This window comes from Saimiri boliviensis, chromosome 15 (assembly GCF_048565385.1).
Source record: "Saimiri boliviensis isolate mSaiBol1 chromosome 15, mSaiBol1.pri, whole genome shotgun sequence".
Lineage (NCBI taxonomy): Eukaryota > Metazoa > Chordata > Mammalia > Primates > Cebidae > Saimiri > Saimiri boliviensis.
The window spans coordinates 50,316,853-50,377,800 of NC_133463.1; the positions used below are offsets into that span (position 1 = coordinate 50,316,853).

Here is a 60,948-nt window from a genome sequence, read left to right on the forward strand (position 1 = left end):
ATCCCAGCTACTCAGGAGGCTGAGGAGGAGAACGGCTTGAGAGCCTGGGAGGCCGAGGTTGAGGTGAGCCAGGATGGTACCACTGCACTCCAGTCTAGGCGGCAGAATGAGACTACGTCTCAAAATCAAAAAAAAAAAAAAAAAAGGAAAGAAAGAAAGTAACTCAGATAATAAAAATGCAATTTTCTCAAGTTTTAAGACCAGAAGGGCTGATTTCTATGTTTATTCAAAAGACACCATAAACATCAATTTATGGGAGAATTGGGTCAGTTTCAGTACTGTTAATATATTAGGTACATCAACTCATAGGCCAAAGGGAAAGAGAACATGAAACAAAATTAACTAATCATATCTCTTCCAGTTTTGGGCTTCCATAAAAGTTTTGAAATTTGAATTGCACATCAGAAACATCTACAGGGCACTTTTATAAACTTATATTTTTGAAGAATAAGGACCATAAATCTTTATTTTTACATGCACCCCAAATGATTCTGATGCAGGTAATCTGGGACTACATTACAAGAAACACAGCCTTTGAAACTCTACAAAGACCCATCTCAGTTCACCTGGAAAAGGGATCAGAAAGGGATTGGTGATGGAATTTCCAGCCAATAATAAAGGATACCTTTGTTTAGAGCCTGGGCTATGTCTTCCTCAGGATTCCTGTGGGGAGTACTCACTGCCACATTAGAAGGATTCAAGGATTTGTGGGTCCATTCTGGCCCTCATCTTAGAAACATCATTAACCAGTAAGTCCAGAAATCAGTACAGGAGCTTGGGCAGATAATTGAGGGAATGGTGCCACATTCTACTCTTTCACCTATGTCTTAGTCCATTTGGGCTGCTACAAAAATACCATAGACAGAGTTGCTGATAAACAACAGAAATTTATTGCTCACAGTTTGGGAGGCTGACAAGTACTAGATCAAGGTACCAACAAATCTAGTATCTGGTGAGGATCCGTTTCCTGGCTCATAGATGGTGCCTTCTCACTAAGCCCTGAAAGACTTGATGGAAAGGGAAAGGCAGTGCTCCGAAACAATAAGGACAGTAATCCCATTCATAAGGGCTTCATCTTTTGACCTAATCACCTCCAAAAGGCCCACTTCCTAATGCCATCACGCTGAAGATTAGTTTTCAATATACGAATTTTAGAGGAACACAAACATTCAGACCACAGCGAGCCATCTCCACTGGGAGATACCCTGGGAGAATTTGACAATCTCCAGTGGAGAACGCATTCAAACCATCATGGAAATACAAAACAGGTGCAGGGAGGGATATTTTTAAGCCTGTCCTCAGAGAAGACAATGAAACAGACATACTTTCTACTCTTCCTCTTTTCTTATTTTGGAACATACAGGCCTGAAGTGTGAAATTTTTGCCTGAGAGATTTTGGTGGCTCAGGATTATAAAGGAATTGTAAAACCTGAAGGATACCTATTGTAATTTGGGCTACAGGTATTTTCATTTGGGGTAGTTCGTTTGATTATGAAAAGTTGAAGAAGGAAATAGAAAATTTTAGACTTGCAATCTGGTGTTTTAAGAGGGTTTTTTTTTCTTAAAAATAAATTTTAAGAGAAGAAATAAAGATCTAAGTTCTTTTCCTGTTGTCTAAGTCAGTTTGCCAGCAGAGAGTAGGGGCAGCAGTTCTGACCAGGAATATAGCCAGAGCACTTGCCCTCAAAACTAATACTGTGCCCTAAGAGCCACAATTTCTTTCATTCATTAATTTATTTACAAAGGCAGGTATATTAGTCAGGATTTTCTAGAGGGACAGAACTAACAGGATATATGGACATATGAATGGAAGTTTAGTAAGCAGAACTGACTCACAGGATCACAAGGTAAGGTCTCACGATAGGCTGTCAGCAAGCTGAGGAGCAAGGAAGAAGGTAGTAACTCAGTCCAAGTCCCAAAGCTAGGAGTCTGATGTTCAAGGAAGCTTTCAGTGTGGGAGAAAGATGGAAGCCAGACGACTCAGCAAGTCAGTTCATTTCATCTTCTTCCATCTGCTTTTTCTAGCCATGCTGGCAGCCAGTTAGATGGTACCCACCGAGACTGAAGCTGGGTCTGCCTCTCCCAGTCAACTGACTCAAATGTTAATTTCCTCCAGCAACACTCTCACAGACATACCCAGAAACAATACTTCAATCCAATCCAGTTGACACTTAATATTAACCATCACAAGAGGGTTCTCATTAAATTGTCCGGGTTGCTCTCAAACTCCTGGTCTCAAGAGAACCTCCTGTCTGAGCCTCCCAACTGACTGGGATCACACAGGTGAGCCACCACACCCAGCTCACAATTTTTCTGATTAATGGAATACATGTACTTTTCTTTTGTACTTCCTATTAATTGAGGCCTAAAGATTACATGACACAGGATTTATTGATTATAGAATTTTTTCAAGTATGCCAACTGCAATGAAGAATTATGTCAGCAGACAAAATTATATTCTGGTGGTTCTAAGAATAAGCAGCTAAGAAACACTTGGTGGGCCTGATTAACAGCCATTCTAAGTAAACCTTCCCTTGTGAGTTAATTGCACCCAGCTACCAATATGTATTCTATGGAAGCCATCCTCTAGCTTTGGAAGGTGAATTATCTCATGCTAAGTTAATTTCTGGGACTTCCCTAGTACCAACTTGAACAATTATTTGTCAAAAGCCACAGTCCAGCCTGTAATCCCAGCACTTTGGGAGGCCGAGGCGGTGGATCACGAGGTCGAGAGATCAAGACCATCCTGGTCAACATGGTGAAACCCCGTCTATACTACAAAAAAAACTAGCTGGGTGTGGTGGCGCGTGCCTGTAATCCCAGCTACTCAGGAGGCTGAGGCAGGAGAATTGCCTGAACCCAGGAGGCGGAGGTTGCGGTGAGCCGAGATCGCGCCATTGCACTCCAGCCTGGGTAACAAGAGCGAAACTCCGTCTCAAAAAAAAAAAAAAAAAAAAAAAAAAAAAAGCCACAGTCCACTATGGAAATCCGTAATCCGTGGTGGATGTAAAGAATGAAGTGGGGCTGAATTATTAATACTATGCAAACTTCACCATTTATAAATGTTGCCGTGTAGAAAAACAAGTAGGTGGGAGACAACATGATAGCCTCTATCCATTGGTCTCAAATAAAGCAAAATATTGCAGAATTTCTTAAGTGACCTTAAAATTGTACCCAGTATAGAAGCTCATTAAATAAGACTGCTGCTGTAAATGCAATTTTCCATAGTTTCTTGTAATAAGTTAAGGGAGCTGTTCATCCAGGTAGAGCTGATATTTCAGACCAGATTTTCTTGGTATCACAGAGTATTATGTTAATGCCAGTCCTGTTAGAAGTGCATGTGTGTTTATAGGGCTCAGTCCAAAGTAAAGTCTCAAGCACAAAAAACAAACAGTGTTGCTGAGTCAATGTTTATTTATCATTGCTAGCTTAGAATTCATTAAATGGCACTGACTGTCTTAAACTTTAATTTGAACCACAAATCTTCCCAACATATTGCCATGCTGTTGAAAAGACATGTGTACCACACATTTTTACTTCATCTGCCTTTCAGCATCTAAGAATTACAAATGAGCAGTGATTAAAAACAGGATTTAAACTAAGACAAGGTCAGGTGAGTATCTTAGATGATCCAAGGCATGTGGATCTGGCTGAACAGTTAGCTCTTGTTTATGCCAAGGCCTTCATATTCCTACATTAAAATGGTTTAAAAGCCAATGCAAGCTACTGACATGTATTGATTCCAATATATTTTTGACTCCTTGGAAAGTGTCCTAAGTGGAAACTTTCACAATTCAGAAGGTCTCCTCAGATATCTATTCTCTACCAGAACACACCATTCCGTACCCCAACAGCTCCCCTTCATGGTCTCAATGTCATATTAATGACTTGCCTCCAGTGCTGAAATATTGAAATTCTACTCCTTTGGACAGATTTTTGTCCTCTAAATGTTCACTCATGTTTTAGTTTCTCCATATCTCCCCTTGCTCAATGTCAGGAGTTACTGTGATGCTTCAACTCTGCTATTCAAGATGAGTTTAACAGTTTTGAAAATAACATGACTGTCTATTCACTCAAAATATTATTTTTAAATTCAAGACAAAAATTAAGTCCACATACATTCAATAGCCAAGTTTCAGTAAGTGCAATAATGAAAATATGAAGAAGATACTAGCAAAGCATGAAAGAGGGTCCTTAGCCCAGCCCGGGCAATGGTAAACTTTAGTTTGCTTCAGTTTAACAAACATAGTTGACCTTCCCTATCTGTGGGTTCTTCAACCACTGATGCAAACAACTTCAGATAAAAAATGTTTGAAAAATGAATTTTGTCTATGCTGAACATGTAGACGTTTTCCTTGTCATTATTCCCTAAACAATATAGTATAATAACGATTTACAGAGTGATATGCTTTGGCTGTGTCTCCACTTAAATCTCACTTTGAATTGTAATAATCCCCACTTGTCAAGTGTTGGGCCAGGTGGAAATAATTGAATCATGGGGTTGGTTTCCCCCATACTGTTTTTGCAGTAGTGATAACTCTCATGATATCTGATGGTTTTATAAATGGGAGTTCCCTGGCACGAGCTCTCTTGTCTGCCACCATTTACAACATCCCTTTGCTCTTCCTTTCTCTTCTGCCATGACTGTGAGGCCTCCGCAGCCATGTGGAACTGTGAGTCCATTAAATATCTTTTTCTTTATACATTATCCAGCCTCAGGTATATCTTTATTAGCAGCATGAGAACAGACTAATACACATAATATAATTTACGTTGTATTAGGTATTATAAGTAATCTAGAAGGAATTTAAAGTATACAGGAGGATGTGCATAGGTTTTAAGCAAATATTACATCATTTTATATAAGAAATTTGAGCATCTTTGAATTATGGTATTGTGGTGGAGGGGAGGGTCTTGAAGACAATTACCCACTAAAATATAACTCTACTTACTCTGCACCCTGTGTCTCAAGAATATCCTCAAAGGGTGAGAGAAAAGAATGGGGAGGAGAGATAAGCCTTATATAGGTTCAAAAGTCATGGAAGAAAGAGAACAGTCTCTCTAGAGATTAACTGACAATATCAATAAGCATGGACTTCCAAGGAACAGAGCTTTGAGAGGTATTACAGAGTTGTGGTTAAGAATGCAATCTCTGAGGCCGGACAGACTTGCTTGTGGAGTCTTCACTCCATATTGAGTAGCCATGTGACCTTAAGTGAGTGAGTGACTCCGCTTTTCTACATCTCAGTATGTTCACTTCTTAAAGTGAAAATAACTTAATAACATATATTAAATATATTTATATAATATTTATATAACTTATATATTTATATTTGTATAATACATACCTTGGACAGTTTTGTCATGATTGATTCTGTTAATTCATATAAATGACCCAGCACATAGAAATCATCTGGAAAATATTACTATTACTAGTAATGATATTACTAAATAGTAGCTACTATAGGTTGGAGCAAAAGGAATTGTGGTTTTGCCATTCAAAAGTAAGCAATTACTTTTGCACCAACCTAATACTATTGTTACAGTGATGTGATTAGTAAGCCTAAGACAGGGGTTTTTTTAAGTTAATGCACAAAGTAAATAATTCTCAGTAATCAAATGAGTATATGCAGTTATTACTTAATATATTTCTAGTACATTGTAAATACTCAAATAGCTATTATCATTATTTTTATTAATCACAAACTAATTTGTATCATGATGTTTTTATTATCATAGAGATTTCTAACATTCTCAATTATTTGTTCTGGATAATCTCAAAACACTATCCTATGATCTTTCTTTTTTACAGGTTCATATTTAAAGACTGGTCATCATACATTTTGCTCAAAGAAAGAGAATAAAAAACAAAACTTTGCAGATATGAACTGTCATAGCCTTATACATAACACCAACTTAGTCTGAGTATTGAGTTTTTAAATCTCAACTGAGTCTAAACAAAAAAGCAGCTCCATCAAGGTTCACATTTAAACACAGGCAAATAGGCAGTACCCTTTGAATGATTACAGTTCATCCTCACTGTTCTATTAAGTGATCTGTAAAAGTTACTGACATATATACTACAGAGACCCAGCAAGGTCAGAAATCTGCCCAAATGTCCTAGCCAAATGCTGCTGACAATAATTCATATACTTTTACTGGAACTTCTGGTGAAATTCGGTAGATATGCTTCACCAGCAAAAAAACTAAAATGTTAGCGTGTAAAACTTATAAATACTTGGCCAGCTTGTTTAGAAAGGAAAATTCCACCATCTGGGTTCATTTGCAATTCTAGCCATCTCCTATGTAGAATGGGTAAACTAAGATATTCACCCAAATAAAACATGTAAACATGCCCTGTGCTTTTCTCTGGCTGGATGGAAAAAAATTAAGAATTAAACTTTTAAATCTGTTTGCGATCCCCTCTTCTCGTATTTCTTCCTTTTAGATTTTATTTGAATAAAGCAATAAAATGAGTCAATACTGTAATGAAATTGGTAGGATGGAGAATCCAATACTAATAAACTTTAAACAATTAAGCTAAACATGTGTATCATTTAAAAAAAAAAAAACTCAGTGTAATCAAACTAAATGAAATATTTAAATGTTTTCAATAGGCCAAATACACCCAGTGAATGACTCTCATATCACTTCAAGGTATAAAATAAGCTTATTTTAACATCATATTCTTTGGTCACTATTGTCATGTATCTGTTTGTAATGAAAATGTCCATTTTTATATTATAGAAGTATTTCTATCTGGGTATTATAAATTCCTACACATCTGTTAACTTTTTTCTCATTAACCTTTGAAAAACATCATATATTGAAACATGAATTGTCTTTACTTAGAACAACTCAACAACAACAAAAGAATAAGAATAACTAATTATATAACTGTTCAGATCTATCTTGACAAGTAAGTTTATGGAGGAGTAACTTCTATTAAGTTGAAAATTTTACAGGTTAACTTTAAGATTTTTGTATATGCAAAAAAGTCATTTGTTTACATTTAAAGTAAATATATTCTTTGCTTTTAATGCAAAAAAATAAAAGTTTTTTATTTTTATAAAATAATATGACATTGGAATTGTGGAAACCAATAAATTTCATGGGTTTTTTAAAACATTTCTCTGATGTCAAAAAAAAAAATCTCTTCTTTAGACATTTTAAAACCAACTGTATAAGGGAGGAGACATTTCTAGTTCCCAAAAAAGTATAATGTAAATTCCAGTATTTCTATAGTAGAACTCCTTAAAGCAGTGGTTCTCAAACTCTTTTGATTGTGATACACAGTAAGGAATTTGTATACATATATATGGGAAAACAATGTTTCTATCCAGTAATATTTCTCCTTACTACATGTGAGACAACCTGACATTTACTCTCTTATTCTATTATTTTCCTTTGTAACTTCACCATACATTAATGTATTGTTACCACTGGCCTGTAAACTCTGCCTTACATCTTGACTGTATCTGTTAGTTCTTTTAACTCACTTTTCTATCTTACTATAAAGCCTAAAACAATATGGTACATCTATTCAAGGCTAAAATAAATGTGAGTAAGGGGTGGGATTCTAACAAACTTTCTTTTTTTTCATTGCATTTTAGGTTTTGGGGTACATGTGAAGAACAAGCAAGATTGTTGCATAGGTACACACATGGCAGTGTGGTTTTCTGCCTTCCGTCCCCTCACCTGTATCTGTCATTTCTCCCCATGCTATCTCTTCCCACCTCCCCACCCCCGGTCCCTCCTCCATTTCCCCCCAATGGACCCCAGTGTGTAGGGCATCTCTGAAGGAAAGGCAGCAGCCCCAGTCAGTGGCTTATAGATAAAACTCCCATCTTCCTGGGACAGGGCACCTGAGAGTAGTGGCGGCTGTGAGTACTTCAGCAGACTTAAACATTCCTGCCTGCCAGCTCTGAAGAAAGCAGAGGATCTCCCAGCACAGTGCTGGATATCTGCTAAGGAACAGACTGCCTCCTCAAGTGCGTTCCTGACCCCCATGCCTCCTGACTAGGAGAAACCACCCAGCAGGAATCAACAGACACCTCATATAGGAGAGTTCTGGCTGGCATCTGGCAGGTGCCCTTCTGGGACAAAGCTTCCAGAAGAAGGAACAGGCAGCAATCTATGCTGTTATGAAGCCTCTGCTGGTGATATACTCAGGCAAATAGAGTCTGGAGTGAACATCCAGCAAACTCCAGGAGACCTGCAGCAGAGGGTCCTGACTGTTAGAAGGAAAATTAACAAGCAGAAAGGAATAGCAACGGCATCAACAAAAAGTACAGCCACACAGAAATCCCATCCAGAGGTCACCAACATCAAAGACCAAAGGTAGATATATCCCTGAAGATGAGGAAAAACCAGCACAAAAAGGCTGAAAATTCCAAAAACCAGAATGCCTCTTCTCCTTCAAATGATCACAACTCTTCATCAGTAAGGGAACAAAACTGGACAAAGAATTAGTTTGACGAATTGACAGAAGTAGACTTCAGAAAGTGGATAATGACAAACTCCTCTGAACTAAAGGAGCATGTTCTAACCCAATGCAAGGAAGCTAAGAACCTTGAAGAAAGGTTAGAGGAATTGCTAACTAGAATAACCAGTTTAGAGACATAAATGACCTGATGGAGCTGAAAAACACAACACTAGAACTTCGTGAAGCATACACAGTATCAGTAGCCAAATTGATCAAGCAGAAGAAAGGATATCAGAGATTGAAGATCAACTTAATGCAATAAAGCATGAAGACAAGATTAGAGACAAAAGAGTGCAAAGAAATGAACAAAACCTCCAAGAAATATAAGACTACGTGAAAAGACCAAATCTACATATGATTGATGTACCTGAAAGTGATGGGGAGAATGAAACCAAGTTGAAAAACACTCTTCAGGTTATTATCCAGGAGAACTTCCCCAACCTACCAAGACAGGCCAACATTCAAATTCGGAAAATATAGAGAATATCCCTAAGATACTCCTCGAGAAGAGCAACCTCAAGACACATAATCATCAGATTCACCAAGGTAGAAATGAAGAAAAAATGTTAAGAGAAGCCAGAGAGAAAGACTGGGTTACTCACAAAGGGAAGCCCATCAGACTATCTGTGGATCAGTCTGCAGAAACCCTACAAGCCAGAAGAGAGTGGGGGCCAATATTCAACATTCTTAAAGGAAAGAATTTTCAACCCAGAATTTCATATCCAACCAAACTAAGCTTCATAAACGAAGGAGAATTACAATCCATTACAGACAAGTAACTGCTGACAGATTCTGTCACCACAAAGCCTGCCTTGCAAGAACTCCTGAAGGAAGCACTAAACATGGAAAGGAACAACCAGTACCAGCCACTGCAAAAATATACCAAATTGTAAAGACCCTCGATGCTATGAAGAAACTGCATGAACTAACAGGCAAAATAACCAGCTAGCATCATAATGACAGGATCAAATTCACACATAATGGTATTAACCTTAAATGTAAATGGGCCAAATGCCCCAATTAGAAGACACAGACTAGCAAATTGGATTAAGAGTCAAGACTCATCAGTGTGCTGTACTCAGGAGACCCATCTCACATGCAAAGACACACATAGACTCAAAATAAAGAGGTGGAGAAAGATTTAACAAACAAATGGAAAGCAAAAAAGGTAGGGGTTGCAATCCTAGTCTCTAATAAAAGTCTTTAAACCAACAAAAATCAAAAAAGACAAAGAAGGGCATTATGTAATCGTAAAGGGATCAACGCAACAAGAAGAGCTAACTACCCTAAATATATATGCACCCAATACAGGAGCACCTAGATTCATTAAGCAAGTTCTTAGAGGCCTACAAAGAGATTTAGACTCCCACACAATAATAGTGGGTGATTTTAACACCCCACTGTCAACACTAGACAGATTAATGAGACAGAAAATTAACAAGAATATTCAGGACTTGAACTCAGCTCTGGACCAAGCAGACCTAATACACATCTACAGAACTCTTCACCCCAAATCAACAGAATATACATTCTTCTCAGCACCACATTGTGCTTATTCTAAAAGTGAACACATAATTGGAAGTAAAACACTCCTCAGCAAATGCAAAAGAACAGAAATAATAACAGTCTCTCAAACCACAGAGCAACCAAAGTAGAACTCAGGATTAAGAATCTCACTCAAAACCATACAACTATATGGAAACTGAACAACCTGCTCCTGAATGACTAATGAATAAATAATGAAATTAAAGCAGAAATAAATAAGTTCTTTGAAACCAATGAGAACAAAGACACAATGTACCAGAATCTCTGGGACACAGCTAAAGCAGTGGTTAGAGGGAAATTTATAGCACTAACTGCCCACAGGAAAAACCAGGAAAAGTCTAAAATTGACACCCTAATATCACAATTAAAATAACTTGAGAAGCAAGAGCAAATTCAAAAGCTAGCAGAAACAAGAAATAACTAAGATCAGAGCAGAACTGAAGGAAATAGAGACATGAAAAATCCTTCAAAACATCAGTGAGTCCAGGAGCTGGTTTTTTTGAAAAGATTAAAAAATAGATAGACCACTAGCCATATTAATACAGAAGAAAAGAGAGAATCAAATAGAGACAATAAAAAATGACAAAGAAGATTATCACCACTGATCCCACAGAAATTCAAACTACCATCAGAGAATACTATAACCACCTCTATGCAAATAAACTAGGAAATCTAGAAGAAATGAATAAATTCCTGGACACTCACACCCTCCCAAGACTAAACCAGGAGGAAGTCAAACCCCTGAATAGACCAATAACAAGTTCCGAAATTGAGGCAGCAATTAATAGCCTACCAACCAAAAAAAGCCCAGTACCAGACAGATTAACAGCCAAATTCTACCAGAGGTACGAAGAGGACAGATTAACAGCCAAATTCTACCAGAGGTACCATTCTTTCTGAAACTATTCCAAACTACAGAAAAAGAAGGACTCCTCCTTAACTCATTTTATGAGGCCAGCATCATCCTGATACCAAAACCTGGCAGAGACACAACAGCAAAAGAAAATTTCAGGCCAATATCCCTGATGACCATCAGTGCAAAAATCCTCAAAATACTGGCAAACCAAATATATCAGCACATGAAAAAGATTATCCACTATGATCAAGTAAGCTTCATCCCTGGGATACAAGGCTGGTTCAACATATGCAAATCAATAAATGTAATCCATCACATAAACAGAACCAATAACAAATTAGTCTCAATAGATGCAGGAAAAGCCTTTGATAAACATCAACACCTATTCATGCTAAAAACTCAACAAACTAGGTATTGATGGAATGTATCCCAAAATAATAAGAGTTATTTAAGACAAACCCACAGCCAATATTGTACTAAATGGGCAAAAGCTGGAAGCATTTTATTTGAAAACTGGCACAAGACAAGGACTCACCACTCCTATTCAACATAGTATTGGAAGTTCAGGCCAGGGCAATCAGGAAAGAGAAAGAAATGAAGGGTATTCAAATAGGCAGGAGAAAGTCAAATTTCTCTGTATGTAGATGACATGACTGTATATTTAGAAAACCCCATTATTTCAGCCCCAAATCTCCTTAAGCTGATAAGCACCTTCAGCAAAGTCTCAGGATACAAAATCAATGTGCAAAAATCACAAGCATTCCTATACCAATAATATACAGAGAGCCAGATCATGAGTGAACTCCCATTTACAATTGCTACAAAGAAAATAAAATGCCTAGGAATACAACTTACAAGGGATGTGAAGGACCTCTTCAAGGAGAGCTTCAAACCACTGCTCAAGAAAATAAGAGAGGACACAAACAGATGGAAAAACATTCCATGCTCATGGATAGGAAGAATCAATATCATGAAAATGGCCATATTGCCCAAAGTAATTTATAGATTCAGTGCTATCTCCATCAAGCTACCACTGACTTTCTTCACAGAATTAGAAAAACTACTTCAAATTTCATATGGAACCAAAAAAAGGGGCCATTAAAGACTTAAACATAAAACCTAAAACTATAAAAACCCTAGAAGAAAAGCTACATAATACCATTCAGGACATAGGCATGGGCTAAGACTTCATGACTAAAACACCAAAAGCAATGGCAACAAAAGCCAAAATTGACAAATGGGATCTAATTAAACTAAAGAGCTTCTGCACAGCAAAAGAAACTATCATCACAGTGAACAGGCAACCTATAGAAAGGGAGAAAATTTTTGCAGTCTATCCATCTGACAAAGGGCTAATATCCAAAATGTACAAGGAACTTAAATAAATTTACAAGAAAAAAAAACAACTCTATCAAAATGTGGGTGAAGGATATGAACAGACACTTCTCCAAAGAAGACATTTATGCAACCAATGAACATATGAAAAACAGCTCATCATCCACTGGTCATTAGAGAAGTGCAAATCAAAACCGCAATGAGATAACCGTTTCATGCCAGTTAGAAATGTCAATCATTAAAAAGTCAGGAAACTAAAAAACACTGGTGGAGTTTTTTCTATATGAAGTATATAGTTAACCAATTTCACATCAATCCTTTCTTTGAAAATTGCATAGAGACATACATTCGTAATGGAATTCTGCAGTTAACGTTCACAATATATTTTATTCAATTGACTATTACTTTTTTAGGCCTCCAGAATTATTAATGTCTTCCCACATATGTTTTTGTTCCCCAGGTTATAAAGTTAGACAACATTTTCTTTTCCAGCTTTTCAAATTTACTACTGCTACTACCCTTCCTTCCCAAAAAATTTCATTCAGAAAATAAGGTGGTTTAATTTACATTACTTTAATGATAACAGATTTCTAAGTAATGTCAAACTCATTCCCCACTATTCAATTTATATTCAAAGGTCCAACTGATGCTCATATTACAAAAACTGATAGAGTAAATTGTCAAATGTTCAGTAAACTTTTCAAGAACATGGCCGGGCGCGGTGGCTCAAGCCTGTAATCCCAGCACTTTGGGAGGCCGAGGCGGGTGGATCACAAGGTCGAGAGATCGAGACCAACCTGGTCAACATGGTGAAACCCCGTCTCTACTAAAAATACAAAAAAAATTAGCTGGGCATGGTGGCATGTGCCTGTAATCCCAGCTACTCAGGAGGCTGAGGCAGGAGAATTGCCTGAACCCAGGAGGCGGAGGTTGCGGTGAGCCGAGATCGCGCCATTGCACTCCAGCCTGGGTAACAAGAGTGAAACTCCGTCTCAAAAAAAAAAAAAAAAAAAAAAAAACTTTTCAAGAACATGTGAGAAAGATGCTTGGATCTTTTGTACACATGTATTCTGGTAAAAATTCCCAACATGTCTATAATTTGAATATGAATAGAGGTCTATTTCATTTTCAGTATCATGTATGTCAATGCTTTTTCTTCTATAAAAACTGTTGTGTAATAAAAATGGAAAGTTTACATTTTTATTTTCAAAATGTTTTGAATCTTGGGAATTCCTCGCCTCTTTTAAAGAAATTATAATAATAAAGACATTATAATAACAAAAAAAAAAAAAGTCAGGAAACAACAAATGCTGGAGAGGATGTGGAGAAATAGGAATGCTCTTACACTGTTGGTAGGAGTGTAAATTAGTTCAACCCTTATAGAAGACAGTGTGGCAATTCCTCAAGGATCTAGAACCAGATCCTTGACCCAGTAATCCCACTTCTGGGTATATACCCAAAGGATTATAAATTATTCTACTATAAAGACACATGCACATGTATGTTTATTGTGGCCTATTCACAATAGCAAAGACTTGGAACCAACCCAAATGCCCATCAATGATAGATTGGATAAAGAAAATGTGGCACATATACACCATGGAATACTATGCAGCCATAAAAAAGGACGAGTTCATGTCCTTTGCGGGGACATGAATGAAGCTGGAAACCATCATTCTCGGCAAACTAACACAGGAACAGAAAACAAAACACCCCATGTTCTCACTCATAAGTGGGAGTTGAATAATAAGAACACATAAACGCAAGGAGAGGAACATCACACATCAGTGCCTGTCGGGGGTTGGAGGGATTGGGGAGGAATAGCATTAGAGGAAATACCTAATGTAGATGATGGGTTGATGGGTGCAACAAATCACCATGGCAGGTGTATACCTATGTAAAAAACCTACACATTTTGCACATGTATCCCAAAACTTAAAGTATAATTTAAAAAAAAAAAAAGAAGACGAAAAGATGTATATACCAGTTAACTCTTTATCCATAAAATAAGAGACTTGGGTTTGGTAATATCTAATTCCTACCACAGAAGATGTACCATGATTTTTTTTTAAATTCCTTAAAGTCCCCTCCAGTTCTGTAATTCTAGCTATTTTAGAAGTTAATAGATTAGTGTTTCAGCTAATTAATAACCGTATCATTTTCTTTGCTAGCAAAGCATTCAACTGTGGTTTGGAATAGATCCATATCCCTATAATATTGCTCCTTAGTATACTCTTTAGTGTAATTTCAACATGTAAAGTCAGTATTGCGACTTTAGCTATAAATAAAATGGGCAGAGTTGTAATAACTGCAAAATGTAGAGTGGATTTTACTCAAGACATAAAGATGTAAGTCGGTGAAGCTACACAATGATACATAAGCATGGCATTTCATTGGCGGCAGAGGTCAACTTCTTCCAATGTTGCTTAGTGCTTTTTTGATGAAGTTATATTGAATTTTTGTAGTGGAACCTGAAACCAAATGAAACCTTCTTGATGTGGGGTTTATTTCTAGAGGTTTGGGGTTTCTCTGTAAACTCAAAATCCATGTGTGGTTCATAGAAAATGTTGGTAAGACTCAATCAACTTTTGGAAAACCTGGATAGAATTTCAAGCAATTAGAAACAAGAGAATGAATGTGTTTTGTTTACTTTAGGCCAAATTCTGTGGGTTTTGAATTTAGAGTTGAACAATTGGGGTTTAAGTTCCATTCACAGGGAAAACATGACTTCCTAGTGGAAAGAAAAGACCTGAAGAAAACAATTTTTACTTTGGAAAAATATAAAAATTGTTCATGCGTGGGCTCTGGAAGCAAAACAGTGGTTGAAAAGAGGTTGCCTGGGAATAATTTTTTTAAATTGTGTAATACAGTTTGTTATTGCCAGTTGTTATTTACCCCATTGAAGTGAATTACCGGGAGCTACAAGAGGTGTGAACACACAATCTTCTCAGGGAAGAAAATGTTAACTTACATTATCTATTAATGGACTAAATTCAACAAATTATTTTTTAAATAAACAGAATGTTTTAAAAAGCAAGCAGGTTATCAGTGCATTGTCTGAATTCAGCTGATTGTATTCCAAATAAGAAGTTCTTGTGAGGTAAATAATAAAATGGTTATTCTCATCATTTCAGACACAGGAAATCTGCGCCTTGGAGTTAAGGGCTGGATTCATGTGTGTTATGTGACAACAGGAGACTTAAACAACTTACTGCTCAGACACCTACAACCACTAAGATGCAGGGTTGATTCACCGGTTGGAAAAAAAGTCTGTTATATTTGTGAGTTTATGCATTTCCTTTCTGGCATTTCATAGATTTTGATTGGAAGGCTTCATGGAAGAAGTGAATCGGCAAGAGGTGCAGCTAAAAACCAAACCTGGTAAATTGGCAAACTAAGAGAAAAATAACTTCTTCCAACCATATGGAGAGAATGTGGACAAGAGGTATGGCTCATTAATGTCAGAGGATGTAGATGAAGAGGTGATTAAGCCTCTGATCAGAGGAAGATGAAAAGAAAGATTTGGAAATGAGATTTCTGTCATGGCTTATATATAGTACTGGATTCTCTTTTGCTAGAGAAACACATTTTTAAATTAAGGATGGAAATATTTGTAGAAATTGAAAAACAGATTATTAAGTCTAAAATTTTGAAATCAGTTCTGCTACTCAAAATGCAGCCAGATTCTTCTCTCTCAAGAGAAGAAATGGGATTTCTAGAGATGAGCTTTTAACTAACCCGGGCTGCAATTTCAGTGAAATGTATTTGGAACAAGTCCAGGTCAATTTAAAGCCAATACCATCTGGTTTTTAAACAAACCTGAACTGAGTTAAATGTTGGGCTGAAAGCCATCAGGAACCTGAAAACAGGTGAAATTTTGCAAAGCAAGCTAATTTGAATTGAGTTTAAGATTTCCCCCAACCCAATTTTGGAGGAGCTAACTAAGGTACTGAAAGGTCACTCTGGATTTGGATGTGTTTAAGTAAGTTTGTATGCAAACACTCAGGGCAACAAAATGTCATGTTTCATAGAACTTTGGTTAACTTGAATGATACATCTTGAAAATACCCAGACTTAACCCAGTTCTATAAAAAGTGTTGGAAAGTTTTATGAACATTTTGTAAACTGATTGGTTTGTAAGCAAATTGAGGAAGAAGTCTGATATGTTTTGTTTTTAGCTTAAATTGTATTCAAATGCCATGAATTATAAAATTTTAATTTAACAAATAAGAATAAAAAGCGTAGAATTCCTGACAGGAAGAGACTCCAAACAGAGAGTAATTGAACTAAACTATAAGATAGGCAAAATTAATAATCCAAAAATTATGCACCTGAATAGTTCAAACTTCCAAGGTGATACATACTCAGGAAAAAAAAAGTAAAATTCTAAACAGAAAAAAATTATTACAATTTCATCCGAATTATAGACGAAAACAAAAGCTCCAGCCTTCCATTTGTTTTGCATTAATTGTTTTTCTAGATACTATTTTAAGATCCAAGTCATGTATTCAGTATAACCATTTAACACAGATAAAGAGAATTTAGAAGTGGTATTTGCCAATGAAAAAAAGGATGAAAAATTCAGGATTAATTCAAAGCATGTTACTCAACTTTTTTTGTTCTTACGCAAAATTAGTAAACTATAATTAAACTAGTATATGATGATCAGTTATAACAATCAGTGATAGCATTTTCTGTGTTTTTTAAGACCCAAGTTATCTAGCAATATGTTAGCTAGAGAATAGAATCATATTATGACTTCATGCTTTTAAATATTTAGAACATACCAAGTTCTAACCACTGAAAAGGTCTAGAAAAAAAAGTCAAACCAATAGCAACAAAGAAACTTCCTATAATTTCCCAGTAACAGAAACTAGGGCTCTTTAGAAAAAGAGCTGATTCCAGTCTGGGGCAAAAAATGAGAAACATGAGCTTGAAGTGCCTCATCATACCAGAAATCAAGGAAGCTATCCAATTATATTAAGAGCACAAGAAAAGAACTCAGGAGCCAGTCTGAATAGCTTAGAGTGGCCAAAGATACAATTTGAGCATCTGTAAAATAATAAAGGCAATAGATTGAACTATGTGAAATAAGTTTAAATCCCTGAGTACATGACAGTACCAAGAAAACCCTCATTGGTCATCTTTGAAGCATACTAGGGAACCAACCCACTATTTTGAAAGCTAGAAAACAGTAAAAAACAAAACAAAATGAAGTTTTAGTTGGTAATGTACCCCAGCATGGTGGCCAAGATTAGAGGAAATGAAAGAGAAAGCAGAGGATTGACCTCTCAAATATAAGCAAACTACTGATACAAAACATGGACTATAAAGTAATAAGTTTAAGACCTCTCTCACACATATCCCTGCACAATTCCAATCATCTCTCCAGAATCAGCCACTATTAGGAGTTTCAGTGTTAAATTTTTTCATATGTACTTACTCGTTTTAAGATAGAGTCTCACTCTGTCGCCCAGGCTGGAGTGCAATGGTGCAATCTCAGCTCACTGAAACTTCCGCCTTCCAGGTTAAAGCGATTCTCCCGCATCAGCTTCCTCACTAGCTGGGATTACAGGCACCTGCCACCATTCCCAGCTAACTCGTATTTTTAGTAGAGACGAGGTTTCAACATGTTAGCCAGGCTGGTCAAACTCCTGGCCTCAAGTGATCTGCCCGCTCCAGCCTTCCAAAGTGCTGGGATTACAGGCGCAAGCCACTGCACCTGGCCCTACTTGCTTTTTTTTTTTTTTTACATAAATGAAATCACACATAATATACACATCTATGCATCTTCAATCTGCTTTTGATGATCTTTCCACTCAGTCGTAATAACTGCATAATATTATGGATTACCATAACTAGTTTAATAATTTTCTTACTGATAAGATTGTTTCCAGTTTTTTTGTAAACTCTGCTACCACACACATCTTCATTCGTGTATCTCTGTACACGTTTGTAATTATTTTAACAAAACAGTCTTAAAACTCAAATTATCGAGCCAGATAATATAAATAGCTTTGTTGAGGTATAATGGATAAAAATAAATGATCTGATAAATTTTGACTGTGAATGCACTCATTCATCACCACCACACACACACACTCAAATAACATCCATCACCCCCACGTTACTTCATCCCCCTTTGTAATCCCTCTCTCCCTCACCTATTCCAATCCCTAGGCAATCACTGAGGTGCTGTCACTTGCCAAAGAAAATTGCACTGGAATTAGTTAAACAGGATTAGAAATCCTTTATTTAAGACTATCAATAGGGAAGAGATTGAATTTAACTCCACTGAAATAAAAGGCAGGAGCATTTTTAAGCACTGGGTTGAGCTAGTGGAAAAGTCCCAGAGAAAAATCATGGTATTTTATGTTGATTAGACAAAATTATACACCTGGGCCTTAACTGCAATATTGTCGGTTCCATAGACTTAAGAAGACGGTTAAATAAAAATTATTTTTATTTTATCTTTTAAATAATGTCCAGTGTCTTTAGACTTACATGCTTAAGCTACCAAAAAAAATCATAGAATGATTATTTTATTTTACAAAGAATTCTAAATATTTTATCCCTAGAATTGTTTTTAAATATCTCTCTAAATATAAATTTATTTGCATTTATAAAGGAATTTTAAAGTGGAGACATACACTGAACATGCCCCTTTGGTGAAAAATAAAAGACTCTGTAAGGTGACCTATGTCTTTAAATATGCAAGCATAAATTTTTAAAACTCATTCTAGGCAAATTTTGCTGCACAGTGTTATCAAGGATTTAGGAGACTTGACTTCTAGAATTATTCATCAATTAGAAAAGCCTGTGTTTGGGGGCAAGTTACTTTTCCTATATCTCAGATTACTCATCTGTAAACGGATAATAGTAGATGAAAGACTAGTCACTAATCATTTCAGTGCATTATTTTTATACCATGAATCTCACACAATTTTCATCCTAATTGCTAGTGTCTTCGTGGGCTTTGTCTCTGACTACAACTTCTTTGTAAAAGAAAAAAAGCATTTTCACCTCACAAGCATCATCAGCGGGGTTCACAAAGCCCAGGAAGCAAGGCCATTTACAACATAGCCTGATCCTGCTACAGATCCACCCACGCTCTGACCCCACTCAGAACTGCCGTCAAGCCACAAGTGAATCAGAGCAGTATTCCAAGTGCAGTGTATCCTGCTTTCAAAATCCAAAACCGGCCACCCAAGTGTTATGCCTCTTTCTTAGGAGTCGAGGGTTTAAGGCACAATTGGCATTTCATGTTGGAAGTCCCTGCATGCTCCCAGATCACTTGTCCCCCAAAATCTTTACCATTGAGGTAGGTCTCTGTGCCTGTTTAGGATGTTTTGCTCCTCTGACACATGTCATTCTTGGGCAAATAGAGTACTTCCTACTAACCTCTATCCAAGTCAAAATAACTTGTCACCACAGAAGAGAACCAGCTTGACATTAAACAGACTGTTGAATTGATCCAGATCCCTGTTATGTTAAGATGCAGAGTAAGAACATTAACATAGTCCTGGAGCAAGACAGGAATGGTATATTCTTGTCTTTCCGACATAAAAGACACCGCTTTCTATCATTTTTAATATGGGAATTGCCAGATAACAGCTGCATTTCAAATGCCAGAAGTTTTCATGTCTCAATAAAGATACCACAGCTGGCAAAGCAGCTACAGTTAGGGCTCCTACTTGGTTAAATTTATTGTAACAATACAATCATCCACCATGAACCACTGAGTTTTGCAGGGTCTAAACAGGTGACCAGGGAACAAGTGTGAACAGGGAACCACTACCCTTGTATCCTTTAAGTTTTTGATGGCAACAATCATCTCCGACATTCGTCTGAGGATGTACCTGGTTTCTAGTTTGCCATTTTGGTCCGTGGTGTTGCAGGACCCTCTTGCAACATCACTGGCCTCTACTTGGCCCTTCCTACACAGTGGCCCTTACTCCACATTGCCAGGAAATTCATATGAGGGTTCCAACTGCCCTCAAAAAGCCTGAGTAGCACCCTTTCCTCAATCACCCTTTCCCTATCACCCTGAAAGTCGGACAAACATGACCCCTGCCTTGGATCTCTTTGCGATCCACATTTAATGGAAGACTGCTCCAGGCTCCAACCAAAACCCTCCCTGTAAGAGTCCACAAGGCCAAGAGGACAGGGCCTCCCAGGGCTCACATCACCACTTCAAAGCAATACTCTGAAAACCAGGGACTAAAAAATTCCCTGCCCAATTAGCCCTGAGCCCATGTCTAGAACCTACATGCAACACTTCCCTAACTCTTTCCTGTCAAGAGTAGATCATGCTCCTAGTATGAATTCCTATAAACCCAAGAGGTGGCCCAGAGGAAGTGGGTTATGTAGTTGTTCAGTATGAAACGTGCATATTGGGATATATACATATGTATGAGTGAGACCCCCCCACCCCAGGTGGAAACAGAAATGGGATAGCTATGTATGGGCCAAGGGCTCTTATTTGTATTATACTTGCCTGAGGTCCTCCTCATTTGGTAATTATGTACACCTTTCCTCTGTTGGTTACGTGCTGCCACCTGGCCTCCGCTAGCTCAGAATCCTTTGGCAGTGATACTAAGTTGAGAATATTGATGCTAGTTTGATGGCAGTATCTTCTGTCAACCCTCATCAATCAAGGGTAGCCCACTGAACCCATCGAACATTCCCCTCCCAGTACTGCCCTTAAACTCAAGCAAGAAGTGTGGGTTCCACACCCCAGGGAGGGCACCACTTGAGAGTGTTTCCCAATATTTTCTCAATCCATCCCAAGTGTGTGGGACTGGCTGGGGCCAGTAATGTCATCCAGGTAAAGAACCCTGAGCTCAAACTAGAAGCTGCAGGGAACCTGGCCCCATTTCTCCCATTTTGGATATTCTCCATCTAACCTATATGTGGGGTCACCAGATGCCCTGAGAAACACTTGGCATGTGCTCCTAGGAGACTAACCTGGAGTCCCACAGTCAGGTCCAATTCCAGGAGAGTGGCCTAGTAGGCAAATCATTCCCACTGAGCAGCATAGTTTTTCTTTCACATGCTCACATGAGATTAGTTTGCCAAAATGGCACTGATAGATACTGAGTTTGGGGGATTCTCACTCATGTCAGACACAGGGCAAGTTCAGGGCTCTGGGCCACCGATGGTCATCCTTGGGTTTGAGTAGGATGTGTGAGCCCATTACTGCCTCACACAGCATGTTTTTTGAAATTCATCTCTATTAGTGTACATATTAATGATGTCCTTTTTTTAACCTATGAATTGTATTCCACTGTATGAACAGAGCAGTTTTTTTATTCATTCATCCACAGTGTACCTTTGGATAGTTTCCAGTTACTGGCTATTAGTAATAAAGCAGCTATGGCACAGTATAGAGTATTTATGCCAATACCATACTAAGTTGAATGCTATAAATTTCTTGTCTTTCCTTTTTTTTAAGGTTAGTCAAGTTAAGCAGTGGAAGTGGAGAAGAAACAACAACAACAACAACAAAATCTGTAACTGATTGTGATCAATTAGTTGTAAACACCACTGCATTCAGACCGGACTATTCTAAGTCTTAAAATGAAAGTCCCTCTAACTCTGGTGTGTCTCAAAATAGTTATAGCTATCTATTAATATGTCCTTTGCATTTTCGCACCCTTGGCACATTGGTCCTCACACTTCATTCTTTGTCACTAACCTAATAAATTTACAATAGTATAATTCCATTCATCCACCGCCCCCAACCTTTGTGCTTTTTTTCATATATTAACTTCTACATACATTATAGAGCCCAGAAACTTATATTTTACACAATAATGCTATTATTCTTGTTCTAAACAATTACCTTTTAAGGAAACTATGAGGCAATAAAAGTCTTTATGTGCACCCATTATTTGCCATTCCTGGCAGTGCTTTTTCTTTCCCCTCTCTGTGGATTTGCTTTCCATTTTCTCTCATTCTCCATCAGCCTTTAGCATTTTTGTTTTGTTTTGCAGGGGCCTGCTGAATCCAATTTCTCTCGCCTTCAATTTATCTGAAATAAAGTGTATTAAAAGCCCAAGTTTGCGAGGGGCATTTTCTCTGGATATTAACATTTTGAATTGGCAGGATTCCCTCACCACCCCTTTCCACCCCACCGGCACTTAAAGGACATTTTCATTGTCATCTGTATTCCATGATTTCTGGTAAGTCAGTACACATTCTTATCATCATTCTCTGTGTATGTCCCTTTTTTTTCTTTCTGACTGCTTTCAAGATTTTCTTTTCAGCAGTCCAACAGTGATGTGCCCAGGCAAGGCTTTCGTGGTATTTATCTTTTATTGAGTTCGATGATTTTCTTGGATAAGTCCATGTTTTTTCATCAAATTTGGGAAAACACAGCATTATTTAAATATATATATATACATTTATTTCCTCCCCATTCTTTGTTCTCTTTTTAGAACTCCCATAACACATATATTAGACCAGTTGATATTTTCCACATGTTCCTGAGATTCTGTTTCTTTATCTTTCTTTTGCCATCTTCCATCTGCTGTGAAGCCCATCCAATGAATTTTTCACTTAATTATTTTTCTAAAATTTCCATTTGGTTTCTTTTAATAGTTTTCATTTCTCTCCCATGATTTGCTATCTGTCAATTCAATCAGACATTTTCTTTCAATTCTATAAACATATATTGTCTGTTAGTTGCTTTAAAGTATTTGCTAAATCCAACACTTAGGTATCGATTTACTACCATTTTCAACTATCGTCGTGTAAATTTGCTGTGTCCTGGACATTGTTAGTGATATCTTATAGAGACTCTGGATTCTGTTATCCTCTTTCTGAAGCATGTTGATTCTTGTTCTAGTAGGCAGTCCAGTTACTGATCCGACACCTTTAAATTGGGTACGTTTCATCCTGTGCTTTGCTATGGAGGGCTTGTAGAAGCCCAAGATGTTTCCCAAGCACCTCTGACTTGGCAGAAATCAACCACCAGAATATGTCTCGCCTACAGATCTTGTCATGACTTGGTTTCAGGCTTTTTTAGGGTGAGTGCAGAACAGTTGTCTTCAACTAGAGATTATTTTTCTCCCCAAGTGACATTCAGCCATATCTGAAGACATTCTGAGTTGTCACAATTGGGGTGGGAGGCACTACAGGCATTTAGGAGGTAGAGGCCAAGGAAGCTGGTAAACATACTACAACACACAAGACAGCTCCACACAACAAAGAATTATCTGGTTCACAGTATCAGTAGGGCCAAGATTGAAAAATGCTGGTAAGCCTTACTGTAGGCCATGGTCCTTAATCTTGACTAGGGGATTAACAAGATGTTAATGAGGCCTTCCACTCTACCTGAAATGAACCTCCAGTGATTTTCAGCACCGCTTGATATCTAGTATCTCTAATAAACTGCTCTCTGATAGGCCTCATGTAGTCTTCTTCTGCAGATGCTATTACTAGATGGGAAAGTTTATAACATCACATTGCAAGGGAATAAGTAGAGCAGTAAGAATTTTTGCAATGTATCCACTTCTGCTTTCAGTGCTAATCATTTTTAGCACGTATCATTTTCTTAATGCAAACCTTCATTTTCTTTCCAGCACTGAACTTAGTAAATGCAGGCTCTCTGACAACATGTCCTCATATTTTTATGACACGTATTTGGCAATGTTTACAAGTAGTTTTGTTGAGTATCAGATTCTTAAATTCAAAAGATCGTTTAATCTGAAGATACAAAAAAAACTATACTTACACATGCTGGCCATATACCTAAAATTTTACTTTGTTAAAAATTAACTTCAATACATAGATTTTAATATTGTTTTTGGCATGGAAACCTGACCCTTTGCATTATGTTTCGCTAAGATCTTTATATTTTTACCCATACTATTGACTCTCCTACTAAGGGATTTTAATGACGGCACATTGTAATTAAGGAATCAATGCATAAGCAATAAAAAGACTGAAGACAAAAACTTAAAACTTTCCCAAAGGAGTTTTATGATAAGGTAATGTGAATGAGATAGATAAACCACCCTACTTGAATTAAAGAGTATATCAAGGCCCATTGCAGGCACGTTTTGTCTCAAGCGTTGCAGAGCTGCTCTACCCCACTGACTTCTCATCAATGCCAATCTTTCCTCCCTCCTAACACAGTCAGGCCCCAACTTAGGTGCAATCAATAAAGGATGTTGCTGTCATCCGTGCACTGTCTTTCCAATCCACAAACTGAGTTCTTTCACTCCTTCTTTTCATTTTCATAATGTATTACATAATTAAAACTACTATCTTCACACTAGAAATTACACTTCCTCACTTGGTTTGGAATCTACTACCCTACGTATTGAAAAAACTGTTCTAGAGTATTATAAAATCAAGACATTCTGATATGGGTAAGCAGAGATCAAGTAAATGGACCATTGGTTGGCATAAACAATATGATAGTTATGTCTGAATACTGATTTATTTATTGCATTAATTTGACCTTCATGTCTTTACCATAGTGTTTTTCTTTTCTGAGCAGACTACGAAGTTACATATTCTGGTGACTTTCCACGAGTATTCAGCATTGTTGCCCTTTGTTCTTGTCTGTAAACTCAAGGAAAACAATGCCAATTAGACTCGCATTTAATTTGCTTTGTTCGGTGCAAACCAGAAGTACGCAATTTCTACTTCATTGAATGGCTATGCTTACCAAGCTAGAAATGCGAAAGGTGATTTGATATTCATAATCCATATTCAATAAAAGAGAATTAGCTATGTCAAAAATATACATAAATATGAGTAATATTTGAAACTCAGTTAAACATGTAAGAAAACTATTTTGCAAAGATAAACACTCAGTGTTCATCATTTTCTTGTTCTCCCCTGGTTGGTGGCTAGCTGCAACAGAGCTATTTTAATGAGCAGGATCAATGTTATTTTTTAGGCTGCATTTTAAGTGTGCATATTTAAATGAAGCATGAGTCAGCAATTTTGTTATAAAGAAAATATGGCATCCTATGGCTAAATATCTTCAATATCTAACCTCTGCTTATTTTACCCTTTTAATTACCACATGATGCTTTGATTTTCAATTTTAAAAAGTACATCTGTTTTCCAAAAAAGATTACAAAATGAGTACTTTGTTTTAGGGTTCATATTTATTTTCCAATCACTTTTATTGATCTTACAGATCTCTCTATTGCATTCAACAACACCAAAAATCTACAACTCTGGTGTCAACAGCAATAATTACTAAAAATTAAGCAAGCAATTTACAACTATCTGCAATTATGGAAAATGGATTCAAAAGGCATTTGTTGCAATAACAATAGTATTTATGTGTGTTAAGACACAAATAGCCAACCTAACTTTAGTACCTCAGGCATTTTTCTAACTGTGATATTCATACAAATTTTGGAAATTGAGGAATACACTGACCAGTCACCAATGATCATGAAAAATAAAATACATAAAAGTGCCTATTTAGCTAATAGTGTATGTTTAACTCTAGCTTGACATTGTGTAGTTCTGTAATGCCTTTCAAAGCATTATAAATCAGTCACATTTGCCTCAAGCTTTTTTAAAAAACAGATAAATAATCTGATGAAGATGCCCTTATTTCAGAAACTGAGGTCATTACTATCTTTGCTTGAAACATTTTGGAAGGGTTGCTGAACAAAAACACCCAATCTCAGTCACCTGGATGAACAGTGACATCTAGTGGTCATTGTGTCCCTAAACAAATACCTTAAACACAAAAACTCAAAATTGAGTATCCATGAAACACATGAAATTGCCGCTATCTTTTAACCTATTTCCAAAGAAACTGTGCAAGGAAATTATAAACCCATTCTAGAAAGATTCCCTATGATTCAGGAATAATATAAATTAAAGGAAAAGTTAACCCTGGACTTCTAATTTTTATTCTTAACCAACAACTGTTTCACCGGTAAATATCCTTCAAAGGTTTTTACAAAAATCCAATTTTTATTTATTTACGTCTCGGTTCTTGTTTCTAACAGAGTGATATAAAGAACTCAAACACTATAAACTAATGAATAATAAATTCTATGGCCCTTATGAATACATGGATTCATATGTCCCATTAACAGGTTCAGACATTCTATGTGACGACACACTAATGTGCAAATTTAAAATATTATAAAAGCTGATACTCAATTATTATTAGACTGAGTTTGCTCTGGCGGTTTTATTAATTTTTTGTAAACTGGAAACATATAGTTCATCAAGATTTTCTAATACAACTCGTTCATGAAATGGAATTACAGCATCAAAATCAAATTAGAGAATCATTTTACCAGCAAAGAGTTGTTGTTTCACAGGTATCACTTTCCTATTAACGATACATTAACACTTTCCTATTAACAATAAAGTTAGTACATTCTTTGGCTATTTTGTGCAGCCCATCTAAGACAGTCCAAGCAAGCTTTTTTGTTGTTTGCTGGGACCTGAGCACATCATCTCTATGCATGCTACCCACCAGACACTGGAAATGGCTCCTAAGGCCTTCATGGCCAACTCCAGGGAAACTGCCTTCCTGCCACCATGAAAGACTTTTTCTGAGCACAAACGATTTGCTGAAGTTCCATGGTTATTCATAGGACCCACGAACTGTCCCTTCCAGATGAACTGAGGGATCCCCCCCACCCAAATCCCTTAAACATACATGAGTGAATTCAAGTATGCATCACTATCTGTCCATTTAATTCATCTTCCCTAGATTAACTGCCAAGTGCTAAGACTAGACCTTTCTAACAAGTCCTTGTTGGTGATCATAAACAGATGAAAGATCTGGACAATAATTTTTGTGTTAACACACCAGCCTCCCCAAATGAAGAAGGATCATATTTGGTACTCCCAGATCATCAAAATACCCACTACCCAGCCATATGACATGCTAGTGATTAGCTGGGATATTCATCTATATGTCACTTATGTGCATGAAGAGGGCTATAGAGGCCACCCTTCCTAACCCCACTGACTGGACGTGATCATCCAGAGAAATGATATCTCACAGGCATCATCTAAAACAGTAAGGAACCATTACCATTTGGTGATTCAAATTGGAAACCATCTTAAATGGGAAGGAATCATCTTAATATTAAGACTTTTAAGTAAATGCTAGGCAGATGTGCTCCGATGAGTATCACATTCCCAAGTATATAAGCACTTAGTCTTACTAAAGCAATGCGTGTGTTTCATAAGCATTTAAAATTAACACTGAGGTCAAATGAGGTGCTATACATATAAAGCCTGGGGTTCTCTCCAGCCCACTACCCCCAGTGATTCCCTAGTTCTCTCCTAAGTGTTCTCAATTACAGAAGTGTACGTGTGGGCAGTGGCCACACGTAGCTAAATGTGATGGTTAGCAATGGGACAGGCAGCCATGAATGCTGGAGGCTCCCGAAGATTATATTCTATGGCTCTACCCTACACAGACTTCATTCTCTCATTTTTCCTACTCTTATCTCTTTGCCTTGCTATTTCTGCCTGGAGCTGGCAGTTGGAGAATGAAGCAATTTTGTGTCCTATTGCTATCTAAACTCCTGTGTTGTATAACAAAGATGACTTCTGAATTTTAGGGAAAAAATACTGCTAACTACTCAATAAAACAGACTCAAGAGAGCTATGGGCAATCACAAGGTCTAGCTAAATGCTTGGATGAGCTGCCACCACAAGATCCCAACAAGCCTAGAAATAATTTGGTCTGGGTCTAAATGCTAATATCATGCTGCCAAGCCTCTTTCTGAAAAGCATAAAAGCAAAATATCCCACTCCCGCAAGCAAACCAACCACAAGGGTCGTGCCAAGAACTTTTGGGGCTCTTTTCTTGGCCACCCGGAATGCTGTTGGCAGCACTGCAGAGATTAATATATTGTTGACATGTCCTAAAACTTTGTTAAATGTTTTTCTCTTCAAGACACGCTCGTAATAGGTTTCCAAGTTTGGTCGCTTTCCGTTTCCCCAGTTTCTCCTCGCAAACCCCAGGAACTTCAGTCGATGCAATGTGACAGCGAGTGAGACGTCTGCCAGGGTGAAGGATTCACCACAGAGCCAAGGTTGGTGGCCCTCTTCTAATTAGAGAAAGGGACACAGAGAATTAGAAGCAAGCACTCTACAGACAGACTCCAGCTGGCATCAGTGGTCTCGTCCTTAAGGGTGAGCATGAGGATAGCAAAAGATGAAGGCCATGATATATTTATTTTCTTGACCACCACATTCAGAGAGTAATTTCATGCTTTAAAAAAAAAAAAAAAGTCCAAGCAAATGATCTGAAGCTAAAGGAGACTTGCTAGGCGTCTGTCAGCCATCCAGGTCCCTACGTAAAACTGCAGCCACTTGAACCTATCACTTTGTAAAGGATACTAAGGGGTTGGGAGTCTCTAAGCCAGTTAAAAGATACTTCCTTCTGGTTAAAAAAAAAAAACAGTTCTGCTTTAGAAAAATCCATAAAGCTGAGTCTGAAACAAGACTCGGTGGCTATGTTCTCAGTCATTTAAAGTATAAGAGCATTTGTGACAGGTAACATGGTCTTTAACTCTGGTCAGAGTAGCACAAATGGCCCATGTGTATCCTGAAGTGATTATGGCTTAACCCTGAAGTCAGTTCACTGGCACATGCATGCTCACCAGCCAGTCTACAGACGCTCAGTGTTGGCCCCCTTAGTCCACTTTGGACTGGAGGCTATCTCCTTGCCTAAGGAAAAAACTAGAGGGAACATTCAAGCAATTATTCAAGTTATTCAACCAAACTACTATAATTATAAATTTGTAAAACAGTTAGGTAAAACTCTCCCAAATATAGTTTAAATTGTGCAGAAAAATCCTTCACATAGATAGAGATTGAGTTACAATTAGACACCTGGGTTTTTCTGGGTACAATATGATTGTTGCTATCATAATTAAAACTGCCCATAAATAACAACAATGAAAAGCAGATTACAGAATGTTTTTGGTGAGACTTAAGAATGTTCCCATGAGTAATACCGATATTGAAAAGAGAAAAAGAATATATATGGGAACTTACCTGGGGTTTCTTCATTTCTTCTTTGCAATTCAGTTTCAACCTGATCCAAGACTTTCTCCAACTCATCAAGAATTTTCTTCAAATACTTGACATTGTCATGGTCGAGCAGCTTTGACTAATTAACCACAAAAAAAAAAAAAAGATTATTTACACCTGTAAAAAAAAAAGATCCAGGTAAACCAAAGCAGATATAAATTCTTACAGAGTTGAGCCTGTTTATTTTAGACAATGGGAAGAAACAGAAAAACTCAGCAAAAGAGAAAAAAGAAAGAAAAAGAAAGCAAAGTTGAAGGGAAATATTCCAACTGTGAAAATGCCACCACTCACTGGCAGCTCCTATGAGGCCAGATGACCAGAGAAGGCAAAGAATGGAAGGGACGTGAAGAGGCATCTGCCAAGCACAACTCAGAAGAATTCCAGCAGCTGTAATTGAAAGAGTAGCTGAAGGGTCAGAGACAAGGAAAAGTCTGAGTGCAAGGAGTTAAAGGGCTGGTGGAGAGTCAGTCAAGTAACTGTGAGTGCAGGTATTTCTTTCGGGGAGCTCATTTAGCTAAGATAAGATAAAGGAAGGTGAGAGGCTGGGGAGGGTTGGGAGTGCTGCTATTTTCTACAATTTTACTATGAGAGAAGTTTGCATGTGTTGCTGGGCCCGAGGAAGGAATCAACAGAAGGAGAAAGGCTGACCATAACACACGCTCCTCGGGGGGCAAAGCCAGTCAGCGTGACACCTGGAGGGATGTAGGTCTAGTGAGGCCTTACAGTGGTGGAATACCTGAAATGACAGATTCTAGAATATGTTATGAACTTCCTTTGCATTTCATAACTTGTTTTGGCAATGCACACTTGTCATCAAGTTTAAATATCAAATCTAATAAAACGTTCTTTCTAAAAGGAGAGCATAAGCCAAAGGTAACATGTGCACTGGTGAACTGCAACATTTAAGCGATGTTCTAGAAATAGTGGTGCTTTACAATAAGTAGAACATTTACTACACGTAGCGTGTGTCAACTGAGGACAGCTGACTGACTTACTTTAAGTCGTTTCTGTTTTGCAATGTATGCTTCTTGTAAATCTGGGTTTTCTTCAGCAAGTTTCTTCAGCTCAGACTCTGTGTTTCCAATCTGGCCTGATAATAAAAACATTTTGGCAACAGAAAATTATTTTCTCCCTTCTACACCAGAAACAAGGAGAAGCAGAGAAACTCAGTGACAAGAGCATGAGCTCTGGGGCTCATGCCCTGCTTCTCTGCCTTGGGCTTACCCTGTCTATGCCTCAGTTTCCTCATATTTCAAACGGAACTATAAGAATATCTGCCAAGCAGGGCAGAGACTAAATGAGAAGCTTCATGGGAAGCACTTAGAGCCAAGGCCCAGCACTTCAGAGTTCAGTGCACGCTCGCTGCTCTGCCTTCCTCTACCTTTCAAGCTTTCTATAATGAACTCCTGTGTGAAGAGAGGAAAAAGCCTTACTTTTTTAAAGTATTAACTATAGTTGATAGAATTATAGTCAGAACTCTTGTTTCAAATCATATAAAGGGTATTTATGAAGAGGAGGAGGAGGAATAAGAGGAAAGAGAAGCAGGAAAAGAGGGCAGTGGAGAAGAGAATGGAAGAGAAGAAAGAAAAAGGAAGCGGTGAAAAGGAAGGAGGGCAGAGGAGAGGAGAGGAAAAGGGGACATATCAAAAAGGAAAAAAATAATCTAAGAACATAAAGGCGAGTATCATATAATGGGGAAAAAACGGTTTCTGGATTCAGGAGATCTGAGCTGTGTGACCCCTGCGCCACCATCCTTTCCCTTCTTATCCCCAATCACCTGCGCTATAAAGCACACCTCCTGTTCCGCAGATCATGCACTGACTGTCCTCATGACAGGAAGAAGGCAGAAAGCTGGATGTCACAAATCAATCCCAATAAATCTCCTAACACTGAACATAGAGCAATAGTTCGACACCCTCTAGTCCAGTTTCCTCACATAATGAAACAACAAATTAAGGACTAGAAATGTGAACTCAACTGCCCATAATCCTAGGCAGATCCCAGATCTTCAGATTCCTAGTCCATCTGTTCATGAGAACATGTTATATTCCTTACTTTTCCATAACCCACTCTCCTGAGTTTTACCCAAGCTTGGCCCTCAAAGCCAGAAGCTGATCAATCAAGTCCTATAGATAATGTATGTCCAACTGAGCAAGTTAAGCACAGATTAATCCAACTGGTTCACTGATTGATCCATAATAGGCACATCCATAAAGCAAACTCAACAACCCTATTCCCAATCTTCTTTTAGTGACCATGAAACATGCTAGGTCTCAAAATGAGTTAAAAGAAAGTGTCAGACAGAATTTCAGGTCTTTAAAATGTTTACATACTACGGATTCTTGTAGTTGCGTAAGCCGGGATCATGGAGTCCACAGTTAACTCAGGATGTAAAATGCAGCCATGTGTATAGGCATCCATTGGCAAGGAGTCAAGCAGCTCTCGGTAATGCTGTACCCGTGGGTAATACATGCTTCCTTTATCAGGCATTAACCTGGGTGTTCTTTCTAAAATGCACACACAAATATTGAAGAAAAAGTTACAAATGAATTGTTAACACTCAAAAGCAAAACAAAAACACTAACCAATCATTTTCAACATATCTGTATATTCAAAAAATGTTGTCTCCCCAGACATTCAAAGTTTGAAATGGCCTGATGCACCAGACAAGATCCCAAATTATAATCACGTTGGTATTCTCTCATTTATCCACCTTGCAAACTGCATTCAGCCCTCAAGGCCCAGTTATTTATGCCATTTATTCCAGGAAGCATTCCCTTGCCTCCTACTACTGCCAATATCTGACTGGCTCATATGTGCCTTCTTCTATACATCCGTAATACATTATATACACTCTGTTACAGCCCTTATCACACTGTAATTCATTGCATCTTTTTGCCCTATGACTGTCTTCAGGGAAAGGAACCTACAATCCAAAGTCTAGCACAGTTTACACACTTTAGGCACTCAGTGAAGTTTAGTTAATTGAATGAGGACTCATTATGGGAAGATAATCAGGGGCTACTCTTTTCTAGGTGCCAACCAACATCAAGAGTGACCCTGCTGACACATGGGAGCGTGAAGTGACAATCCACATGGAACAGGAAAGGCACTTGCTCAAATATATCAGGTGCGCTTTCCCCAGGAATTTCTAACAATTATCTCTGGCAAGTGGGTTCTATATATATCTTTATTTGCTAGTTAAAATCCAGACTATAGAGTCCTTGAGGGTAGGGACCATGTACTGCTCTCTGTTAAATCCCCAGTGCCTAATATAATGTCTGACATGCAGTAGATGTTTAATAAATTATAATAAATACATTCCAAAATTTCCAATTATTATAGATTACTTGAGCTGGAGAAGCACTGCAGTAGTTAAAAAGTACACTGAGATGCAAGGGCTGAAAACATCTTCCCAAGATCCTACAGCTAATCAGAGGCAGAGCGAGAACTAAAGTCATCTGATTCCTAATGTAATGATCTCTTTGACTATACCATCATAACATCTTCAAAGGATTTTCATTTCAGAGACTATCCAAAAAGAATAAAAGTGAAAGATGCAACCCAAAGATCAGGGCCACGTCCCTTCAGAATCTTTTCCTACCTCTGGCTCTCAAACTGCCCCTAAAAAATGTCAGGTTTAATAACTACCACAATTTCAAAGTATTAAGATATCTGCAATAACTTAACTATGAACATATCTGTGATTTCCATCGGTTATCAAAGCCACAGGCACTCCTGATATTGCCATGGATTGTGCCTACATTGCTAATGGAAGGAAACGATTCCTTTAAACAGAGATACAATTATTCCCCATCCAAGATTTCAAATCTGCTGAATTCTATTCATAAACCACTAAGGGCAACAGTTCTCACACTGTGGTCTAAGGATCCCTGGCTTTTCCTAAAACACTTGTGGGGGATCTACAAAGTCAAAGCTACTTTTACCAAAATACTAAGATGTTAATTACTTTTCACTCTTACTCTCTCTCAAGTGTACAGCAAAAGTTCCCAGAGGCTACAGGAAAGATGACTCCATCACTCTGACAGCTAGTGGGATTGTGCTTAAGTAGGCTGATATTTTAAGTTTTCTCAGTTTCACTTTCTAAATGGTAAATATCGATAGTTATGATCCACACAAACAAATGCTCTCTGGTGTCCTCAGAAACAACAGGCTCTAGAGACCAAAAAGTTTAAGAATTAATGCTTTAGGGGCCCAAGAACCTCAGGCTAATAACCATTAAATGGTACATTTTCAAATGCTTCCCATATGGTCAAAGTAACGGCTAGTGGCTCTGGCTGCTTACTGGCGCCGGTCTATGGGGCTTCTCTCCAGAAGAGCTTATCATTTCCTTCCTAGGAAAGTGAATGAGAGCAGGAAAAACAATGTCTAATTGCTTTCTGGGGAAGTTCCATCTGGCCAAATCCAAATTCTTCAAGGAGGACAAATGTTTAATCCATAAAAATAATTTTCTTCTACTCAGTGTGCCATTACTATCTAACAACTTCCTGAAGCACTCTGTCAGAGCATAGGATACACACTGAAGCCAACTTCTCTCTCCATCTCCCTGCCTCCTCAGGCACATCAAGGATGCCTTGTTCTGTATCACATGGGCACTGCGCTGCCATCCTCCTCCTCACACCAGAGCACAACAGTGTCTGCTGCTTCCGATAAAAGTTTTTCAAAAGACAACTGGGAATTTCCTTTCAATTATAGAGGAGATCTTCCCTCTCAATCCCATCCGATTTTATTTTCCAGTCCTTCCATAGAGCACTTTTATCAAAATACTAAAGGCAAGAATTTTTTACTCAGTAATCAACCTCAATCAGGAGTGGAAAAGCAACGTAAGACATACTGGGGCAGGAGAGGGAATTCGAGTTTTAAGAAGCAGGCAATGAGAAGAGGTCCCAGAACTGGGGAGCGGGGTTGCAATAATGGATATCAGGCTTGGTGATTAAGCTGGAAGAACAAATAAACTGGCACAAGACCCGACTTCCTAGAAGAACTGAGTAGGAAGACAAGTTTTATATTACACATAAATTTAGGCAGCAAATTATAAACCAGCAGATAGAAATAAAGCAGAAAGATTTGATAAATAGCAGAAGAAACCAAAAGAAGCAAAAAAAAAAAAAAAAAATCAGAAAGAAACAATAAAAGCGTTCTGTAGCCATGTAATGGAGATAAATGGGCCTGTGCATTCTCAAGTCCTTGTAATGCTGAGTAAAATAACAATGGCTGTGAGCCATTTTTTTAAATTACATTTGGTTTTCCCAAGAGTAAAAAATAAAAAGAAATTAAGGGCTTAAAGGCACAAGCTTTCATTATTTTACTAAATTCACTACTCTGGTTACCCATGTTTCCTAGTAAAGGCAGATAAAGGAGGCATTATTATGCCTTGCTTTCAAGAAAGACTCCCCCAGGCCTACTTGTACAACTTTCAAGTCTCCCTTACTGGCTCAATGGAAACCAATTAGGTTTCATTCCTCACTCTAGCCTTTTGCTGTTTATTTTGCTTAGACTGTATAGTGATTGCATCAGTATATAAGATAATATGCATAATGCAGCCGGACAATATTGCACCTTTCAACCAGTCACACACTAGGCTATTAAAAATATATAATGATGATGTTGAACAATTAAGTTATGACCTGAGGCAAAAGACACAGTTACTAACGGATTACAATTCAATGCTGTCATAACTCTGGAACTAGAAAGAGCAAATCTAAATACAGATGAGGAAAAAAAAACAATAACCTGGTGTCAAATTATATCAGTTCAGTGTATGCATCCAGGATTTTGAGACAAATTTATAGCATTGTTTTTAATAAATTGTATGTATTATACATTAAATGTTTAACTATTTTTAACTGGTATTATAGTTAAGACTTAACAGAAACATTCATAATGAAGGAAGCAAAAACTCCTTTGTCAGTTTGTTCCAATTGTTTGATGCACACGATATAGAAAGAGGACCTCTGAATTTTAGTACCCCAATCTGTCTGCTAAAATTGGACAAATCACAAAGAACATAAAAGTTACTTTTAAAGCAACTTTTACTGACAGTTATTAAAGACTGATCTTCTTTTCCATGTCATATGGTGTATTTTCTCCATACTTCACGGTAATCTACAATTTCAGTATATGTGCTAAAAGGCCTATATTCAACTATACACAAGAGCCTTTTATTGATGAATATAAATGTAAATATTAATTGGTAATTCCTTAAATAACTATTTTAATCTAACAGTGACATCAGAACTAATGTTCTTTTTTAAATATATTTGATGAAATTCAAATATAACATTTATTTATATTTTATAGATAACATTGTATCTATAAATTTACATATCCTAGTAAGATTTATGTGATTTTAATATCATGCTAGAATAGTTTATTTCCAAACCAAATTCTATTTCCTAGAATAAATTACATACTTAGAAATAAGACATGTATGTGATGTTCAGAGAACTGTTATATTAAACTACAAAAATCCATTATTCACCTTATGATATCCTTGATTCCAGGTTACCAGAGTTATTTGGTAGTAATAAATATCACATATTCTAGTATTTTATAGTTATTTCACATATTTTTGATTAGTAGCCAAGTTAAATTTTATTTAAAGAAGTTATGAGTACAATAGCTAGATTGAAAAATCCATATTTGTATGTACATTCACCTTGTCACATCCATTCTTCCTCAGTTTACCTAGTTTGCTTACTCTCATACCTCATCTAGCTTAATCAATTGCTTGCTGTAAAATAACTATTCTTCACCACATGCCCAAACTTAAAGCGGTATCATGTACATGAAAGACTCTGTAAAACTGAACAGTAATAGCATGTGTATATATGTTAAGGACAGATTTGGAATTATCACCAAATTTGTAGAAAGAAATTATCTTTGAAGATTAGCAAGCTTCTAATGATTTAGGATCTTTAAAATATCTCTGAAGTATCCCAGGACCCTACATCCAATTAATACCCAATAAATGGTTACTGAAAGAATGAAGAGACAGCTCTTGGCCAGCTCTTAGTTTGGCAGCCATAACTGAATACTTTGAAATTCCTCCTTTGACCCAAGTTTTGTCCTCAGGAACATAGCCATTATCTAACAGATATTCACTATTTCAGGCTATGACTTGGATCACCTCAGCTATCAAACTACCAACTATTTAATGAACTATCCCAAAAGCGCAAGGATATAAATATGTAAGTATAAACACAGAAAAGCTGAGGAATGTCTCCAGACCAGCAAGTCATCATTTTTGGCATAATCCCCAGTGGATCAGTAACAGAGGACAGCGAATAGCAGTGAAGGACATACTAGTTTACTAAATTCTGTTCTTCAGAGGCACAGCTACACTTTCAGTCTCCTATCATGACCATGGGCGACTGTGCACCTCATGAAATCCATCCACTTATTATCATTCTATCTCATCAATATTCCTCGAAGTTACATCCATAATTGGACAAAATGCCAAATATTACAAACAGCTCAGAATGCAGAGGGTTACAACTCACCCTGTTCTCAATAAAAATCTATAATTTTCAAACAACCTGAAATCACACTAGCCATTTGTTTAACATTGGCAATTTACTATCTGTCAACCAGGTTCCCCATCCTTTTTGAATGCAGCTGTTTTTTTTAAAACAAAAGCCTCATACCCGTTTTCTTCATACACATTTTACATTTACCTTTGTTAAATTTTATTTTCCCATGTTGCTGTATTTCCATAAGAAATATTTTATAAGTTAGTCATCATTTTGACTATTTACCTTTTCTGTCATTCACAAATATAATCGTATTTCTTCAGTCTTTATTCAAGTCATTGACTCGTTAGGCTTAAGTCAGAACAGAAGCCTACAAGAACAGAAGCCTACAAGATCCCCTATCCATGGATCCCTTGTCTCAAAAATTCATTCATTTTAAACATTCAAAATATTTATTAAGCACCTATTAAGAAACATTCACTGTATAAAGCATTGGCGATAGTTTTTAATAAGATACACTGTTCCCAACCTCATGGTACTCACAGTGCTGTACAATTCAAACATTTAAAATAAAGTATGATAAAAACAATTGTAAGTAAAATGAAAGTCTATAGTTGAGGAGGTAATCTGGTGTAAGAAATCTATAAATTAATATTCTTTAACGTGGTAGTTTATTCATCTGCAAATGTGCATTATAATCTTCTAGCTCTATCTGCCCCTTTATTCCACAAGGGTATAAATAAAGTAATCTCAAATGTTCTACTTCAACCAAGATACACTATAACTAGAACCATGCCTGGCACATAATAGACGGTTTTTTAAAAAAGTGTTAGTGACATTCTCCAGCAGTATAAAACTGAAACTGGTTCCTTTCACTGAGATACACAAAAATGTAAAACATATTTAAATAACTTTTCACAATCTATTCTAGATTTCTGCCAGATTTAAAGACAGTCAATTACACCAATGCTTAAAGCTTACACAGTAATTTATAGCTGTATTCTCAAACTTTAGTGTATATACGAATGACATGAGGCTCTTGTTAAAGAGTCTGATTTGATGATCTGCAGAGAGGTCTAAGATTCTGCATTTCTAACAAGCTCCCAGGTGATGCCAATGTTACGGATGAATGGAACATACATTAAGTAGCAAGGGTTGGTAGAATTTACCTTTCCCCGTCTTTGACAATAGGATGATGTTTGTCTACCTTAATTATAATTGTGAAAACACTGTTTTTAAAATTTAATTACTCTGAGATAAACTTCTTCTTGACCTTGACTTATATAACTTAGCCTTGATTTATATAACTATTGTTTTCTTGCTGTCTTCCTATCTACCATAAGTTTTAGGTCCCTTAATATTTTTCAACCTTCCTAATTGATTGAAAGATATTCAACAAGTTAGTGGCAGCATCAGACTAAAGGCTAGGACTCTTGATTGCTGACTTATAATAATAGCTCAACCAAAATTAAGGTCTGTGGTTTCCATATTTCCATCCTGTCACAGCCTACAGTGCCTTCTCTTCTAATTCAATGAACACTAATCAAAAGAAGTTAGCATTTCCTTTGGTTATTTAAATACAACTTAGCAGGACACAGAATGTATTTCTGTGTTATTATTCTGTACTAAAAGAAAAAAGAAAGACTAAGGAAATTTTTAAGAAAACCTAATAATCAGTAACATTACTATGTTGTAAATATACTTTATACCACTTTCTTAGAGAAACTTATAGTTTATATCAATTTATTAGAGAAAAAACAGTGTAAGGAGGGGATGGAGGAGGGGAATGATGATAGTAGAAGCAAGTAGTTCAAGCAATGCTACCAAAAAATTTAAATAGGAGTTTCCATTTAGAATATCTTGTTAAAGTTTTTGATCATTTAAAATAGAATTATTAACATAATTATTTTGTTTTGTTCAATTATAATCACATCTCCCAAGAAATACAAATTATTAACAGACTTATCCATTTCCAAAAAGCTCAAGATTGAGAAAAATTGTCCTAAATGAACTAGTCATCATTTTCAGTATAGTCCCCAGTATAGAAATTTACAAAGAATAGCAAATAAAGATGAAGGGGAAGCACATCATAAAATGCTTTGGTTTAGGCCAAAGCTACCTTTAATTAAAAACTCCAATCACAATCCCAAGGGACTAGCACTTAGATTAAGAATCAGGGTAGCCCATTGCTAATCGTATTCCCTGGGCTTCCCCCTGCCCCACTGCCCATCATCTAGGCCTCATAACCATTTTCCTTCTAAGTACCTGAGACTTTTTTTTTTGTCCTAGTAATTTTCTTTGTCAGCTTCCTGTAGTTTGGGGCTAGATTCTGGTTTCATCCCACCCTATTCACATCAACATAACTGCTGGCAGATGAAAAGTAACTGAATCTCATACGCAGCCTTTTTAAAAGAGCACTCAGCTGGAAGCTCTGAGCCCCATGTTCTGCTCTCAGCAAAGTCCGTTTTGATCAGCTGTGTAATCTTGGGTAAATCCTCGAAGCTACAGTTCACTTCAAGGATTATTATTAGACACAAGCAAGACAATGTGTAAGTGGCTAAGACTATGGGAGACAGTGTAGTAGGAAGGCTTTAGAGACCAAAGACTCTGCCATACTATAGCTATATTACTTTGGGCAACCCTGTTGCTTTCTCCTCACATACAAAATGGGAATAACTTGTCTACCATGCCTGTCTCAGACAGATTCTTTTGAAAGATCACATAGTATAGAAATTATAAAATATCTGACACATAACAAGCTGCCAATAAATGATTTACTTAAATGCACTATACAGATTTAAGCCCTATAATTCCTTAGTAAAAATACAAAATTCAAACAATTCAGAAGTGACTGGGGCGAAGAACTTGGGTATACTAACATTCTATTCTCCTTTAAGATTTATTGCTCTTTTTTCCCTCTTGTTTTTAAGGTGGAACCCATTTTGTATATTAGATGAGATTGTCATAGTGTACATTTATAATGAATATTATGAATTTAAGGCTAAGAAATCACCAACACAAACCACACATCTGCAGTTTTTTGCAAGTGAATTTTTTTAAGTTTCAACATTAACATTTGTACTTTACATGAAATTCTTTCAAGTTGTGTTACATTAGCTTATACCAAATTTGTTATTGACCTATTTGATATTTGTGTGCTTATGGAAATGGAAAAGGCTTTTAATCCCAAACCACCATCATGATACAAGAGAAAGAGAGAGAGGAAAGAAAGAAAAGGAGAAAGGTAACATAGTGTTGAAAGTAAATCCAAGAAATCACAAGTAGCCTTAACATTACCATCCAGGAAAGTCTGTTCAAGATAATCAATGATCTGAGTGGCCTCACAAATTATGTTTTCCCCGTGGATAAGGACAGGCACTTCTCCAGTTGAGTTCAAACGCATAAACCAAGGCTCATTGTGCTCACTCAAGGGCAGACTTACATCATGTTCCTCGCACTTCAATGCCTTTTCAGCAATTACCAAGCGCACCTGGAAGAGTTCACACTGGTTACTACAACACATGTAAGCTTTCAATTAAATGACTTCCCTGGACACCGCTAAGCAGCCTTTCTGGGCTTCCCTGTGTTATTAACATTTTCAACAGTCGTTTTAAAGATTCCTATTCCTGAAATTAACAAGTAAGCACAGAACAATATTCTACCGTCTTATAATTTAGAGAACAAAATAAGTAATGAAAACGATTCCGAATGTATTCATTAAACAGCCACCCTCCTCATCACCACCACTTTCTTGGTGTCCTAAACCTGATTATGGGTCCTCCCCTGACAAGAGCCTGCCATGCAAGTACAAGAGCTCTTGCTAAAGAGAGTGAATGCAGGAGAATAAAAGAAGTGATCGCAGATTAAGCAGGTGCAGGAAGACGCCTCCTTCTGCCTCCCTCCGAGGCCCAGCAGACAAGGCCTCCAGGCCAAATACTGAAAATGATGCCTTTTTTTTTTTTTTTTTTTTGTCGCGTTTCGCGAGAGGCAATGCCTGGATCATAGCCACTTAGAATCATCTCAGACCGATTCTCCCCGCTACCCACAGGTGCGCATTCCCGCCTGGAGGGAGCTCCTGGCGGGGGTCAGGACGCTGGAGACGGGTTTCTGGGTGGACCGGCATCTCGGGGCAGGACCCAGCGGGAGCTGTCCCGGTGCTGAAGCCCGATCCGCGCCGCCTTCTGCCGCCGAGGCCTGTACCTTTTGAGAGCTGAAGGAATGCGTCCAGTGGTACAGAATGAGCTTAACCTCCGCGTCGGCCGCGCCTTCCGCCCTCAAGGGCGCACTCCCTCTCTGCTCTTCCTGCCTCCCAGCCATCTCGAGATGTGAGACCGCTGGCGGGCCCGGCCTGTCCGCCCCAGGTTTCTTCCTCCCACACTGCCCCGCAAGACGTCTCCGGATTTTGAGTGGTGCCTGTCGGAAAAAGGGCGCGCGGCCCGCTGGGAAGTGTAGTTCCGCCGGCTGCCGCTCTGCGAGGATGCAGGGTCTGTGCCCGGAAAGCCCCTGGCAAGACCAAGAGTGCACCTGGAAGGTGCAATTGAACGGTTATTTTTTTTTTAGGAGAAAAAAAAATTTAAAAATACGAGTCCCTGGTTATGAAGGACAGTAAGGAAAAATGGTGACACCAAATCACTCTTCAGTTTGGAGGTTGCTCAGGTATAAAAGCAGCAATTTCCCAAGATACTTAGGGTTGCCTTGGAGTCTGTTCCCTCGTTGGAAAGGAAGTTCCGGTGGACAGACAAAGCAACAGGAAAAGGATCTATGAGTCTTCATTATAAGATGCTACTATGACATTAATGGAATAATTTCCGAAATTTAATTAACTGCTGTAGAATAGAGTCCTGTATAAACAGTAAGTTCTTGATTTTGATAATTCAACTGTGCTTTGTAAAAGAAAAAAAAAATGCCACTATGGAGTCATGCAAAAAGATTGTTTTTCTCGTAAACAGCTAATAAACAATGGCGATATAAAATAACCTAGTTGCTAAATACAAAAATTCTAGAACAGTACTGCCTAAGTTCACGTCCTGGTTTTTCCATTTACTAAGCGAGAATAATAATTTTATTATTTCCCTCAAAAGATTTTTGTGAAAAGCTAATAATAAAATGTTAAACACTCAAAACAGCCTGTCATGTTGTAGGCACTCAGTATTATTCACAGGTTCAGTTGCCTTATAAACATTCTGTTTATAACCGTGGTCAGAATCATAACTTTATACTAGTCTAGTCATTATTGTAAGTCTCTGAAAATTTGGCATCATGTAGTAAGTTTATTTTTAAAATCTCTTTCAGTAATATGTATAAATATAACCATGGAATAAATCCCTGTCCAATTTATTCAGCAAATATTTATTGAGCACCTACAATGTTCCAGACACTGTGCTGGCTCCTGGTAATATAAAGATGTGTAAGATCTGATACCTGACACTCAAGAGATAATCTGGCAGTAGAGACAATCAAGGAAATAGACAACCACAATAAAGATAAGAACTGTCTTAGGGTGAAAACAGAGTACTATGAGAAAGGAGGAGCAGGTGGCCAACCCAGGTCAGAGAAGGGCTCCTGGAAAAGAAAATCTCATGAGGTTCTTCCTTGCCTTTACAGTACTTCATTTTTCAAGATTTGATAATGTCTTTTTATAGCCTTCAGTTAATTCAAGTGCTATAGCAAAAGTGAACTCCTTGCCAAAATTGTTTTTATCAGTTCACACTTAAGAGGGGAGGCCAGCCTCAGTGGCTCATGCCTATAATCCCTATATTGTGGGAGGCCAAGGCGGATGGATCACCTGAGGTCAAGAGTTCAAGACCAGCATGGCCAATATGATGAAACCCCGTCTCTACCTAAAATACAACAAATTAGCTGGGCGTGGTGGCACGTGCCTATAATCCCAGCTACTCGGGCAGCTGAGGCAGGAGAATGGCCTGAACTGAAAGGTGGAGGTTTCAGTGAACCGAGATCATACCTTTGCACTCCAGCCTGGGTGAAAAAAAAAAGAGTAAGAGGGGTAAGAGTCAAACTCTGAAGTCTGACAGAGTGGGGTTTAAATTCTAGCTCTACCCTAACTTGAACTTTCTTGAGCTTTGACTTCATTGTGTGTAAAAAATGAATACATAAAAATATATGCCTACCCAAATGGCTATAGAAATTCAAGAAAGGATTATAAAAAGCACCTAGGGTATTGCCTAGAATGTGGCCATTGATAAAAAAACGTATGTGTAAAAGTCCATCCACTGACATTAGGAGGACATCATCTTACATTTCATCCTCTCTCTTTAGGTACCAAAATTTTTACAACTACACATATAATCCTTCTCTCCCATTCCTCTCCAGAACTTCATTTTTTAATTCTCCACCTTCAGATTCCTATTTTTCTATTCCATTTCTTTCAATGGCAAAAACCGCACTTATTTTTGCACCAACCCTAATACTAAATCATTCTAAATATTTGAATAAATTCCAACACTTTTGATAAGCCATCTGTCACTTGCAGCCAAAAAAGTCCTGACAATAAAGCCCTGGTCCATCAAACACTGAACACTTTCTTCATTACATTCTTGCCCACAGCAAAGCCATAGAGGAAACACTGAATGGCTTGATTATTTGGTGTTTAGTACAAAGTACTCATGGATCTCATTGTGAGTATAAACATGCACAGAACTTCTGAAGGCAAATGTATCAATATGCTTCAAGAATCATGAAAACGGGCATAACTTCTAGCCTAGCCATTCCTCTATTTCCAATTCAAGGAAATAACTGTGACAAGTTCTTTTTTTTAATTGCATTTTAGGTTTGGGGGTACATGTGAAGAACATGCAAGATTGTTGCACAGGTACACACGTGGCAGTGTGATTTGCTGCCTTCCTCCCCATCACCTATATCTGGCATTTCTCCCCATGCTATCTCTCCCCAACTCCGCACCCAATGCTGTCCCTCCCCTATTTCCCCTCAACAGACCCTAGTGTGTGACGCTCCCCTCCCTGTGTCCATGTGTTCTCATTGTTCAACACCCACCTATGAGTGAGAACATGTGGTGTTTGATTTTCTGTTCTTGTGTCAGTTTGCTGAGAATGATGGTTTCCAGGTTCATCCATGTCCCTACAAAGGACATAAACTCATCGTTTTTTATGGCTGCATAGTATTCCATCGTGTACATGTGCCACATTTTCCTTGTCCAGTCTATCATCAGTGGGCATTTGGGTTGGTTCCAGGTTTTTGCTATTGTAAACAGTGCTGCAATGAACATTCGTGTGCATGTGTCCTTATAGTAGAACGATTTATAATCCTTTGGATATATACCCAGTAATGGAATTGCTGGGTCAAATGTAATTTCTATTTCTAGGTCCTTGAAGAATTGCCACACCATCTTCCACAATGGTTGAACTAATTTACACTCCCACCAACAGTGTAACTGTGACAAATTCTGACAGATGATCCTACCTATCTTCCCCTTGCTGAGAATAAAGACTGCATTTCCCAGGCTCTAATGCAGCAAAACATAGTCTCCTGACTATCTTCTAACAAAGGGAAGATCATGGATGTGCCGCCGCAGGGCAAGTTCTGGGAATCTTTCTTCCTTTTCTTTTCTTTTCTTTTTTTTTTTTTTTTTTTTTTTTTTTTTGAGTTTAAGCATTTTTTTTAAATATATTTTATTGTGTTTTAGGTTTTAGGGTACATGTGAAGAACATGCAAGATTGTTGCATAGGTACATACATGGCAATGTGGTTTGCTGCCTTTCTCCTCATCACCTATATCTGGCATTTCTCCCCATGTTATCCCTCCCCAACTCCCCACCTCCCACTCTGTTTCCCCTAGTTCCTCACAGCAGACCCCAGTGTGTGATGCTCCCCTCCCTGTGTCCATGTGTTCTCATTGTTCAACACCTGCCTATAAGTGAGAACATGCGGTGTTTGATTTTCTGTTCTTGTGTCAGTTTGCTGAGAATGATGGTTTCCAGGTTCATCCATGTCCCTACTAAGGACACATGCACACGAATGTGCATTGCAGCACTGTTTACAATAGCAAAGACTTGGGAATCTTTCTTAAAGAGACAATCAGCCCCATGCCTCTTCTTCATCCCACCCTCCATCCTGCTTCAGGGAGGGTGCATTCTGGCCTGGACCATGAAAAATGGGGCCATGCCCTAGGAACAGCTGCGCCATGAGCTTGGGGAAAATTGAGCTTCTAAAGACACCGAGGAGCAGAACCCACACCAACCTCAGTCTGCAAACCTCCAAACTTTTACTTGAAGAAGAAATAAAGGATCTTGTGTAAGGCACTGTTGTTTGGTGCTTTCTGACTATCCTCACTAATACATCAACCTTGTAAAATATAGGTAGCTTTTATTTCTTTATGCTTCTGTATATTCTAATTTTTCTATAATGAATGTGTTGCTCTTACCTGTTAAAGATGTGAACACTAAAAGAATAAATAGATGACACAAGGAAAAATGTGCTTGTTTTATCACAATAGAACTGCTACGTCTAATTTCAATGATCTATAATCACTTTTTTCCCATCCCAATAAAAGCTACTGTTGGTAATATAAAAACCTTATTATCCATTCACATGTTTATTCAGAGCTTCCACTACACTGTGTATTCTGTATCTATGAGTTTTGTAGATCATTTTTGTAGATACCATTATAGTGGGCTCCTTGAGGACAAGAGCGGAGCAGATAAATTTGTTTTCAATATAAATTTTTTGAGCCCTAAGTGTCCCAGGCACAGTGCCAGATAGAGAACATACAGAGTTCAAAGTCAGTTACAGTCACTGGCCTTAGGGAAATCAAGTGTGAAGGCAAAGAAATGAGATCTCAACACAGTGTGGTACTCGCTGTGACATCTGGAAAGTTATAGTAGGAATATAGAGAAAGGCACCTAACACAGACAGGCTCCCCAGAAGAGTTATGATCATCTTTACCGTAACTAGTACCATACTAACACAGATATCCATGGTGGTGTCCCCACTGGCTCATGATAGCTGATCGTTAAATTTTCAGGATTTGCAAAGTGGATGTTCAACTCGGCTATTCTTAAAAATCAAATCAAACTGACTTGCGTTTAAATGAATTATTTCAAAAATAAAGCTAGCAAATATTTTAAACTCATCACTTCTTAATTATGTGTACCATCTATACTCCTGCGTTGATCTGTGTCTATCATAGCCATACAAGGGAAATTGTATATAAGGATGTGCTATTGCATATCTTTTCCTCTCAGTTCAGTGACGTCATGTTAGTGACTTGAAGTTGGCCATGGTAGAACTATTTACGGTACTCAGTAAATGCTATCATGTTTAACCTTTTCCCAGAAAGTTGGTTGTTAAATATTTACTGGTATACCATTGAATGTATCTATCTTATTTAGTATTTAATAAATTGTTTTGATGAGGAGAAAGAGAACCCTGGGTAAATTTGTGAATGAGTAAGTTTGCATACTAATTTGCTTTCGGTACCTTTTCCTGTCCCAATCAGCTTTAGTTTTACTTCCTTCTCCATCTCCGACACACCCACTATATTTAATATCTTTTCATTCTCTTCACTGTCCTTAGGAAGAACATGGATATGCACATGTCAATCTGCCCACTATCAAACACTGAGCAGTTTCTCTAGCACATCTTCTCAGCAGCAAAACCATGAACTAGTAAACACTGTGAACTGATTATTGCACTGATGTTTAAATTAATACTTTCTAAACAAAAGACATAAAGTAGAGCGTCTGCATCTAAAGATCACATACCGCTTCCTTACAATCTCTTTTGATCTTCATGATAGCCTGTAAGGTCACTACCATCCCTACGTTATAGATGAAGAAATGAAGTTTAGTAAGTGAAAGACTGTCCGAAATCCTGGAGCCAGTAAGTCACAGAACTACATCTCAGACACAAATTTTCTGATTACTACTCAAGTATTATCTTCTATTACACTGTGCCAGCCTTGAACCAAAGACAAAGTTGTGGACTTGCAAGCTTTAGCCAGCCTGAGGTGGAAATACTTCGGAGAGAAATACAGCCACCTTATTGAAAATGAGTTCATGCAAATGATACTGTTCCATTACAGCCCTTGTCAAACTGCCGTATTATTAAACTACAGCCTATATGTCTTTCTGATGCATCAGACTCTGAGTCTCTTAAAGGCAAAGATCCAGTATTATTCACTTTGGTATCACCAGGAACCCAGAACAGTGCTTGGTACATAGAAGATGCACCCAAACTGCTAATTAATTAATGGAGAAAAACAGCAGGTAACCACTACCAACAAAAAAATAAACATAATAATAATAAATTGTGACCTAATAGTCTACTGCTCTAGAAATTCTATACATAAAAGTAATTTCATTTGACAAATTTTCATATTTATAAATGTAGACTGTAGACCATGGCTCTGCAAACTGACTTTTATGTTAATATTTACTGCAAGTTCTTTCTTCATCTTACCTATCTCTGAGTGAATGAAGTTCCTACGGATTTGATTGATGTTATAAAAGAATGAATCACATAACTGCTGAGCCTGAGTGATCTCACCTATAAAATTATGATAAAAATCTATTAAATATGCTTGCTACACAGATATATCCAGTCTGGAAAAAATTCCTCAAACTAGACACTGAGGTTTTGTGCAATTTCTTATATGTTTTTGTTTTATGCTTCAATAAAGTTTTACTTTATCCTGGAGTACTGTAATGGCTGAGGTGCATATATATTTCTATGTTATTATTATGTAAATATCCTATTACTGACTTATCATATATATTTTGACAGGTATTAGGTGATTCCTATTTAAAAAAAAAAAATGAATGACAACTAAGCTAGAAAAACCTGACAAATTAGAATACTCTAGATTTCTGTTTTTTCAAGTACTTTTATGAATGACCACAAGAGGTCTCTATGTTGTTAAGAATAACCAATCTCCTGCTATTTTTCTTTCTTGACAAGTCAGAAAACAGAAATGGTGATATTCTCCAGAGAATATATTCACCTAATTAAGCTAGTTCAAAACCAAATTTTCCAAAATTAAAAAGCATTTTTTTTTCTGAGACAACATCTTGCTCTGTTGCCCAGAGCTGAAGTGTAATGGTGTGGTCTCGGCTCACTGCAACCTCCGCCTCCTGGGTTCAAGCAATTTTCCTGCCTCAGCCTCCTGAGAAGCTGCCACGCCTGGCTAATTTGTGTATTTTTAGTAGAAACGGGGTTTCACCAATGTTGGCCAGCTGGTCTCAAACTCCTGACCTCATGATCCATCCACCTCAGCCTCCCAAAGTGCTGGGATTATAGGCATGAGCAACTACGACCAGCCATTAAAAAAGATTTTATATCTGTAGAAAAAAAACAGAATTGTCTCCACTTTCTCCTGACAGTAGCAATGTTAAAACCATTAATAAACACCCAGAAACTACTTTGCTCAGCCTTGACCCATGCCTGTAATCTGATCCATGTGAATTACATAAGATTTTTAATTGCGATACACATAAGAATAAAGGGCAGGAGTGGAGGGAGGGGGTGTTCACCCACATAGGCACAGGCATAAGAAAGCAAGCACACTGTGTGTGGCCAAGACATACTAGAACCACAGCGCACTGTGGACAGGTGCTCCGTGACCAAGGCTCGGTGCCATGACAAAGTTATACTGTGTCAAGGGGGCTCTGTGATCCATATGCATTGGGGACCAAGGAGCACTGAGCTCCCCGCCAAAAAAAGGAGAGCCCTTATTTAAAACTTTTTTTCTGAGAATTTTTATCTTGAATGAACAATTCTTGTTAGCTGATACTCTCAACTGTCTATAAAATTCTAAACATTACCTAATTAAATGAGATAAAAGATGGTTCATCAAGTACATTGATTTGATAAAGAACTGTGATGATTCTGGCTAGTTTAACTAAAGTTCCATCAACTTGGCTCCCGTACTGTATTTGATTTATTGAAGTGGTTCACAAAGTGTGGACCCCTGACAAGCAGCGCAACATTACCTAACTTCTTAGAAATGCATATTCTGAATCAGAGATTCTGGGAGCAGAGTCTAGACATCTGTTAAAAAATCTTGTTAAAAGCCCTCCATGTTTCTCTCATGCAGGTAAAATTTACAAACTATCAATTTAGTGTATAATTGATGAACCATCCCAATTCTCAATCCTTAGTTTTCCTTCATCTGTAAAATTTTCAGAGCAGAATAGTCAGAGTCAAAAGGCTGACTTACAGTGCCTAGAAGAAAAGGTTAAATAATTTGAAACAACCTCCACAAAACAGTCTGGTAAAACCTTATGGTGTCAAGCCACCAGTTAAGAGTTCCCACGTTCCAAGTGCTAAGATTCCATCCACCACCTTCCCCTCAAAAACCACAGACTGCCCTCTGAGGGCTTCTAAACAAAAACCTCAACAACCTTAGAACAGCCCAGACTTGATTTTGAAACTCTAAAATGTTTTCTCTGTTTTTTCAATGCATCCCAGAACAAATAATCGTATTTAATAACAAGTGCAACTTATTAATTCAGGAAGCCTTTGCTGTGAGGTTACTGTAGACTTACAATAGTTAAATATTCTAGTTTCCCGAAGAATGGCTAATAATGTTAATGATGCACTAAATTATTTTAGTAGGAAATACACTTTCAGTGAAAATTCACTTTTCTTGTGAAAAGGATTTGATATATCTATCTATGCTCTTTCATCCATTCTGTGATGAATGGTGTACATATTCAGAATAAGTACATGAATATAGACCAATCAAAGATTCATTTGCACTACTTGATTGCTAATATTCCTTGAAGTGTTTTCTGTGTGCCAGGAAATGTTTTAAGGGCTTTATATGCATATTGTACTTAACACTTGCAAAATCCCTTAAAGGAGGAAGAAATATCATTCCTGTTTTACTGATGAGAGTACTGAGGAGCAAAAAATTTCCCAAACTCACACTGTTCATGTCAAAATTGGGACTTCAACCTATCAGTCTGGTCCAGAGATTGTGTTCTTACCACTACAAGATCTGGCCTTACTTTATGAGGCACAACCACAGTCATCAGTTTGATTTCTCTAGTCCTACATATAAATATCACCTACTCCCTAAGTCACTAATTGTTTTACCTTAGGAAATTTTTGCCCAAGATTGTTTTGAATTCATAGAAAACACTGGGAGAAACAGGGTAGAGAGAACATCTCACTGAAAGTAAACCAACACTTACCACAAATTTGTCCCAACGTTGCTCTAACAATACCTAATTTCCTTCTAAAAGTTTACAATGTGACTTTGTAAACAGTACTCATTTTATTTTTCCAACAACTCTTCTGGTAGAAATAAGAAATTAGCTCTGAGATGTCAAGTTCGCTCCTCACTGATAATCAGTATAGATGGAACGAAAACCCAGTGCTTCTAGCTACAAACTCCCTATATGCTCTAACCACATCCCACAGCCTTGGTGAGGCCTACCACTCACCTCAGCCGGTATGCAGGACCAAATCTAGGGCCCTCTCTTACCTGCTGGCATCACAGCCTGACTTCAGCTCAGTTTCTTGGTTTTTGGACATACTGGATGGGTCGTGGAATCTTCCCACTGTATGAGTGCAATGACTTCACTGTGTAACTTCTCCACTGTCACTTAGCATTAACCTTCAGTCCAGAACATGCAGTTGTAATTAAGAGCTCAAATTCTAAAGCCAGAACTGGATTCAAATCCTGGCTTCACTGCTCACCAGCTATGTGATCATGGACATGGCTTCCTCATCTATAACCCAGGTAAAGTAATTATACCACTTTTATTGGGATACTTTGAAGATTGTGATTTTTTTAACATGTTTACTATTTAACACAATTTTAGCACATGGTACATAAGAAGTATAATAAATAATAATGATAGAATGGTTAAAAAACTGCTTTTTAATACTCTGAGTAAATGTTAGCTATTAATATGTTCTCTAGAGAGAGAAGCTATCCCGCTAGATTGGCTGCACTTTGCAACTTCATTTTTGGCAACTCTAATGGTTTACAATGAATTTTAGATGCTTATACTTCAAAAATACACATGAGATAATCACTACTAGCTGGAAATCGAAGTTCATAAAGAAATAAATAACAAAGAATAAAAATAATTAGATACTACTCATATTTCCACACAGATTTATTTCTTGACTTCATGCTATGCCTGTTGAAGATCATTAAAAGAACATCTCAATGGTTACATTAATATTCTGCAAACATCATTTATAATATGAAAGTAAAAACTTCTGGGCCGGGCGCGGTGGCTCAAGCCTGTAATCCCAGCACTTTGGGAGGCCGAGGCGGGTGGATCACAAGGTCAAGAGATCGAGACCATCCTGGTCAACATGGTGAAACCTCGTCTCTACTAAAAATACAAAAAGTTAGCTAGGCATGGTGGTGCGTGCCTGTAATCCCAGCTACTCAGGAGGCTGAGGCAGGAGAATTGCCTGAACCCAGGAGGCGGAGGTTGTGGTGAGCCAAGATCGCGCCATTGCACTCCAGCCTGGGTAACAAGAGCAAAACTCCGTCTCAAAAAAAAAGAAAGTAAAAACTTCTAGGAGAAAAAAAGAGGCACTTCTCACTGTCATCTAACATTTGAATAAAACTAATAACATCACAAACATTTGTCTTATTAAGAACAATAAAGAGATCTATTTATAAATGTTTGCAACTATAAAAGCCTGTAGGATACGTTAGACACAATCTTAGAAAAGCACACTGCATAGAGGATACTTAATGCTTAGGTTTGAAATTGCAGCTTTTAATTAGTTATATTTCCTAAAGTTAAGTGCTTTCTTGCTAATTTAAAATGTGTTTCTGTACATTTTAACTATCCTCTCAGTGGAAAGTGCCTTTTTCTTGCTGTTTCCCAATAAACGATTCAAGTAGTCTTCCTGGACAACTGATTTTATCATTCTCTTTTCATATTTAAAGGAATCTTTCCAGGGATTTAAGATCATTTGGAATATAGCTTTGTCATTCAAATTAGAATATATAAGAATGCATTGAAATTTATTTTTCTAATGTCCTTGCTTTTACATTTTATTCGTCACTAAACAACATATAGAAAAAATTAACTTATGTCTGCATTGTCTCTGGCTACATGAGAAACACGGCATAAAAATTCAGACATAAGCTTTAAAGAAAGAAAATGCTACAGTTGCAAAAGTTTCTCTAAGTAAGATTTTGCTTTGTGACTGTCTAAATAGGGCAGTTAAAGTTCTAGGCAGCAGCAGACCCTGAGCAGCAATAATCATTTATGTTCCTTTGGCACCAGCTTCAACACACTGGCATGATTTTTTTTTAACCACCCGTTACCAGGGACAGTGAGAGCACAAACATGACCACAATTACAGAACTATAAAAACATACTTCATTTATCTTGTTGGTCTTAATAAGATCCTAAAGAAGCATAAGATAACAGTGACAATAGAACACAGTGCTGAATTTTACAGAGACACCGAAATGTAAAACATTGGCATTTCTTAACTACTATGCTTTTCAACTAAAAGCAATATTGCAATCCATAGAGAAAAGGTGAATTTAAATCCTCAGCATGTAACTGAAACAAATGATAGCATGGAGTTGAGTCTGTGCCTACTAAAGTACCATGAGAGAAAGGAGTGATGTGGCCAAAGTGAACCTGCTTCCAGGGACTCCCTGTGGGGACGGGCCAGAGAAGTCAGTGAACCGCAAAGATGGCAGAGAGGAAAAGCTTGGCTTTATAAGAAACTGCATCATTTCAGAGCAGGGAAATTTAGCAGAAAAAGGAAAACCGGTCAAATTCAGGCAATGCCTTGGTTTCCAAAGAACATGGGAAGAATCAGCTACATATGTTAGCTTGAAAACTATTCGGCCTAAGAGACTCCTGCTGTATGCAAGTTATGAAAATGCATAAGCCCCATCCTGCCCGTTTCAAGTGGCAAAAGAAGATGGTAAAACCACAGCTCCCCAGAGATACAGCCATGCGGTATACAAAATTGGAATATATATGAAAATAGACAGATGAAGATGAGGCATCTGGAGCCACTGAAATGGCTAGAACCTAGTGGCTCTGTCTGGAAGAAGAGCCTTGATGATTTTTGAAGGAAGGGAGATGTTCCTTCCTGTTAGACTTTCCAGAGCCAAGGTGCTGATTCTGTGCAAAGAAGTCGCTGAAATCTGATGGGCCCTCTTTAAATAACTGATGACCAATGAGAGCCCTCTTTTTTACCTTCCTGATTACGCTTGGGCCTTGATGGCTGTGGCAGCTGCAGATAACAGCAAGTTCTCAGGCAGACATGCAGGGAAGCTCTCAGCTCCGTTCTCCAGAGCCCTGAGCCAGCTGTTCTGAAAGCTGATTTAGAATGTCCTCCCCTGTGGCCAAGAGAGTGCCAACCCCCCTCTAGCTCTGAGTTGGGATCTAGACCCTGTGCCCTGTTTCTTTCTGTGCTAAGTCATAGCTCTGAAATCAGCACTAACTTTGTACTCGTTCCTTCCAAAGCCCTGAGCCACCCCTTGTAGCCAGTGGGCCCGCTGGGTGCCGTTAATGTGATCCCGTCTGTCGTTTCAGCCTCAGCAGAAGAGCGACATGACCATATTTATTGCTGTTACTATTCTGGGGGGTGGATGACGTTTTTCTCCCCTTGTGGCTGAGCCCTGCCCGTTCATCTTTCACCACTCCCTCCAAGTCTACAAGACTAAAACTAGTGATACAAATAGATTCTATCAAGAGGAAAGTTAAAATGAGAAGTTCTTAGGCATTTCCAAATCTATCTGCTGTATGTCATCAAAAGCTTCAAAATCTGTTGTCCTACATTTTAAACGTGTACTGTCAGCATCCCACTAGTACCATAAAGAGCTACTGGTGGTAACCTTGCTATAGAAAGAAAAGATGGATAAAGGGGGATGAAACAAACAACCTGACTGATAAGCACAGTTTAGAAATTTGGCAAATGTTGGCTTTTTCACTGCTGAGTGCTGGGAGTGTCCAAGTGTTGCCAGAACACTTGAAGATTTTCCACTTGCCTGTGTGTGAGCTCAGCCTCTCCACTCTTCCTAAAGCACTCCTCTTTTGTGACATGAAAGGAACTAAATGACAAGCCACTGAAACTCCAATTAAGGATAAATTGTCACAGGTGACAGCTCCTGGGAAGTAACTATATACAGGTTTTCTAAATGAAGGACTTAGATATATAAATAACTAATTACAGCATGCATTACATGATGCACATGAGAGGGATTCTTCCTGCCTTTCGAGGTTGTAGAAAGGAAAGAAAGAAAAACAACAAATGAAAGTAATTCTGGCTTAACCACTAATCCATACTCATTGGTAAAATCTTCTACCATAGCTTATAAACCTTCCGTGTTTGCATGCACCTAGTTCATCATAGCGTGTGACATTTTAGCTTTGCTAAAATGACTGTTCAGATTCCTTGTGTTCTTCTGCAAATTTGGTTTGAAATGTCCACAGAAGCAGAAGAGTACCGTGGAGGCAGCAGGTTGCAGAGGTGATGAGCATGGGCTGTGGGTGTAGCCTGCTCAGCCACAGCCCAGGTGTGAAATTGCTTGAAGACTCCATTTCCTCTGTAAAATTAAGGTCATAAAGCAGCCACCTTCTAGGCTTGTTGTGAGAATTAAATGAAAGAAATCTCTGTAAAAGCAGTTAGAAAAATTAAAAGGCTGAGAACAAGAGCATTGTTTGCATTTTAGTGCCGGGAAGTTTAACCTCCCCCTAGCAAGTTTCCTTCAGATCTGTTGTAGTTCATGTTCAACCTGTCTGTTGAGTCTTAAAATGACAATACACAGGAGTTGTGCTCCAGATTCCGATGCTTCTGGCTGTGTGCCGGGGAAATACCTTTTCAACATTCAGGGTATTATTTAAAGCGCACTATCAGCTGACAGCTTGGCTAATTTTCACCTGAAAAGTCCATAAACTATAGAGTTATTTAAATAAAAGCCTTAGAACAGGAACTGGTTCTTAGTGTCAATAAAGTGATATATGTGTAAATATATATATAATCTTACAATAAATATATATCACATATATGGCTTTTCTGCACTGATGTTTTTCACTTTCTTCCCTCTCTTCAGCTGCATATTTCTGCACGATTACATCACATATGTGTACAAATAAAGCTATTTTATGTCTCTAGGACCAAAATTAGTAACTCTAAAGGCCTATTTCTACTGATGGTAGAAAAACTCTTCATTTTGTCCCTTTCAGGAAAACTCGGCTACCTCTAGTATAATATAATCCTTTTGGGGGTAAATATTCAGTCACCCTTCTCTGTCCCTCTGGTGGTGGGAGGAAGGGTGGAGAAAGGATCCAGTTTTCAGGTGACTTGGTATTCTCTTGCCTCAAGGGAGGGGCATCTGGTTTAAGAACCATCCTCTGGTCCTCACTGGCCTCCCCTGAAGCGTCTTTTACACTGAGATCTTTGGAACTTGACCTCTAGCCTTGCTGCATCTGCTGAAAGATTCATATCTAGGGTCAGTCGTGGTCAAGCCTCCCAGCACAGTGTGTGGCTGGCCACTCTTCCTCCCTAAGGCTGACTCAATCTTGGCTCTAACTGATCCTCTGAAAATACAGCCATGTCTTCCATCCAGCTCATGCCTTTGTGATGCACACCCAAAGCCTCACCTCTCACTACACCACAGAAATCCACCAGCAGCCCACCAGCTTGCAACTTTTACACAGGTTAGGCCAGGAGACCTCATCTCCAGTTTCTTTCAAACTTCAACTCATGACCCAGAGGACCTACAGACGCTTGTTGTAACCACAGCTTCATAGGAAACAGGCTTTGAGATTTGCTTACGGAAGGTTTATTGGCAAGAGTTCTCCATATAACATCCATAGAAGTGAGGGGAGCTAGGTTGAGCAGAGAGAAGTTAGAGCTGCCACAGGGACTGTGCCAGGAACTGGACGTGGGACAGCCTTTGTGAGTTGTTCTAATTGAGGCAAGGGAGGCAGACCTTTATCTCCCTAACAGTATACCAGTTATTGGATGTGGGCTGTCCCCAGAGAGTTGCATGACCTCTCACAAAGAGGGTCTCACTAGGAGGCCCTCTTTGGCTAAAGGCAATTCTTGGAGAAGGACTCAGTCACAGGCATCAGCTGCCAACACTCACATCAACTGAGGGATTGAATGCTGGATACCAGAAGTGGGTCTGTGCAGCACTACAGGATCCACTACAGGGCTATCTCAGGCTCTGCCTAAATACCCAAAACCATCCCCTCTATCCTACGGTGGCTGTCCTGAGTTGATTCTGAATATTTGATGAGGCTGCTGCCACCCCTTCTCCTAAGACATCTGGAAGGAAGTGTCATTTGAGACACTTGTGCCCTCAGATATTCAAATCTGGAAACTTCTATCCCCTCTCTCTCTCGCAGACCTCTTCAAAATGCTCTGATATCATGTACTACATCCTCTCTCATCTATGTTTCACAGTCAAAATCCTGTATTCAATTCTCCAATTGATAACTTTTGGGAACCCCATAAATCATTTTATTCTCCTCTCAACAAAACCTGAATCTCACAACCATTAGCCTTGAGCTCTTGCAAATCATTTCTTCTAAAGTTAAAATCTATTTTCAAGTTGGAAGTTTCAAGTGTACACCCTTTGTAATTTGACTTCTTCTGCTCCTGAAGCAATGACCACTGTTGAACAATGAGAAGACTTGTGAAAACTAGCTTAAGCTGATATTTCAAATATATTAACCGGATCAGCTTACAAATGGGAGACTACACCAGTTTCTGCCATGTCACGAAATGTGCATTTCTTTTATTGGCTGCTCTTTGCACCTGGCGAGTTATACAAAACGTTTAGAGCTCTCAGTTTTACAGGGCCTCTGCTCAAACTTCCTTGCGAGCTGTTCTTTATGTCCCTGAGAACAGGGCTCAGGTTTTCCAGGGCACTTATATTTTCTTCCCACAACCCAATGGATCAGTTTGTGAACTTGACTTTGGAGCCTAGTTCTCTAAGCCTTTTTCAGCCACGTGGCCAAGGAGGTAAAGACCTCTAAGTCGCCTTTTTCTAATCCTGTCTGTCCTGGATACCATAAGCAGGAATCACAGGGATGTGTGATCTCACCCAGGTTGCTCTCTCATTAGTCTCAGATCTTAATGATCACTTCATCTTGATCACACCAAACCTTGAGGTCTAATGATCCCTTTTTAGGATGTTAAAAGGTATAATTTATCCTGTCCTCCAGATCTATGTGAGAAGAAAAATCTTCCCTTTTTTTTTTTTTCTCTGGGAATAATCTACTCCAAGGATTGCTTTTTAAACAGAAGTCTATATACCCATGGGAGTTCACCCATGTATCCTAAGGGGGTCTGCTGGTTCTCTCCAGATTTTTCATCTCCGTGGTCTGTTACTTGGTTTCAGAGGCTGATTTTTATGCTTATGTTTAGGCTGACTTTGACAGTAAATCCTTCTACTTTAATTGTTTCTGACTAATAAGAAGAAAAGCAGACCTAATACATAATTGATGCATCTCCACCAAGCAAAAGCCAAATGGTATGCCAGCACATTGTACAAAGAAAGACTTCCTAATAGATCACAGAGTCCTGAATGGCATCTAGCAGGATGCATGGGCTGAAATTAGGAGTTGTGGCTCCGTGGGTAGTACCATAACATTTTAAAATGCAAAACATCATCTGTCACATTAAATTCAGGTTGTTAACTTCAATATTATTTGTTTCCAATTATGTTGGCTTTATGTTGTAAATAAGCTATAAGCATACAGAGGTATATCTTATGTTTTATGTATTGAAATACACATATACAATGATTATAAATTTAAATAAAAATAATAAAATTTAATCCACCACGGGAGAAAGATCTGAACACATTTTTGTTTTCCTTCAAAAGTTATTCATGGATTTCTCACATTTAAAAATAAACACTGTTCTATAGCAGAGGGGTCACATCTTGCTTCAAGATATGCATCAGAACCAATAGGAGGAGCTAGAATTCAACACCCTTTTCATATTTTCAAATAGTACACTTCGGCCTCTTTTGCTTTCTCTGCTCCACCTCGGCTATAGAAGGGGTGATTAAACAGTCATTGCTTCTTACCGAACTCTTAGAGTAAGATCACAAACAGGCCCTGGTCCCTGTCTTCCTCCCCACCATCATCTCTCACCAAGATCCTTTCTTTTGCTCAATGAGCCTTCTCGGTCCCTTCAATTGTGCCACACTCTTTTCATGATTATTTCCTTTTCTCCAGCTAATCTACTTACTTTTCTAGCTGTCTCCTACTCGTCCTCCAGAGCTTGGCTTAAATGTCACTTTCTTAGAGAAGCACGTGAGCAATATCCATTGGAAGAATGGATGGGTGGATCGATGGATGGATAGGTGGATGGTGACCAGACAGATGGATGGGTGTGTAGATGGGTGGATGGTGAATAGATGGATGATGGATGAAGGATGAATGGGTAGGTAGATAAATGGGTGAATGAATAGCTGGTAGATGGATGGATGGATGATGGATGGATGAGTGGACAGATGGTGAGTGGATGGTGAATGGATGATGGATGGATGAATGGGTGGGTGGATAGTAGATGGATGGATGAGTGATGGATGGATGAGTGGGTAGGTAGGTGGATGGATAGATGGGTGGATGAATGATGTGTGGATGAATGGGTGGGTGAATAGTGGATAAACGGGTGATAGATGGATGGGTGGGTGGATGGATAAATAGATTGTAGCTGTATGGTTGGATGGGTGGATGGATGGATGGATGGGGAGGCCTTCTCTGATCTTGCAATCTAACTGAAAGTATCCCTTGCTATTCTTTTTCATAGCATTACTTTTTCTTCTGTAGCACAACAATTGGCAATGATATATTGATTTAATATCTATCCTTTCAGTGGACTGTAAATTCCCTGAGGGCAGGGAATTAATGACCTTATACTCATTACAAAACACTCCATTTAGAAGGTACTTGCTACATATATATTGAGTAAATGAACAAAAGGAAACCTTGAAGTTTATATTCACATCACTGAAATAACTATAAAGAAGGGGAAAGATCTTTTCTAACATTTTAAAATATTTCAATTAGGGGATTATGTTAACATGGAATAATCTAAAAGAACCATACATTTTGAGGGAAAGTAATCTGCGGCCTTTGAGAGGGAGAATCATAAACTAAAACAGCACTTGCAGATGGTCTCCTCAGACATTAATCAGAAACAAAATATACACCATAGTCAGTATGAAAATGACCTCAAAAGGAGTATTTTTAAGCAAAATTCCACCTCTACTTGGACAGAATAGCCCTTGAAATATATATGATTCAGCAGTCACCACACGCTTATAGTAGTAGAAAAGGAAGATTTGGGGTTTTTTTTTTCATCCACCAATAAAGAGCATCTTGAAAAATAACTGAAAGAGGTACTTCCAGGATCACTTGGATATATTCTCTTCCTGTACGCTCAACCCTACACTCCTCCTGTCTCAACATTGCTCTTCACCCCCAGGAGTGATGGACAGAAAAACCAGCCAATCCAGATGCTGATACTCAGAAGCAGGGACAGGCCAACGTGCCCAGTCACCACAATACCCAGGTAGTCCAGGGCCATGTGAAACTCACCAGCTGGATCAAGGGTTCCAGCCACTCTAAAGTAGCTGGAAACCAGAAGGGCTGGAGAATGGAGCACTTTACTGTGTCTTCACCTAAGAGCAGAGCTCTTTGGGGCTTACTTAACCCAGGCACAGAGCCCAACTGTTTCTCCAAGGTGGATGTAAGAATCAGACTTCTCAAGACCAATGGTCCCTTGAAACAGCACCTCCTGAGTTCAGTCTTTAGATAATGGGCAAGAGAAGAGAACTGACAAGTCCACCCACTGGTATGGCCTACAGTTATCAGAGTTTTGTTAAGGTCTTGATTTCAAGGCCACCTCATAATGGCTGGTTTTGTTTTGTAAACGTCAACTGTCCATTGTACACTTATCCTTAGAAGACATGCTCTTACATAGTACCTTTGAATTTTGCTTTTAAAATGACAAGGAGAACGATATTGTTTATAACCATGAAAGCACTTTGAGAGAGAATTCATGCAAAAACGATAAAGTCATGTTGGGATCACTAGCATCAGGCAACTCTGAACTCATTTGACTGCCTTAAAGAATCTAAGGTAGTCCACAGGAGAGGATTACGCGATAGCAAGGTTTCTCTGAAGAGCACTCAGTGCATTTCTTGAAAACACAGCTTCCTGAACCTCGAAGCCAAGCCCACAGAATTAGAATCCATCAAGGGAGAGACATGGTCATATGTATATAGACAGTCCCTAACTTAGAATTTTTTTGACTTTACGATGGTGTGAAAGCAATATGCATTCAATGGAAACCATACTTCAAGTGCCAATACAGTCATTCTGGTTTTCACTTTCAGTGCAGTACTCAATAAATCACATGAGATATTCAATACTTTATTATAAAGTAGGCTTTGTGTTAAATGATTTTTTCCACCTTTAGGCTAATGTAAGTGTTCTGAGCCCTTTTAAGTTAGCAAGGCTCAGCTGTAATATTCAGTAGGTTAGGTGTATTAAGTATACTTTCGACTTACAATATTTTCAACTTATAATGGGTTTATCGGGATGTAATCCCATAGTGCGTCAAAGAGCATCTGTATTTAATAAGTTCTTCTTGGTGACTGTCAGCAGCAGAGTTTTGAAAATTGCCCTGTGATAATGATTCTTAATCAGATAAGTACATTAGGATTGCTAGGAAAGTTCTCAGAATGTATGAGGTGGAGCCACTCTGACATTTTGCTAGAGGAGAGTAGAAGCTACACAAGCATCTTTTGAAAATGCTCACCAAAGGATTATTACCTTTGCTTTGATGGAGTTATCAGCCCTAAAGGAACATTTAGTAGGGATCTGAGGTTTGGAAACAAGGCATGATTTAGCAAAAGCTGTTACATCGAAGGAAATGATGGTGCATACTTCTTTCTAGAAGTAGCGTAATTTTCAGACCAACTAATATAGCAGGACTGACACACCAGTATACAGCTGGAGGCTTCTAAATGTCCACTTCTGTCACAGACAGGCAGACAGTCCTATGAATTATTCAATCAGTTGGTAAGTCAGAAATCACTCCTACCATCTGGATTACGCAGGCAGTCTTTTTCCATTTCAGATGGTAAGTTTTAGAGGGTCCTAAAATTTATTGGGTCTATTTATTGCTTTACACAGGCTATTGCATCATCTGCCAAATGGCGATTCCATTCAG

General features: G+C 38.1%; 1 protein-coding gene across 3 annotated transcripts; it reads right to left on the minus strand.

Annotated features, from left to right (window-relative positions):
• Positions 1 to 25,329: 25,329 nt before the first annotated feature.
• On the minus strand, positions 25,330 to 41,461 carry GDAP1 (ganglioside induced differentiation associated protein 1). 3 transcript variants are annotated; one of them, XM_010351438.3, is made up of 6 exons: positions 40,967 to 41,461; positions 40,064 to 40,256; positions 31,607 to 31,780; positions 30,269 to 30,363; positions 29,238 to 29,352; positions 25,330 to 28,285 (listed from the first exon to the last, which is right to left on the minus strand). In XM_010351438.3, exons 1-6 carry the CDS (start codon positions 41,081 to 41,083, stop codon positions 27,903 to 27,905), a joined length of 1,077 nt encoding a protein of 358 aa, XP_010349740.1. In that variant the 5' UTR covers positions 41,084 to 41,461; the 3' UTR covers positions 25,330 to 27,902. The 3 variants fall into 3 exon arrangements, with proteins under 3 accessions (XP_010349740.1, XP_039320691.1, XP_039320692.1); XM_039464757.2 differs by having other exon boundaries at positions 40,209 to 40,256; positions 40,967 to 40,996; XM_039464758.2 differs by lacking the exon at positions 40,064 to 40,256 and having other exon boundaries at positions 40,967 to 41,056.
• Positions 41,462 to 60,948: the final 19,487 nt, after the last annotated feature.

Excerpts from the sequence above, each read along its gene's own strand:
- GDAP1 (XM_010351438.3), bottom strand. The coding sequence starts at position 41,083 with ATGGCTGGGAGGCAGGAAGAGCAGAGAGGGAGTGCGCCCTTGAGGGCG. Across the intron at positions 40,257-40,966 it reads ATTCCTTCAGCTCTCAAAAG|GTGCGCTTGGTAATTGCTGA; the intron begins GTACAGGCCTCG and ends GAACTCTTCCAG. Across the intron at positions 30,364-31,606 it reads CGCAACTACAAGAATCCGTA|GCCAGATTGGAAACACAGAG; the intron begins GTATGTAAACAT and ends TTTTATTATCAG.